The sequence below is a fragment of the Apteryx mantelli genome, chromosome 8, assembly GCF_036417845.1.
Source record: "Apteryx mantelli isolate bAptMan1 chromosome 8, bAptMan1.hap1, whole genome shotgun sequence".
NCBI classification, from domain to species: Eukaryota; Metazoa; Chordata; class Aves; order Apterygiformes; family Apterygidae; genus Apteryx; species Apteryx mantelli.
This window is the reverse complement of record NC_089985.1, coordinates 40,083,830-40,146,082: the sequence shown is the minus strand read 5'-3', so window position 1 is coordinate 40,146,082 and position 62,253 is coordinate 40,083,830. Positions and strand designations below refer to the sequence as shown.

The window sequence follows — 62,253 nt, the reverse complement described above, 5'->3', positions numbered from 1 at the left end:
TTCTAACAGGAGCCTGTGCAGCGTGGGAATACCTGATTTTCTGCATACTAATGCCTCTCGGTGGAAACGCAGACGTTTCCCCATTGAAGGCAGTACTGGGGAAGCTGGAGATAATGCTTGTCGTCTTTCCAGAATCCTTTACTCCTAAGTTCTCCCGTTCAGAGGTGAGTTCACGGAGCAGTTTGGAGGGTTTTTTGCAAACATCCAGTTTTCCCTTCATTTATCAACTGTACCTCATTCATCTTCTGGCCTAAAGCATTTCCATCAGAGTGATCCAGTCAGGAAAAAAAATGCAGTGGGACAGTGGTTGGACCTTTAAGCTCTCCAAAGATGACGGAATATAATTCTCAGCACTTGGGATTTCTGCATTTCCCAGGATTATTGCCTTCAACCACAGCACAATTGAAGACCATACTGAGTTGTCATATTATATGTTATCACAAATAAAAAATCAGACGACTGAATTTGTGTTTTAAAATAAAATGTGATATGAACTAGTCACCATGGGATGTTCTTAAAAAATCTGCTCTCTTTTTGTTGTTTTGTTTTGTAGGAGTCTTCATTTCCCCATTTGGCGTCTTACACTGGCAAGAAAAGTTGAAACCCCCTTGAAATTCAAACGTCTAGAAATGAATGTGAAGCAGACTATTATGTTTTCATTTCCCAAGGTGAGAGAAAAGCAGAAAGTAAGTAACTTAAAGAAATGTTGCAACATATTTTGGACTGGTGGAACTCTTACAGTTTAAGGGCTGTTGATGGTGGCGGGCAAGAAAATCTGCTTTTTGAAGATAATACGTAACATTTTTCAACCTGATAGTGACCACTCAGTAAACGTATAAATCTTAAATAACCTATAGCATTTTAAAAGCAATGAATATACTGCCATTTACTATAAACACAGACAAAAATATCTTCTGTCAAATTTTGGAAGTCCATTTCCCAAACAGGTTGTTTCAGATGATAAATATATATTTGCGATAAGTAGCTAACAACCATGTATATTGGAATGCTATAGCATTAGCACTTACTGGACCCACTGGATGAGGAACTAGGGTAATCCTTGTCTGTCCTACTGTTTCAACAGAAAAGGAAATATTGTCAGCTCCATTTTACAGATTGAAAAGTGAGATTTAAGTTAAGTGTCTTGCTCAAATTCACAAAGGCAATCTTTGATACCACTTTGCATCCTGCATCCTCTACTTCCCTTCAGTTATTACAAGTCCTTCATCCATTTATTTGACTTTTCTGAATATTGTAAGAGTAAAATTACTCACTTCACAACTGAAGGGACTTTATGTTTGGGAATTCCTGGGGCTTAAATGGCTCCAGCACCTTCTGCTATTCCAAAATGTAGACTATCAAATACATCTCATCATATATTTTCTTATGATATTACATATTTGATCCAAAAAAAGTCAGCATACAGTGAATATACTGGTAAACTCAATGGACATGCTCATCTGAGATGCATAATTACAAAATCTTTTTGAGTAGGATGGTAAGGTAATGTTTTTGCAGTGAAACTCTTTTAGCAATGCAGCAATCTATAAAATGGCATAAAATCAAAAGTGTTCCAGGGTGGAAAAAAAGGCTAAATGCCTATGTGTGAACCAGGTGTGCTTTGCTGGAAAATGCATAGCTTTGCCACTATGAAGAAATAGGCTTCAAGTTTTCCATATTTTTCTAGATTTTAAGCTATAATCAGGTCTGTTGAATCTCAAATATCTCTTTTATTGAAGAATCGTCTTCAAAGGACACTCATGTGCATTTAGGTTAAACATATTTTTCTTTTTTTAAAAAAAGGTGTTATAAAATCTTTTATTTTGTATTTAGTGTCATTTAGATAATCAACAAAGTATGATAATTCTTTACAGACTACTGTGAACCTAAGACCTCTCTCTGAGGTTTACGTTTTACATGTGAAGTCTAGGATGAATGATACTGTTCTCATGACGTTTAAAAAAGATCAAAATACCAGTGAAATCTCTGTTGTGAGTATATAAGAAAGATACAGAGACTAAAGACAGTGCTCTGTATTGTTTAAAACCAAACAGAAAAGTGTTAGTCTAGTTCTTCAGAGCCCAAAATAAAAATAAGCAGAGTGCCAGAGCTGATCAGTCTGATTTTACTTGTCTAAAATCAGTGAAATGCAAACAAGAAATTGCAGAAAGTGTTTAAAGGAAACTGTACTTTCAAATTTCTATGCAGTGCTGAAAAACTATAGGTTATTATTAATAAGACAAGTAAGATAATAAATTATTATTTCATCAGTATGTAAAACTGCACCGTTAACTTTACACCCAGGGAGGAAACTGCAAATAATCTATACAACTACATATGTTGATATGTTGAGTCCACCAACTGGACTGTTTATTTTTGTTCAGGGATTCACGTGATACATATAGTCTTTGTGTTCCCTTCAAACTGCAGTGCTGCTCTCTGGACTAGGAGAAATGCAGTTGCAAGTCACAGTGCTGATATTCTTTCTTTTTCTTTTTTTTTTAACACCTAAATGTTTTAGCAGTTGTTACAACTGAGTATTCTGTGACCAAAACTGCTGTGCACAGGAAAAAAAAAGGCACAGTCAAGTCCGTATTGCTTCCATGTTAATTTGCGTTTATGTGGTTGGTTTACATATTATTAAAGCCACCCATCTGATCTATAATGGCAGCCCTGCTGACACTGTCTGACCCAGTTTGACAATCTGGATAGAAATTGTAGGGCTGGCTGTTCAATGTCTGTGACTTTAACAGCATTGCTTTGGGCCTGGAATCAATTCTCTCTGTTTACAGACCATTTCACAGCCCTTTACCTGCAACATCACTTGTGTCAGTCCCATAAATACTTTGGTGTATATAATGCTTGAATTAGCATAATGGTTTAGACACAGAGCTTTAAGCACAAAGAAGGACATGTCAACATGTTCTCTTCACTTAAGCAATTAAGAGCCATTATGCTGCTTCAGTGGAAATATCATCAAGGTTAAAGACAATCCCAAACACCCCTCTAACCTTTTTATTCTAAGTCTAATAAATGAGGCATAGAAATTGAAATGTTAGTAAACAGTGCTACTTCCAAGCTCTTTTTGTATCATGTTTAACCAGACTTCTCATTCACCACTTGCGAAGTGTAAGGAAATGTGCATGTTAGCCATGGTCACCAAGGAAAAGGATTATCTTTTTGCAAAAACTCACTCTGCTGCAAAGATTTGTTTTACATCTAATGTGAAGTTCTAGATGCTCTGACCTGAGTGTATAAAAAATAAAGTAAGTGTATGCATAGATAATACATACAGATTGGGCCACACATAATAATTACTGCCAAATCCTGTCTCTGTATGAGTAGGTGGGTAACATCTGATTCTTTGGTGTTCTCTCCAGGCCTTAGATTTTTCTCTCCATGTTACTTAGAAAAGTGACACAGTCAAAAATTGTTATTAGAATGGCTGTATTTTTATTTTAAGCTGGCAAAATTCAGCCAAGCTCAGAAGTAAATTGTAGCTCTTGTGTACTTCTGATGGAGTTGCACCAGGGAGGAATTTGGGCACTGAATTTTCATGGCTTGATTTTTTTTGGTGTTCTTACTTATTTATTTATTATAATACTCAGTCTCTTGATTCTGAAGGCTTTGAAAAGTCTTGGGAAAAAGTGGGAGAGAGAGTGAGCAGCTGTATGAGAGGCAGATGGAGAGGCAGCTTCAATAGGCTGAGGCCATAACAGAGCAGAGAAGGCAGGAGACGAGCAACGCTCCTATAGACAATGTAAATATATATATGCCCACATGCCTCCTCATCAGCCTGAAGGGACTACCTGCGAGGTCAACAGAAACACTCCAAGGCCAGTAGTCCAGAGTAGGTAACGCCCAGGAGCGAGCTACCTCAGCGCTTTCCTAGACTATGTCTACCAAGCACCATCCTAAACGAAATCCTTCTTTTCCTGCTGCAGTACTGTGTTTCACATTTGGGAGGTACTTGGGCTCTGTTGTAGGATAACATAAATACTGGAGGTGAAAAGGCTCATTGTTTCATTATTAATTATAAATATATATAATTATGTTATAAATTATAATTATATATTATTAATGCTTTGAGTCATTCACTCCCCCAAATCTTGAAAGAGAGAGCGAGTGGCTACAGCAGTTGTCCAGAGGCTGTAACCACTATATGGCAAGCCGATGTGGTGGCCCAAAGCAAGGTTTCTAGGGCGTTCATTGCAGTACTTGCTCTCTAACAGTTATATACTTCCTACTGAAGCTGCACCTTTTGCTCAGTTTCCTGTCCTGAATCTAGCTGGGCATCCTGGCTGCTAGAAGCAGTGCTGAACACGGAAGGGCCAACGGCCAGAGGCAGCTTTGTTCCTATTTCCGACAGCAAAGGGGCAGCTCAGCTGACCGGTCTAGCTGGGGCTGTGCTTACCGCTCTTGTGGACACAACAGAGAGGGCAGACTCTAACCTCCACACTTAGAAGTTACTTGTTTTTTAAAGCGTATGATCCTTATATGCTCTGAAGAGGACACTTTGAACCACTCTGATTTCAATTGTGAAGACATTACCGTTCTCCAGGAGGACATGCTGAATTTTTGTACGGCTCATCTCATCCTGCCTGCACCTAGCTCCGTCTCCCCTCCCCACTGCCACTCTGTGCTGAGATATGGCACCTGCTGGAAATGGCTGTTTCACTCCTGAAGAGGTTTAAACAAATCTCACCTTCATTTCAATACCATCAGCTTAAGCTGCAAACCCAGAAACCTGATGGAAGTGAATTGCCTTCTTATTTTATGCTACCCCCTCAGGAACATCCTGAGAAGATTGCCAAATTACAGCAGAGATTTCCTCAGAACGAGGCAGAGCTGAAATTAAGTTAGGCTCACTTTTAAAGAGATCCAACTATGGTAGCTTTATAATTGAGCCATTTTGTTCTGCTCTCAATCAGCTTCAAAGCAAAGGACAAATTGCTCAAAGATAGTATAGGTTGCAGTTTGAAAACTGACAATAATAAGCAAACATTACGGTCTGATTTGATCTGCTCTCACTCCAGTGTAATAACTTTCTTTGAAGGTTGGTTTGAGATACATGTTAATGCCTGGAGGCCAAGAACTTGATTTTGTTCTTGTTACAAGTTCTGTGCGCTGCAATCTCTGTACTATATATCAGAGGATGCGTGGCAGCTTCTCTTGACTAACCAAGAGTGTCATCCACATTCGTCAGGTGAGAGAACCACAGAGCATAGCCAAGTTGCGCTGAGGCATCAGTGCATAGCCATCCCTATTTCATAAATCATGCGGTTTGATGAAAAACTGCAAATTGCACATTCAAGGTGTGCAGGAGCAAAAGGGGAGCACTTTCAACAGGATTTCTGTTCCGTGTTAGGACCTCATGAGGCAAGCCGTGTTCCTTTGCGCAAAGTGATGTTCCTCTTCAGTTATAAGTATGCTCCCCAGTTTCCTGAAGAAAACAGCCTGGAGAAGAGTCACTTTCTAGTGTTTGGAGCTTGGGTGGGAGAACTGCTTTACAGAGAAGAGTGTCATATGGAAGGGTCATGGCAGAAGGGTCTGTGCTTTCAGGAATGGTAGGAGTATATTATACACTCACCCTGCGCACTTCCTACGGCACCTGCTAAACTGACAGCTAGTTAATAGTCCCTTTTCTCCTCAATGTTTAGAGCTACAAAGATTGTTTTTAGTATATAGTAACACTTTTTAGCACATTTTGAGGATCTCAAAGCAGATATTAATTAAGCTTCCTAGCACCTATGGGAAGGGAGTAAATAGCCCAATTGCCACTTTACAGAAAGGAAATGACTAGCCAAGGTCATCCACTGAGGCAGAGCCAGGAATCGAATGTAGGCGATAAAACAAGAGTTATACAGCTGCCTTTTCTCCTAAGAAAGGTGGCCCAAAATAAGAGCTCACCTGAACTTTTGCTCAAATTTAGGGGAAAAAAATACGTGCAAAACAATTCATAAGAATTTTCCCATCTCCACCATGAAAGCTCTGTTATATTTCTCACCCCTAAATCTGAACACCCTCATTCCATCTGAGACTAAGTCTATGTTTGATGAATGATTATGGCAGAAATTATGTTCATGGTAGGAGTCTTCGATGAATAATTCTTTTTTGCTGTTTGCCTGATTCCCTAAATTTGTGGATGTATGAAGTCAGTCCTGATATGTTTTCTATAACTAAGTTTTAGTCTCATTTACCTATTATAACAGCCTGCAAAGGAACCCAAATTAGGGGTTTACAATATGCCTAGGAATTTTCTGAGTAAAGAAAATAAAGTCAGTAACAAAGGATTATGACTACAAGAGAGGATGAATAGAACAAAGGACTTTTGAAATCTGTTATGTGGCAAACCTTTTGGAGGGGAATATTGTTAAAAACCCACACAGTGTTGACCCATCCCCTAAATGTTGTAAGAATACGGCTACGTATTGCTTCCAGCCAGTGACTGGGATCAAAACTCTGTGGCAGAAATGAGAATCAGAGCAGTCACTTCAACTCTGTGGGAGCTGTTTCTTGAAGACGCATTTCTGCTACCTTGAACTGGAACTGTTTCCAGTAGTTCCCTTTCAGGGATGGTCTCAGCAATGTAAACTGAGAACTGGAAGCAGAATTCAGAAAATGCTTCATTTTAAGCAGCAGAGCAGATCTTTGGCCATTTGGAACTTATGCATTAGGGTTGTTTAGAGCTCCATAACAGCAAATGTGACTGAGATCCCATCTTCACCTTCTGAAGCCTAGATACCTGCCCCTTGCATTCGAGTACATTTACCATCATCTGTTGTCAGTGTGGGGCCTACCACAAGGAGTCGTTCCACCCAGAAAGAAAGAGCAGACATAGCCACTAACATACTCGTTATTTTATATCTCTCATTTGTCATTCAAACATCCATGTCCACTTTCACCCTGTAAAAGAAATTGTAATTGAAGATAAGCAGCAGTTCATATATTTTGAGGCTAGAGGGACTCTGCGATCATTTAGCTTTATCCATGCTGCCACAGATGCTTATTCCACTTTTTTCTGTATGAAAATATAAAGTGCACTTGTACAAATGACATGTATGTCAATCTTTAGGTTACAATACTTCCTGCAGTTGTATCCCAAGTAGGAGACATCAAACTGAAGGCATTTAAGAATTAACAGTCTGTACCCAAGACTGGAAATGGAGTTTATAAAACAGGCAGGTGAAGACCAGTATGCACTTGCATCACATTAAAGCAAATCCATTTATGTTTTATTTCCTGTATGCTAACTTGAACATACTTTTTTCAAGTAATCAGGGTCTGCAGTTTCTGCAGGATGTGTGATATTTGCAGGTGGAATGGTAGGGCCTGGTAGGCCTCCCATGTCTGTAGTGGTCTATGAAAGAAGAGGGGGGAGACACCGTTTCTGCAGGCGATTCTGTTGCAAATCAGTAGCGTTCCACCTGCCTGCACCAGCCAAGGGTTCGGCTTTCCACCCTGGGTCCACACATACATTGCAGGGTTCTTTTATAATGCTGTAAGTTGTACTTAAATGCAGAGAAAAGTTAGCACCCTGTGCTCTGAGCAGCGACAGTTCTCCGGATTTTTGTACAACTGCTCACTTACATTGGTATTGCTATCCTGGGTGCGTATTAACCATGATTGAAACAACGCCCATTGGAAGTCTTAAAACCTTAACCACCAGTTTTACTTCTAAAATAAAGTAAACTGCCAAAAGTTCTGATAAAAGTGACAATTTATATTTTTAAGTAGTACATCCGGAATTTTCCTATAGCTGTAGACAAAGGAATTCTTACCCAGATAAGTATAAGAGCACCAATAAATTTAAGGTAGCTTATGCAAGTTAGGCACTAATGAATGTCATCTTCTGTTTTGTCATGAAAAAAGATCTTTCTGCTGCTAAAGGAGACTGATTTAGATTATGAATAGCTGTAGCGATTTGCAAAAATGGCTCCAGAGAGATAGACTGAGATTCCATATACTCATGGCACTTGAGGTTTCTGCCCTTTTTGTTGAAAATTAATTTGTCCTGTGGGTTATTGGATTCTAGCTCAGCCAATGTATATTGCTCAGTCATCACAAATTTACTTAAAATTTAGTGTAGCTGAAGTTCATTCAACAAGACAAAAGTCTACAGTTGAAAGCTTCTAAAAATCTTTTTAAAAAACTGGCTAACAGTGTAATTGAAAGTGCTGGAATCTAAGTAGATTCACAAAATGTTTTGCACGTATCAATATATGGTTTATTACATGAAAGACACTCTTCAGTTTCCTCTTTTGATAGTGAAAACAACTGGGTAGTTTACAGTCCCCTTGATGCATGGGGCTTTCAGTGCGTCGGCCCAGCGCCTGGCACCGGAAACGCACATTCCTAAATTGAGAAAAGGTGCCTTGTAACATATTCTACAACTTCCTAGACGACTTCTTTAATTTGGCACATATTCCTTTTTATGGAATAGGGAGAGAAACTCTGGTTATAAAATTTCAAATACTTCTCCTCCCCCCACATACTATTTTTTCTTTTTCTCCTTTCTTTCTTTTTCTTTGCGCTTTTTGTCTTTATTTACCGATGACACGAGTAGAAATTCTGTTTGCATTGCTGGAATCCTCAGCTAGTTAGGTCACTTATTGCTTTGCATTAAACGTTGCTGATGCTTGTAAATTTGATGTCCCAAAGACAAATAGGCTAAGGTTAAAAAAAAAAATCTAATTCTGTTCAAAGCAGCAAGCTTCTTGTTTAAATTAAAAGGCTGTAACTAATTTGATTGATGGGTCGAAGTCATCTGTTAGCCTCCAGGTTGGTGAGTCTGACTACTGAATCACCACCAATAGTGAACGGGCGGAAAAGGTTATCGGGGATACAACCACGCAAAGGTGGCTGTGGTGCAAAAACTACCGTGGGCAGTAATGCAAGGAGGGATGATTAAAGAATAAGCAGATCTTAAACATTCACAGGAGAGTGGTTTTTCATTAACTATAAAGGATAAAAATCTTCTGGAAGACAAATAATGCTCCTTATTTTAAGCTTTATCGGAAACAGTTTTATGTCTCATTGAAATGATGGGGATCTTTTTTAAGAAAAATATACAAGACAGATAAAACTTTCATTACATGGGAAAAGCTCATTTTGTGCAGAACTACTACAGATGGTTCCCAAGTAATAAGTTTATAAACAGTTTGTTTGTGTCCATTCTATCAAGAATTATGCTTTAAAAAGCCAGAAAAACAAGAATTTAAATTCAGTTTAAATTAAATAATAAAATCAATTCATACCAATCTCAGTAAAACAAGGGAAAGCATTCTGAATAAAAATTCATGCACAGTCCAAATCTGTGTTCAGGTGGCTATTTTTTATGTTTCAATTTATTTTTTTTTTATTCCTAGCACTAGTGATATATCTGAATACAACTGATCAAGTTTAAGCTATGAGGCTCTCATCTCTTTGCTTGAGATACAGGGCTTATACAATTGCAAGAAATGAGATACAGTGTGATAACCAAATCATGACACAATGGACTGGAAATTTTAGATTAATAAACCTCTTTTGGAAGAGAACTAAATAACTTTTACAGTTTTATCTATGGCTATTTGTTTCTTTCAAGATTTATGATCGTTGCAACAGATATGCATCTTATCTTTCACTCTTCAGATTAAAGGAAGATGATTTTAAACAGGCTTCTGACTGGCATAATCTGGAATTGCAGATGATCTTCCTCTAGAAAAATGCTAAAAGTGAACTTGCAAGTCAAATGAGAATATCATTACGTATGTCATGGGGTCTGAGAAAAAAAATCTGCATACAGCTAAACAAGACCTAATCCTTATTATCACAACCTGGTATCCTCAGGCAGCACTTCATCAGCCAGGTGCAATCCGTAATGCTTAACAAGGAATTAAAACTTTCCGTGCTGCTGCTGCTTTAATTGATTGATGTTAAAAGTTTAGAAACTAAAATCCAGCCAGCTATTACAAAGCTCCTTTAACCAAGCCTTCTCCTTTGAAAGCAGGATCCTCAATTGAAACTGGCAGCCCACATTTTTAGGTTTCAAGCAGCTCTGTCATTCTACAAGGAATGTGTCTGCCACTTCACACGATAGCTTGAGCTGAAAGACATGTACTTTGAATCAGGGAATCAATAGAACACTTAATGGACAATTAGGAGAACAGCTGTAGGACTGTCAAAGGCCCATCTGTACACGGCTCCAACAGCCTCGGCCGGACAGGGCACGGCAAGCGCAGCCTCCTGCCCCGGGGCATTCGCTCCCATTACAAAATCCCCCTTTCATTTCACATTTAATGTTAATATAGTATTCTTTTTTCATTACAAATTTTAACACGTGTAGAAAATTATGGAAATTGCTCGGGCCATTTGTCAACTTATATCATGTGAATTGATCAATAAATTTCACCACTTTGTTGTTAATGTAGATAAATTTTGGCATTTAATTAAGCTACAGTGAAAATGTGGCCACTTTTAATTTCAGCAGATGCTACCTTTTCATCTGTAATACAGGACTACATTGGCAAATACAATCCAGTCGCTAAATATTTATAGACAGCATGACAATTCCTAAAAGAGTTATCATCAATGATTTTGGTTCTGGAACAATTAACATTGTTTAAAAGAGCTCATGTGGAAAGCTGAAATACATTTTGAAAGCAGATTAAGTTATGGCTATACAGATACGCTGCATATATATATAAAGCACATAAATTTACACACATTCTAAACACATGCACATGCTGATTACGAGAGAGATGCCTTCTGTGGCATATATGCACACAAACATATGTAAATTCTGATATACAGAGGTACAAATTCCCGTATGCATAAATATACTCATATATTAGACATACATCTTTACAGATATCTCTGCGAATTAGACCTGTATAGCAATATTTATCTTTAATGGAGCTGCTTGGCAAAAATGTAATGAGAGAGATTAATCTCAGGAATTAACATCACAGAGAGAAACATTTCATCTATAAACAGTTTATGTAAAACAACTCAGAGTTGAAAAAGGCCTTGCTGTTTAGAAAATGTATTTAACTTTTTAAAATATTGAGTAAATTTCTAAGTCATAATAATGCAGGGAGCTGCCTTTAAACTTTTGGATATTTTTTAAGCACACACAGATTTGGCCAGACAATAAGAAACATAAATGAACATTTTAGACTTTCTATATGGCCCTAGGGACCCCGAGATGAAATCCTGCCTCTGACAGCCAGAGGCCCTAGACACAGCACTCAGCAGCAAGGCTTGACATGATAAACTGCTGTAGCTCATTTGAGTGGGTAGGGGGGAGGCTGCCTGGTGGTGATATTGCCAGTGCCTCTGGGGCAGGAAGAGCCTTGAAATCCCGTTGCTGTTTTTGCTATAATCCCCCTGACCAAGCAGGCTGCCACCCTGACCTGCAGTCTTTGCAAAGAACTTACCAGGTAGAGGACAACTGTACTAGCAGCATAAACTCGTGCTATGGGAGAGGAAGTGCCAGACAAGAAGGAGATCAGCGGTGGTCACTCTCGTACTTGCGCCTTATGAAGGACTCCCCGTAACTGGTGCGGACAGGTTCAGCATCTTCTCACACTCCAACCCTATATTCAGGCAATAGGCAGAAGGTCAGCCGTCCAGCATCCCATAGGTAAAAAAAATCCCTTTCTTTGGCTCCTGCCTGAATTTCTGTTTTCACTGCTAGGTAAAATCATTTAACTTCATAAAAAAAGACAGCCACTCAGACACACCAGTCATTTTTAAAGTGGAGTTTCTGTTTTTGTGGATTTGTCACAACTGCAGCATGTTTCATTTTTAGATTGTTAAGAGGAACTGGTCAGCAGATTTCTTGAAGTTCTTGGGGACCGTAGCGAGGAGAGCTAGAATACTGCTCAGACCGAGACTAAATGGCTTTTAGCTGAGTATCTGCAATTCACACAAAGAGCACAAGCAGTCCAAATGCTGCAACTGTGCTTTATTTACTATATTTGAACCACAGGAAAGTATCTGGACAGTACAGAATATACTCAATAAATATGGAACATTCTGGCCAAATCTGAGGTAATTAAAATTGTCTCATTGGCCTTCCCTTTTAAACAGAAAGTATTGTCCCAGCCTACCAAGGAGCTTTTTGCATCTCACAGCACAGACGTTTACTGCTCCCCGGCTAGATCAGCACGTTAGTGTCCTCAGTGCAGGCCTGTGACTCCTGTTCCTGCAGGCACCCGGCGACGCAGCACCTCCACGTGCCGAGAAAGACTACTCTTACGGCGGATCTCAATGGCCAACTCTCCCTGCGGCTCCTGAGATGCATCGCCAACATCTGCAGGCACATGGACAGGCTCTCCTCAGCTGTCTTAGCACTTTCCAAAGAGCCTGTCTGTATTTAAGTGTGCACACACATCTACACAGATGAGAAGGAGGCCAGTTCTAAAGGAGGGTGATCCGAAGAGAGATGACGATGGGTCTCTGCAGCTTTGGGCTGGGCAGTGGTAACTGCTACATGGAGCCATGGCACAAGAGTGCGCTCTGGTGAGTGGGAAGAGGCCTGTTGAGGTGGGATGTGTGAGAGCCCTTTTTTGTTTCTTTAATCTTTTCCATGGGCTGGCATTGTGGCTTATGCATTTCATGAGCTTTTTTCTGTGGAATTAGAAGAATTTGGGAAGAAAAGTTGGTTTTTTTAAATAGCTTAAAGCTATAAAAATCTCAGTGCCATTTGCTGCAGATACATTTAGTGTGCACCCATAGCAGGGGCTCCCTGGAGATACCCACTGCTGAGTTGTTTTAACACTCACCCCTGCCCCCCCCCCCATTTCTATGGCAGAAGCAGAGACCGTGAGCAGAAATGCGAGAGAAGGTGCTGGAGCCCGTGCACAGCCCCGAACCCCAAGCGCCCATCTGGCAAGTACGCCTGCCGCTCCGTGCACGCCTGCAGTGCCGTAGCTGCCGCGCCGTGAAAAGTACTCCAAAGTTTGGGGCAGTAGTGGTTGTTTCTCAGCCCCCTGGCCTTATGAGAAATATTTACTAAGTTTTTAATGGTGAAGAGCTAAATTTTAGATCGCTGGGGATTACACTAGAATGAGCAACACAAAAAGCTTGTTAAACAATCTTTGTTTTTAAAAGATCTCAATAATAACAAATCCAGTGGCTGATTTCGCCAGTGGAGCATTTTTTTGGGAGATCCGTATTTATCTGATTTATTAGAAATGCTCCATTGAGACACAAAGCATTTTTCTAATAAACCTAGAGGTTAGCACTATTGTTTTCAGTACAGCTGACCCTTGGATTTGCTGTAAAACCAGAATCATTAGAAATGCTCCATTGGTTATATTGGAGCATCTCTAATGAATCAGAGGGTCAGCTCTACTGAAATAATGTAAAATATCTGGATTCATGAGAAAAACTCCATTGAAATGCATAGAGCGTTTCTAATAAATCCAGATTTTAGTGGAGTTCAACCCTGAATCCATTAAAACGTTATGAAAAAATAGTTACTAAGCATGCACCTTAAGTACTTTTTCCTGTGTTAATCTCTCATTTATTTTAAAATGCGTTGTAAAAATAGCAAACGGCATCAGCAAAAATTTGTTATTTAAAGTCTGCCGTTTCCTCTCCTTACACATGAGCAGAAAACCACCGGTGCCACCAGAAAGACGGCCCCAGCACCTCCTAACATACGCTTAGCCCGCACCGCGCCCAAGCACCTTCCAGGGAGGGGGCTGCACAAGCGCGCGGCCGCGACCCCAGCCCAGCCCAGCCCAGCGGGCGCACGCACAGCCCCGGGGTTTGCTGCAGAGCAGGGGCCCGCCGTGGTTTCAGAGGGGCGCATCCTAATCAGGCAAAGGCCGCGGGAGCGGATGCCCAGGTTGGGCATTTCAGGCACATGGCTCTGAACCGAGTTGCCAGGTACCTTGAGGCTGCCACAGTTTACAGGTGTGGTTATTGATGGGGAGATTATGTCGTCCATACTTAAAGAGAAATCACAGGCTGCTTCTCCCAACAAGTTACACAGTTGTTCTTAATTTCCAATCACAAGGCTAGCAATAGAATGAGATTTTTTTTTTATAACTGACAAGCTAAAGTGACTCTTTCCACCTTTTTTTACTGTACAACACTATTGAAACCCTTTTGGACTTTCAAGTTTACTTTAAGGTTATAGATTTAACAGCTTTGATCTTCTAATAGTGTTTCCTAGAGATGGATTTGTTTTGGCCTCATGCAATCACTGACTTTGTTCTTTGCCATACAGCTAAATTACATATTCATGGAAGCTGATATGTTTAACCAAAAAAAATTTTTTTAAGTATTAATTTTGTGTTCAGTATTTGCCCATTCAGTATTGTCAGCCTGTTTAACTCCCTGAAAACTGAGGCCTGTAGTAATAGAGATTAGCTGTAAATAGCAACATGTTAGGGGCCAGAATGCAAAAAAATAATCAAAAAGTCTTTCTTAATTTATCGTTTCACAACATAACAAGCAGAAGTAAACATTGGCAAATTTATTTTAAGGGCCTGCATGAGTCAGTCCCTCAGTGCCTCTGACAGTCAAACCCCTACTCAGAGCAGAGCTGAAGCCAACCTTGTGAGTTTTGCAAATGAAGCTCCTGTGGAAGTTGCTGTGGCAAGTTTTCATGACACTGGTGCCCACTGCTCTCTGGTTTGAAGCTAGCTTTATTTCCCATCTTCCAGAACAGGACTGCTGAAATGCCCATGCTGTAGCCATGGAGCTGCATTACCAGCCCAGTGCAACGTCGCGGAAGACTTCTAAGGAGAATTTGGGTCAGTGACTCGCTGACAACCCCCTACGCTCAGGTGACACATCTCAAAGCTCTAAAAACATGGGCAAGAGTGAGAGACAGGAGATTCGGTGTATAGCTGATGCAGTAGCTGAAAGAGCTGGATCGATCACGCCAGAACTGGTGAGACCAATGTTATGTTAGGTGACTGTCTCACTGGTATTTCTGAGGACCACCTGGAGGCATGGTGAGAGAGCTCCTGGAGGTTTGGACATCACTGCCCTGTAATCCGTAGAGGTCTCCAGCCCTGGTCTCAGTTTCAAAGGAATTGAAATACATTTCTCTATAAGAAGCTTCTTTTTAGTGCAAGGGCAGGTCATGTGCCACTGAAAAACAGCAAACCAAGTTTGGGCAGAGGACAAGCTCATCTAGGTGTGTAACACTTGTACCGCCAGTACTATGTTTTTCATTGCAAAGGGTTCACCGTTGCTAACGGATTGTAGCCACGCTGGCGGGTCAGGGGGGCTGCAACAGGGCTATGAAGTCCTCAAGCGTCTTTTTCTCACTTTTGTAGCTTTACATCACATCCTAAATGTATTTCAGAACAGTTTGCTTAAAATTAAGCACAGAAAGACAGTACATCCATCACATCCTCTTTACCAGGCTGTTGAAGGAACTAGGCTTGTGTGTGTCGTAGCGTTTTATAGCAACAGTCTTTCAATAGCTCCCCGTGCTTTTAGCGAAAAACGGAGAAGCTGGCTTGCCTCAGAGATGCAGACGAGGTTCTGTTTATTTTATGAATGCGTACAGCCAGTGTATCTGCAGTTTGTCAGATTATGGCTATTCCTTTAGCTCCTTTGTACATACACACACACACACACACACACACACATATAAATGCATGTAAAATGTATATTTATATTAATAGAATTCTGTCTCAACAGATTTAATTCTTAAATGCTACATATACTTGTTTAATCTCTCGTTTTAAAAGTAGAAAAGGTTAGATTATAACATCAGGTTAGCTCTCTTTGAAGCAGGTAATAATTAAGTTGATTCACTGTTGCAATTACTGTCAAATCCCCCTTAATTACCACAGATTTTATAGCAGCTTCATTATATGTCTGCTGTAATGCATTGTGGCCCTAAGGAGAAGTGTTGCAGGAAATTCTGCATAGCATGTATAATTCTAACCTGCAGTTAAAGCTTCCAGTGAAAGCCTCTGCACTAAATTTATCTTTTTTTGACATTTTTTCCCCCTATTATTTAAAGCAGTTGAACTGCGGTAACACCACTAAAATATACACCTAACTTTGTAAGTGAAAATTGATCTCTTCACAGGTATTAGGAATGAATATGGAGAAATGATAAAATTAGCGGTGAATTATTCTTGTGAAAGTGCTCAGCAAAAAATGAATAAGAATTCTGCTCTGACATGACGGGGGGAGCAAAGTGCTGCCACATCCTGCAAATCATACACCCCTGACCAACCTTTGCTCGCTTGAGTAATCCCATTGAATTCAGTTTTCAAGGAAGTAAGGATTTGCAGGATCAATCTGCTATACATCAATATTTCCATTCATTGCTCATTTTACATTTTATGAACTGGATTACACAAATACAAGGCACACACAAACAATAGCTTTGACGGTTTTTATTTCATCTACATATTAGATATGCTGTTACATTACCTTATACAAATATTGGATGAAAATAGGAATTCAGAAAATATTAACACCTATTTTATTATTAATTTTGTAAGAATTTTTAAAGCGATTCTTCTTTAAAATTGACTTTCCAGCTAACTTTTGTAACAACATAGCCTTATGAAACTGCTACTTTATGGTTCATGTGTCACTGCTTGTTTCCATTGGAAAAATCTTTACAAATCACGGTCTGTAAATGGAGCCTGCAACAGTTCAAAACAGATAACTGAGTAATGTGTCCCATGGATTCTCTTGTAACGAAGGAATTTACTCCACAGAATATATTAGATGCAGAAAGGGCTTCAGTGTCAGTGACACTATTGGCAGCTGTGTTAACAGTTAAGGAGCTGGCTTTGTACAGCAGTACAGTTATTAAATTTCTCCAGAGACCATGACTCATTAATCAAATATTCATACATCTCTGTAAATACACACTGAACAGAGAATACCCTCAGAGCTGAGCATCCCAGCACAAGTGCTCTTTCATGTAACGCTGACAAAATCCTGAGAACATGCGGTCATGTTTTGCATTTCTAATGCTGTATGTACTCTTTAGTACCCCAATTCCTAAAAACAGAACACAAATGATCTTACTGATTGCAAGTGTTACATAGTCACAATTAAAATTGCTTCACTATTGCTTCATACCATCTTTTTTAAAGTGAAGACAGTGAATCAATTCTTCTGTTCTTTGTTTACCATCAGACAAGCAACTTTTTCCCATACGGATGGAGAAACCCAAGGCCATGCTCCTATTAATACAAGAATTTGTATTAGCATGAAAACAACAAACCACTGGTTGAACTGCAAAGGCCAAAGAACTTCATATATTTGCAAAGACATGAGCTTGCTGTATTTAACCAATAGTGTCTTCTGTGTTTCCTCGCTGCCATGAAATGGCACGTCCTCTCACCTGCTCCGGGGGGGCTCCGACAGGTCTGAGCTGGAGGCTTGACCTTGAGCGGGTTGAGATCACAGTTCATAGGTCAAATCGCTCTCTCTGACCAGCTAAATCGCCTCACCGTGAGCCTTTGAAAAAAATTCAGGTCTCTCTTTGAACCCCCCATCCTAGGGCATTCATGTCTAGGAATTTGTTTTTGACGATTGCAGAGTTATAAAGTTCTGGTATATTCAGATTCTGGCTCTGTGTGGTTTGAAATAATAGATACCTTTATATAGTGTTAGCTGTAAATTGGGATTATCGCATTACTGAATGTATATTTTTAAATTCCGTACTATTGTGCTCTGCTGTTGTGAACTCAAAGGAACGATGGCATGGAAGGGACCGGCCTGAGTCAGCACGTCCATGGGCAAGCCCAAAGTCCAAGCCCAAAGTCCCGAGTGACGTTGCTAAGAGAGGAGGAATTCACAGAGACATCACGGTGATGATGGTGAGTCTCAGAACATATTCCTTCATAGCTTTTAGAGTCCACAGCACCACTGGAACCAGTACCCAGCTGCAAATTTTGCAGGGAAATTTATAAACTGGCATAACTTCCTTACATTCTGTAAATAATTTGCAAATGTCCCAGCTTAAGGGTTGAACTTTAATCAGTTTGTTGCATAGCAGGTCAGGAGAATGGATTGCCTGCATTTTTTTCACCAATGGTGTGAAATGCTTCATTAGATTTGCACTTGTTAGTGGAGATGCAATAACCCAAAAGAGTAAATACTTCCTTTTCTAATTAAAAAATACAGAGACTCTAACTTAAACATCTCTACAGTTCTTACCGCAATTATTTCAGTGCATTTTAATTTTCTTTAACGGGTTGACGTTTACATTTTAAAAAATAAAATCCACTCCGTTGTGTAATTAGGGCACTGACTGAGACAGGATGGCAATAACCTCTCCCACCTCTTTTGTAGAAGACCAAATCTAAGCCACCTTACTGCACGAGCCAGCGCACGTCAGTACAGCCGTCGTGGGCGCCCACTGTGTGCCATACAGGAGACAGCATAAGGCTGCAATTACCGTCCCAGTTGCGTCTTGTCCACCTAAGCGTAAGGCCCAATCCTGGGCTCACTACAAATGATCGTACTGCCCTAGATGACCTTATCCACTGACCCCCCCAAGCTGCTGGGCGTGGATAAATCCCTAACCCTTTGACTTTAATAATGTTCCCTTGAGGCACAGGGATTCACTGGCAGGATCGGAGTGTAAGAAAAGAGTAGATGGAAAATAAGAATAATGTGAATGCTGAGCAGAGAACCCATAAAGTCTTGGTTTTAACACATGCCTACACACCCACTAGAGCTAGGCGAAAACAGCAAACATTTATTTGCGCATCTTCTTGCATAAATAAAGCCCTGCTGATTTGCTTTGATGGCATTTACGACCACATTTATTCATAAACATTAGAGTGAGCAAGTTTTTATTTGCAAGAGCGTTTGCAGAAAACAAAAGCGTCGTGAATTCTGGTGTGAATAAATATCAGAAAGCTCTCACACGAGAAGGGCTCCTGCAGTCATTAAGTAAAGCTCTTTTTACTATTCACACCGTGGATTCAAACAATTACAGCTGTCCGTGAACTGCTTACAAACAGGGAAGGGAATTGTTTATAAAGCTCAGTTCATCCAATTAGGCAACAGAAACCATCTCATGAAGATACCCAATCATATGGTCAAATGATGATCACTCAAGGCTCTATCCTGACTCACTCAAATGCCCTTTTGCACCTTTTTGGCAGTGCATTTAAGACACCTGCATTTTAAGACCCTTTTACGTAACAGCATCATGACCTAAGATGGTACGAGGTTGTAACTCATTTGTACTGCTAGAAAGCAGCTGTAGACTAACCCCAGGCCGTGAGGCTCACGTAAGATGTTAGGCTGAAATACTGCCATGGGAATTATACCTGCTCGTGATCCACAGCCTTCAGCGCAGGATTAGGGGTTTGCTCTCCAAGCACTGGGAAGAAAGAATGCATCCGTACTCCCAAATGATTCGCAGTAATCAACTACAGGGTGGCAACGGATCATAAAATATTCTGCCCCCTTGGAGGCTCCTGGTACTACGAGACGAGCTAATGCTCCAGCCCCCCTGCAAAGTTGTCTGTGGGTATCAGCTTCAATGAAAATATTGCATAAACTGAGCACAGGGGGGGCTGGACCTCCAGCGTGCTGTTTGTGTTCATTTGTGGTGGTATTGACCTTTCATAACTCACTTACGGTTGCTTTTCATTCCATCATTCCAGTTAAGAGCTCGTCAATAACTCTGGAAATAAATCAGGCCTCCCGAGTAAGTCCAGGTTCTTACTGTAATTAATGGCAAACACACGATCCCTTCCCTGCCTCCCCAGGCACGCTGCTGCGTGCTTCTGACGGTGCTGCGCGCGACTGCAGGACTAGCCTGCTTTCCACTGCCAGCACTTCTTCTTGCTGAGGGATAAGTAAAATAAATTTAAAAAAAGACTTTCCTTAGGATAAAAACCAAAGCCAAGGGCAAGGGCACAAACCAAGATCAGGGCCTGTTACTGCCTCGCTAGCTTACGCGACGGTGTCAGACCCGTGCAGCCCTCCCCACGCACTGCGTGTGGCCACCGCGCAGCCAGGGAACCCAGGAGCACAGGCCTAGTCTTTCTTTCACGTTCACACTTGCTGTTTTCCACCTAAATTTTCATATGGATTGTAGAAGAAAGAAAGTGATGTTTAAGTGGCAGTTAGCAGACACAGAGCAACTGCTTGTTTATAATGCTTTAACTGAGGAGCACATCACCACGCTAAACGTCGGTCAGGTGTACTTACCCACTCCTGAAGCGCAGTATGGTGCGGACTCCTTTCAGAGGCCAGTGAACCCACCATGAGCAGATCCAGACTTCACACGGCCTTGCCTGTTGCGGGAGTCAAAGAAGAAGGGGTTTTGCTGAGAACATGTTAGCTTGAAACCTCGCTGGCAGGCGTGGGGAGACGTGGGGTCACTCTGGCAGAAGCTGCCGCTGCCCCTGTAAGGAAAGGCAACAGCCGCCCTTCACGCGGGCCTTACTGCTGCCTGCTCACGCCGCTGTCGTTTGGGCGCATCTCGTTAATACCGTGGCGAAAAGGTAACTGTCGAGCAGGAAATGTGTTTGGGAGATTCCCACCAGGCTGTTCTCACCGGAGCCGACCTGCTTGGAGACCGGCGGTAACGAATGAGCAGGGCCACAGTTTTATGGCTCAGCTGAAGCACTGGGGCCTGAAAAGAGAAAAGTAAAAGTCTTTAACGAAAGGAAACATGGAGCAAGCAATTCTACCTGAAGCCACAAACAGGCGCTAACTTTGTAACCGTCCCGAACCTCTTTCCCCTTCTAGACAGTGTAGAAATTGTTGTACAGATCTCCAGACACTGTTTTTCTTTGACATCAGTTGTCACTAGCAACACGAGTCAATAACCCCTTTCCTAAACAGTCACTTTGGAAACCGCCAACTCAACAGTCACTGTGGGGCAGCAGCATCCTTCCAGCATAGCCGCTGCTGAGCGCCGGCCCCATGCGGCTGCTGGCTGCCCCTGCGAAGTTAAACCAGTGCGCGGGATTTTTCTGCCCTTCTCCACCCCATCCGAGGTAGCGCTTTGAGTTGGAAAGTCGTCAGAAACGAGCCACTGTCTTCACTGACTGTCTGCAGGGCAGGTAGGTCCTGGCCCACAGACATTTTTAAAGGTTGGGATTTTGGCTTGAAATGGCAGCGGCCACAAGCTGAGGGCCAACAGAAAGGGGATGACACGGCAGGGTGGGTTTCCCACGGCGTAGCTGCACAGGCAGCTCCCCGCCGAGGTCCTTCACGCTGCGCCCCGCAGGCTGCGCCCGCACGGCGTCCAGCTGCGGCGCAGGACAGCACGGCACCTCGGGGAGCGACGAACGCGGACCCCGCGGCCATCGCTGCTCCAGGGGCCATGGGGTTGGGTCCCTGGTCGGCTAGAGGCAAGCAAAAGAGGAGCCTGAGGCCTCCCATCGCTTTGAAAAACAAGGCCAGTGTCTTGGCCAGAAGGGGAAGACGGAGGCCCAGCTCCTTATGTGGAGTCCCAGGGTTGCGTCCTGCTGGTGTTATAAAGACACAAGCAAGCGTTCCTTCCGAGGGAAAGGGAAATGGCAGAAAAGAGAAAGTAAAGGTTATTAAGAATTAAAAGATGGGACTTCTTTGAGAAGAACTGCCGTTTCCCACCATCTGTGGTACGCGCAGGCTGCTTCTGGCAGGAAAGCAAGTCCTCAGGCAGTGATTTGTGAAAGTCCTTTCGGAAAATAGGCCACTGCTGGGTGTGTGAGTAACTAATGCTCATTTGGTTTGTGTTTGAAGGCAGCAGCAGCAACAGTGATGACACAAATTAATTGCACAGTTTTCAGGAGATAATGCAGACGAGGTAAAGAGAATTACTATGCGATTAACATAGTTTCCAATTAAAGTCCCCTGTAGTTACTGAAAAACATTAATTTCTAGTAACTTGGTAATTTAACTTGTGTCACCACTGTACATGGGTCTTCGGCACTAGGGCAGCTCATGGGCTCATCTGTGCTGAAGTGTGTTGTGTGAGAAACAGTACAAAAAAATCTAGAAATAACTATTAGTTTTTAACAACTATTTATAGCAGGCTTCAAATAAAACACCACTGTGGTAAACTAAAGGATTCGATAACAGATTTAAGGACTAAACAGTGTGAGCTGTTCTAGCACCAAAGTCTTGCCCTTATCCAAAAAAAGCAAAATAAATAAATAAATAAACCAACCTAGCAAGGGTGTTTCAACCCTTATGTTTCTTTATGAACAAGTTGCAGAAAGACTGAGACAAATGAAACTATTTCTCCCTTGCAGGTAAGTTTGCTGTTGGGAAGGCAGAACTACATTTTTCTTTTTAACACTTATGTACTATAACTCTTTTATTTCCATTTAACCCTTTCTGGTAAAGGAATGCCAAACCCAAAGACTTTCAAAGAGCAGCATATTTCTAGAGGAATAGCTAGCATATGCGGGTACATGCACATAGGATTTTCTAAGCTACTTTAATTTCAAACAGTGAAGTTCAGGAACCGAGAAAATTAATTCTTTAGTTATTACCGTAGGTTAAAGTTCCAAGTACTGCAATGAAACAGTTACCCAGCCTGTGCTTGTACGTATTTAGCAGGTGAACAGGTCCAAAGGCACAGACAGGAAAAACTTGTAGAATTACCAGCCCAGAGCAATTTTGTTTTAGTCTGAAGACAAAATCTGTCACCACCAAGTAGAGTCGTTAGCGTTTTTATTGTGTATTTTCAGAAACATACTTCTGTTTTGAACTGCTTGTTTCAAAACGTAAGGCTGCGTAGTGACCAATACTGGAATAGCCATTCCTCTGACCCCTGCCCGATCGACCGGCTTGCTACCCGTAACGTTGTGAAGGGTGAAGTCTACAACAGGACAGGACGGACCAAGTCTTTCAAAAGAGACGTGGTCTTTTGTGCAGGGCTGGAATGGCTTGAGACATGTAGCAGTGTTTGTACAGTTACTTTCCATTTTCAAAAATAAAAATATCACAAAGGAAATGGCAATAGGAAAAGTCCATTGGGCAGCTAGATGTTTTTCTTCGTTTCACATAACTAAATACTACTTCTGACTTCCTCATTACAAATATTGCAGACTCCGGTGCATTAAAGTCTGTAAAGCTTATTACATTTTATTATTATTACTACAACAACAGAAGTTGTAAATGGAAAAGACATTATTGATTCAACTAATCAGCTGAATGCAGGATTGTTCTTCATTGTGCATTCGCTAGCCTTTGGGCCAGCCTGGTTTTTAACAGCCTTGCATGATAACACTTCCAACACTTCTCTGTGAGATTATTGCACAAGCTCGTATTCCCCTGTAGGAAGCTTTTCCTTTAGTCTCTTCCCATTTCTGAAGCTGTACGTCCTTCTAGCATTTCCTCCGCTCCCTCCCCTCCGCACTGGTGCGTATATGCTAAATATCTGTAAACTGCCGTGCTCCCCTCTCACCCTGCGCTCACTCTTCAGCCCCAGAGTGACGGAGCCACACAGTTACAAGTTTATCTTTCTTCAATCCATCCCTGCAGGCTCCTGATCATTTTTACTGTTCTTCTGTGAACTTTAATTCGTTAATGCCTTCCTCCTGGAAAGGTAAGCAGAAAGCGGAGCATCAGTGCGACCAGACTCTACCAATTAGATCCTTCTGCTCGGTGACAAAAGCTCTTAATGGGGCAGCACAGAACTGCATTTTTTTTTTAAATGTGAAAGCAAAGTACAGCTTCATGTCCAATTTCCTGCCCGCTGTTACCCAAAGGAACTGCTCAACAGTTTGGCATTGTTTTTGCTGTAGCTACGTTAACTACTGCTTCACTAAACAGGAATCTGCTATTATTTTGTTCTCACTGACATTCACAATTCTCCTCATTTTGACATCTAAATTCCATAAATACGTTGTTTACTCCCTCTTCTGGGCTATTAATGAAAAATATTAAGGAAGATCAAGCCAAACATCCTCACATACATGCAGCATCTATAAGTAATATTATGCCAATTATTAATATGATTTAACAGTGCAGAGGTTACTAATTTAGACAAATGATATGTTTTTTTCTGAAAAAAAGTGAAACCACAAATAATCTCATTGGGCTTTTTGGAATTCTAACTCAATGGACACACGTGAAAATGCACATTTCAACCCTGACAGGTACGTACACTCGATCCAGTTCTGCCTGAAACCTAGCTATTAGTCACTTCTTTCTCATAAAGGGAGAAAAGGCACTTTAATGAACACATGTGATGCTTATTATTTGGATAGACAGCATTTGTGCCTTCTGTGCCTGAATGGCACTTAGAATAGGTTAACATTTGGTTTACAACACAACAGTAAAATTTGCCTTTATTACAAATAAACAGAGTACTCACACCTTACAATATTTTTTTAGATGCAGGATTATATCCACTCTTAGAGGAACTAATATTAATATGAAAACCACATGCATTTAATGTTTTCACACTTTTTATTTTCCAAGCAGTGTTAATATGAATTTTAAATATTACATTTGCTTTGTTAAAACATGAAACTATTTATGTACATTTGTTTGCAATTTTAGAACACAGACCATCGAGTAACCATTTGTACAATAACAACATGTATCAAAAAAAATCATACCCCAGAATTTTTACCATCTACTCCCCTGCTTGCTTTAAAAGCTGCACTAATAGCAGAGAAGCCTCAACATTATAATAGCTGAAACAGAAAACAAACACTGCTCCCTTCTAATAACTGTCTTTATCTGCTTTGATTGGTTGCAGTTAATAGTATAACCTTTAAAAATTGTGGGGAAAGCTAATACTTTATCTTCACTCCTCATATTAAGGCTCCAAAGCAAGCTTAATGAGAAACCATTATAAAATCATACTGCTAAATAGTATCTTAACTCACAATTCAGCCTATATAATTATATCAGTATTGCAACTAACAATTACTGCTGATATATCAAACTCACATCCTGAGCAGCACACTGGAAGAAAGGTATGCCACGACTACAATATTAACCATTACTAGGGCTTACGCAGCACAACGGATTCGCGTGTTACTCTTGCCACTGGAATGCAGAGCTCAAATTTTGCTTACAAACAGAAAAAAACTGGTCTCAAAACCTGTGGATGGATGTTCGTGACATAAAACCAACAGACATTTGGCAGCCTCTGCTCAGGATCTGTCCTGGGCTGAAGCACCGGCAGCGTCACAAGGTAGGATGCAGGCACTGGCCAAGCTCTTTGCGAGGACCAGCCCAGGACACAGGCACGTTGCCGCGTACCGGCTCTAAGCGGCGCCGTCCCTCTGCACGAGCGCAACGTCGCATTAAACTCACCCAACTACTGATGAACAAAAATAATTAGTACGTACATTTATAAATGACATTTTAAAGACTATTAACATATAAAACATCGTAATCTTTACGAAAATAGACCATTTCCAGCACAGCTTGCCTTTTGGGGGGAGGGAAGAGGACACATATATATTTCTTAAAAGACAAGTGTTCTCCTGGACAGCTGCCAATAATCTTGTGTAAAATGTCCTTAAAGCAAGACAAACTCCTCTGTACTAAATCTTTTTAATCTTTTCTTTTCATCCTCAGAGAAAAGGTCATTTTCTTCATGGAGTGGACTGGAAGCAAAGTCATAGTCTCTAGAATGACCCTTTACAAATGTAAACAAGGGATATTTCTCCTTAGATGAAGATTTCAGCATCTATAATGTAAAACACATACCAGATAAAATGTTAATGGGGAATGAACAAATACAGGAACTAGTGATATTGATCTAATTAATGGCTGTAAAAGGAAGAATGCAAAATGCATTTTTAAATTATTTTCATTATTGTCACATTAACAAACAAAAGCATCGCAATATCTAAACATTCCCCCCTCCTAAACAAACATTTCCATTTCATCTTCTGCAGATAGTAGCTTCATTCACAATTTTGTGACTAACCATGCAACTTGTTCCACACCCCTCATCTCTCTGTGCAATAGGTGTTTGTTTTAATGGAGCTAGAGGGGAAAAAACCCTGCAAAATAATTAATCATCTCCTGGATCACAGGTATGAATTCTGGAGCAACTAGGCAACTTGGGGAGATATTTTTATTGTAGAAACAGCAAGTACGATAATCGATATTTGTATTAAACACGTACATTTAAGAAAGTAAGCCCATCAGGAGCACTTGACTTAAAATAGATTGCATATGATAACAGACTGTGGTAATTAGGGTACCAGAATCTACAGTTTGGAAAAAGAATACTGAGCATGCTGCAGAAGGGTGGTAGTGTGGAACGATAAACAGCAAAATACTTTTAATAGCAGATAATATTCATCCAAACACTGAATGGCATTTCAGCCTTTCAGGCTGTTTAAAGCTCTTGAATGTCCACTGATTTTCTTTTTATTACTTCTTACCTTCTTTGATAAAAAAAAAAAAAGCTCAATATACAGTGATGCACTGAGATGCAGAACTATGTTAGCATACAGGCATATACTGTGTGGGACTAAGAACTCTAAAAATAGTAGACTATTTATATAATAGTCTATATATACAACTATTAAAAATAGTTTTAATGACAAACAATCTAGAACAGTAAAAACAAATAGATCTTTAAACAGTAAGAGCTACTAAAAAAAACAATCAGGGCTGGAAAAGTCACCCTTACAGTAAAATCAGATTCTCTGACTTTTACTGTGCTTGAAATTTTCCGCTTTGTTCTAGTCTATTTTAATTGCATTCTGCTATTGTGCTGTGAAACCTGGGGAAAAGGGCAAGGAGATACAGAAGAGACATGCAGACATTAACACGCAAGAGCACAGGAAAAGAAAGAACGAGTGTTCGCAGAGGAAAGAAAGTTTGACAAGAAACAAAGCATTTGTGAATCCTCCAAGACTAGGTAACTGGGCGCCAACGTTGCCCGCTCTAGGAGCCGAGTACAAGCCGGGTCAGCGGGAGCGGAAATTCACAGCCGTACAACGCTGTCTGCCGGCCTCTGCTGTGGACTTTGGCCAGCTCCTGACCGACAAGCGTCCGCAAGTCAAAACTCACCGCTGCTCCTCGGGGCGGCCACGCAGGCAGGAGGACCAAACAGACACCTCGCCTTTAAAGAGGCCCCTCCGGGTCAGGATAGAAACGCTTTATCCCTGGGAAACCTGCAACTCCACTGCTATTGTCTGTGCTGAACTTTCCCTGAAACTTCATTCCCTACAGGCACCAGTAGCACCTCTCTGCCTACTGAGGGAAGTGAGGAAAGATTAAGGACAGAACGTGACCTGGACAAACAGGCAAAAGCCTGAGCCTGAACAAAAGCAAGTGGAACTTGATTAAGGTTATAAAGTTACATCTCAGTCAGTGATTACAGAAAATTTCCAAGCATTAAGCAAAATCTAAAATAAATAAATAAATAAATCAGGTATTTAGGTTTTATTTATTTAAAAAGTAAATTGTACAGGAATGTGCGCTTTCATACTACTTGTTATATAAATGGCTGTTTCCACTAAAAAGTTCTTGTGAAAATCAGTCAGACCCTGGAGACCACAAGTTTATTTTGGGAATAACACTTATTGGGATGTGACACATATTCAGATGTCCCACGAGTACTTCATACACAGCAACTCTAAAGCAGTCTGTGCGAGACTGGTTTATTATATCAATGGAAAATTAAGAGCACAGATCTATTACATTTCCATTATAGCTGAAGCCACCTGAGGTCCAGATGGACAAGGGACAGACCTGAGAAGCCCTGGAGGTGTTCTGTTCCCAGCTTTGCTGTGGACACCCTAGGCAACGTGGGGGAGGTAAGCGAGCCTGGGACCCCGTGCTACGAAATGGGTGCAATGAGCCTCTACTGAACAATGCCACTGGACAGATCCATGTTTACCTGCAGGTTCGTTAGATACCGCTCTGATGATTTCTACAGAAAAGTTTATTGATAAATATCAGTATTTTTTAGTACTTCAGTGTTAGACTCACAGACTGCCACTGGTGCCACTGCACTAATGAGTTCTCTGTACTGAAGTGCACCCAAGTTCAGTACTCAAACAGTCCAGTTTTCCTGAGAACTTTTCATTTCTGCTAAAAATCTGGGCCATAAACAGGCGAATACAGTCACGGCCCAAGCTGATTATTTATTTTCGGCCATGGGTTTTGATAGGGAAACAATACACAGCAGGAGCAGAGAGACGAGCGTGGCACCAGTCAGGCGACAGGGTGAGGCAGCGGCAGAGGCTCCCCAGGTGCGCTGGCGGGAGGCCGAGCGAGCGGCTTGCTGCGCTGCGCTGCCCCAGGGCGCGGAGGAGCCAGGCAAGCTGCGGAGCCTGCCCCGCTGGTCACCGCTGCTGCTGCTGCGAGCGCAACACTGGGGTGAGGCTCCAGCCACCCCTGGAAGTCCGTGCTTCAAGTCTGCACGTGCTTCCAGGCCTCCTAAATCTATCAGCTGTTTAATTCTAGCTAATATTAAACTACTTAATAAAAGCTAACTGAGTAGCAAGTAGAGCAATAGAGGGTAACTTGAGTGTGATTTGGATGGATTTTCACTAATCACTTCCGTTTGGGTCCTTGATTTCTATGCCCTGATTTCTCTCTCACTGAATATATGGCTCATATAGGGTTTATCCTCAAATAATAAAAGCTAAATAAATCTTTTCTCCAACCTCTTATTACCCATAAAAGAAGCAAGAATCTGAATTTGTTAGTCTAGCCTACATAGGACCCACTGAGAGTATACTGTGCTACTAGTTCAAGGATTACAGTATTCAAATCGCGAACAAAGGGAAAAAATAATGGAAGAGCAGGAAAAACAAAGGATGTGAAGGAGAGATTGAAAGATCACAGAATCTCTCTCTCACTGGTTTTCTCTCACGTATTTGTATGCAAACTTTATTTTGAAACTTTCTGTGTCTGAAATATATTAATATTAAAATAATGTCACTAAATATTGGAGAACTTTTATCCAAAATGCTAGGAAAATAGCTCCAAGACTTGAATCACTTACTGTTTTTATAGCATATGTTCAGGGAAAGAAAAATACTTTTTTCCAAACCCAAAAGAAAAGAAACAAAAGAGTAGGAGAACTTCCAATGTAACTGATTTTGTAATCCAACTTTTTTACCATGTTCTTACATTCTCTCTCATATATGCTAGAATAGGAAAACAAGAAAAAATAGAAACTTCAATATTTAAGCCTTCCATATATTTAATGCTTAGGAACTTCTTTAAATCTACTTTCTAGTTCTCTGTGTATGAATCAAAGAAAAAAAAAACTTCAGCATCAATCAAACCTACTAAAGATTATATGTATAAACTGCATTAAGATGATTATTAAGACTGTTTTAAGTTTAAAATGCCAGTTTTGCTATAAAACTAGTACCACTTAAAAAGATATTCAAAATGTTGTACAAACATTAATTCTTTATTCTGCTGCATAACTACTGTGGTTAGAATATAAATATTGCGACCATCTGCTACCGCTGAATCCCTTCATAGACAATATTTTAAATTACATAACATGTTATTCAGTATCACAGTTAACACAACATTAATAATGTTGTATTGCATTTAACAGTCAAGGAAAAAAATGGCAATTACATTTGGACCTAAATAAACCTATCCTTATGTTTTTCAAGTGGAAGGGACATGATCAGACAGATTTACTGAATGATACCTGCTCTGTTGACTTTAAAACATTGTTATCAAATCGTAAACACGCTGCTTTACATTTAAACACAATCAGAAATAGCTCTTATGCTAACACGAAATAATATACAATTTTAGCTTGATCAAATACTTCCTTAAAAAGAAAAAAAAATCCCTCCCAAGGGATTTATTGCCTCTTAAAAATTCCTCCCTAGGTACGGGGTAATTCCGGTGCCTCTGAAGGGCTGGCTGCGGAAATATTTTCATTTCAATAGTGCCACCTCGTGGAGCGGCCACGGGCCGCCCGGCTTCCCAGTCCCGGCATTGTTTTTATCCACTCCGTTTCTCCATTGGAGACGATCTCGCAAAATACAATTCAGGTTCTCTCCAGCTTTCACATATTGGCATTAAATAGAGGTAATGAAAAACAAGCTACATTTCTCATCATTAAAAAAGAAGCAATAAATATCAAGAAAAGAATGATTTCTAATTAGTAAAGCCATGCTGATTCTCCCCCCTTACATGCACAATATATACACATCGCTTCCGACCGAGGAATCGATTCCGTAACTTCAGCACCTACCTTTGTTATTTCCTCTGAAGCCTTCTCAAAGTCCTGCACGTTTCTACAATAAAACCCGATTGTGCAGCTCGGATCCATTTTTTTGAACGACATCTTTTTGGGAGACGGACAGTGGAATGACTGCAGTTTTCAAAATTAAAAAACATGAAATACACTGTTAAGGCTGAGAAAGGTACAGATCAAAACACTTACTTTTCTATCAAGCAGCTTTAACATACAATTTCCTGCATTACTTGTACTAAAACCCAGCACACACTTTTGAAGTTATTTCTTCCTGCCCCCAAAAACATTCAAGCAATCCCGCTCTTCTCCACACTGACGACCTCCCGCTGCTCACGCCGTATTCACCAAACTTGCGCCCGACACCATGTTAGTTTGAAATCTGTCAAAGGTCTGCGGCGCCAAACAGGACTTTATGAATATTCCCAAGGCAGAGGAGGTGAACGCTCCTCTGCAAATTGAATTTGTAACAGCTTTTGCACTATCTTACAATTACTGCTTTACTACCACCGCCCATTGCCCCCTTCCCTCCCCCAGCCTCCATAAAAGACACATAATGGAATAAACCAACCTCATGGATTTTTCTTTAGTAAATGAAATGGGGGGGAGGGAAACACACACAAGCCACAAAAGCAAAAAAGTATTACACAAAGCAAAAGTGTTACAATAACCCGCAAGAAGGAGGGGGAGAAAAAACCCCAAACCCTACTAACATGCCCCGCTTTATAAATGTTTTTTTCCTTATGTGAAATTTCTTATCATGACAGATGATGCTTTGACAGTGCTGTGAACTGGGATTACCAGCAGTCATGGTATAAAAAACAAAAAACAAACAAGAACCTTCCCCACACCCCTTCACTCACAGGTTATGAGAGAAAGCATAATATATGATATTTATCCTGATTATGTGCTCATTTATTACCGGAACTGAATGCAGAAAAGGGCTGTAGTTTTGATGAACCTCATCATCTAATAACTGAAACTATTTGGTCACTGCTGCCTGTCCAGATTGAAGCCGGTAACTCAAAGCTGGTCGTCTTTATCCTGCTACTAACATGCAACTACCCAGGCATTTAACCGCTACTAAATCGTGAGCAATCCTGATACAGCTACTCAGCATTTAACCACTAAAAGCTAACGCAACACGTCTGCAATGCACTGCGAGGGGGACAGCGCTGTACTGAAATGCGTATTTTGTTTTTCCTGACCTTCCCCAGGGCACGTGCCGTGCCGTTTCCGCTCCCGGCCCTCCCGGCCCCGCGGGGCGCAGCACGGAGCAGCCAGGCCGCTCGGCTTTCCAGCGCGACAGCCCCCCAGCGCAGGGCACCAGTGCGTTGCCTCTGTAAAAGGTAACTAAAAACTGGTAAAATCTCATCTGACTACAGGAGCAGCAACCCCTGACAGTTAATAACAAGCTGCCTTTAGAACAGAAATCCAGTCTACCTCTTTAATTTCTCTTTTGCCACTCAGAAAAGTCAATCTGCAGAAGAAGACAGCCCTACTTACCTCACCGGAGAGCGTTTGTCAGTGTAACGGTTTTACATCTGGAAGTGTATTGCTCCTTACTTGTGATTACTAATCTAATGGAGGTATTTCTACTAAACTTTCAATAAAAAAATGTAAGCAAAGATGAGAAATAATATTTATGCAAGACAGTTTTTATTTATTGTTTTTCTTCTAATCGTGTTCACATTCTCTATGCAGAATTTATAAGTCGAATTCGTTCCTGGGTCATCAAAAATGTAAATCGGAGCTCTGCCTTACATATTACATTTCCGCAACAACATCCTAGCTCTAGTTTTGCTATACTGTTCAGGGCAGTATTCCTAAAGCTACATGAATCACTGTACAAGAAAGAGAAGCGGGTAGGCATTTTTTTTTCTACTCCTCCAAACAAATGGATTCTGGAAGCCAATAGAGAGTGGATTGATTTCCAACTTATTCTGGACAATTTGTCAATTTTGAAAATACTCCCTACAGATAAATCTAACAAGCGACTATCCACACGAAGAAAGCAATTTCTGTTTACTTTTGACATTTCTGGACAAAGATATAATGCTATTAAATGAACTAAGCATTAAATAGCAATATATTTTCCATCTGCAGAAAAGCATTAGGATGCGATCAAGCCAAGCTGGCAGCTCGCATGCCTTCAAAACACATTTTAAAACCTTATTATTATTTGGAAATTCATATTAATGCCAGCCTGCAGCACAATCTGGAGGATTAGTCATAGGAACAGAAACTAAAAATATATGTATTTTTTCTGGCTTGGCCACTGCGCTACGGCGTGACCTTAAGAAAGTCACTTCAGCTCCGCAACTCTGATCTTCCCACCTTTTGTCAGGCTTGCCCAATTAAACTTGCCCAATTAAACTGCAAAGAGAAGGCACTGTATTTTACTACAGTTATTAGCACAAAGGGGCAAGGATCTTGGTTATAATCTCTGGGTGCTACCACAAGGTAAATAAGTAGAGCTGGGACTCTCACCAACTCTCCTTCCAAAGATCTCAACAGGGTAAACCTAAAGAGATCTCAAAAAATAGAGAAAATTTCTGCCTGGGATATTTTCTGATATGTTTTACCCAAAGTAAAATAGCAGCTATGCTCCTTTTCTGAATTCAGAACCGTCTCATTTTCTACAGAACCTTCGACTTCTACATTATATGCCATTTTAATTAAAGCATCCTGTTAAATGTAAATACTGAAAAATACGTGGTGTTTGCTTTAAGTCAGCCCTAGGTTTTATCATTAGCCCTTTATAAGCCCTTTGACATATATAAGCTGTTTTCATAAATCCTGCTTGATGGTATTTTGATTAAGGTATTGTGATCAACTTTAACATATCGCCTCCCTGAAACGGATACATTAACGGATCTTTTTTCATGATAGTAATAGACAAGAAATTGAAGTTAACTCTACTGTTCTCCCAGTTTAAGGTAAATGTAAACTGTCATACAAAACAGCAGCCGCAAAACATTTACTTTACTACAGACTGTTTGACTTACATTCTAAGCGCAACCAATCAATTTAAGATCATCTACTCAATTCCTAACATGGGAGATTAAGAGCTGCGTTCATAATCTTAGGACGCACTGATCTTAAGTCTCACTTCCACTTTTTGCAGGTCTTTACTGAAAACCTTTATGAATCCTACTTTAAGTATTAATATTTCAGGCGTGTGGGAGATAAATACATATTCCTCCTCCTCCTCCAAGTGCAATATGGTTTTTCTGAAGCCATGTTTCAACATTTAGGAGTATGTAACTTTTTGCAGAACTCAGTGGCACAAGGAAATACTACTAAAAACCAGCAGCTCCGGGGCAGCTGACGCTGTCCTAAGCAGCTGATGCACCCCGTGAGCGTTTCTACACTTCATGAAGTCGCTTCGAGGATCCTGGAAGTTCATGCAGAAGTCGAGCATACCAAGATCAAGCAGAGGGGTATGGATTACACCATGCTACTGCGAATATTCAACACACACTTTTACAACCGATGATTCTTTAATAACCTCCCTTAGTTTTCTCCCTATTTGCAATGCAAGTTATTTGCGAAGAGGCTAAAAGAAAAGGGAATGCTATTGTAAAAAAAAACGAGCATGATTTTTAACACCAAGGCGTAGCCTGAAGAGGCATCTAGCAAGCCATGGCCTAGAAAGGGGGAGAAGAAAGAAAAAAGAACAAACCCAACACCTATATTTTCAGACCTGTCAGTTTCTTGGAAACTACTAATGCAAAGAAATAGCTAGATTAAAAATAATATGGCTTATTAAAAGAAATAATTCAGAAAACTTGAATAAAATTCATGTAGTCAGCCACAAACCTGACTGCTAAGCCTCAGAAATTCCACCTGTATGAAGCCAAAGTGACCTGCAAAGTTAAACTATGTTTAAAATGATAGCCAACTACTCCAGTACAGAAATATTGAAAATACCTGAATAAAGAATCAGCAGCTACACCTGTAAGAACTGTGGTTCAAAATTAACAACAGGCTCCAAATACTGAATACTACAGTAATTCTCTGACTGATGTTCATTGCAACTTGAAATAAATAAACAAACAAACAAACTACCCCCAAACAAACCCAAGTATCTCATGTTTAAGATCTCCAAGTATTGTCCAGTCTCTTTAATGAAGTGATCATTTATTTTTGATTTTTTTCTGATTTTTAAGTCGAAACAGACAAAGATAAATGAAGTAATAATTATAACCACATATCAAATATTTAACCTCTGGTCATTTTTGTTGATTATAAGCCTATAAAGAAGGGCAGAACTTTGATAAATAACATGTAACTCTAAAACCATACAGATGCAGCTAGCTAGAACATCTCTAAATAATTAGTGTTTGATTCATATGGGAAGAAAACAGTGCCAGGTCTATATCCATACTACCTCAAGAGGGAAATCCTTTATGCTGACATCTACAAAAGATTGGCAGTAATGAGGATCCATGTAAATCAAACTGTCATCTACAAGGACAAAACAGAAGACAAGTAATTCAAAAAACACCTTATTATTACACTGCTTACAATCCAATTTCTATGCAGAACAGCTGAAAAAAAAGCCAGCAAGTAACTGCTTGCCAGGCTGATATTCATTGACTGAAGCATAGGTTTTTGCAGGACAGATTAACTTTTGCATAATCAAATATGCTTGTATAAGCAGAATTTTTATAAAGTGATGAGACTGTCATTTAATTTTTGGTGATAAAATTACTTTTACAAACACACAATTATATTCTGGAGTTTGCATATGAAAAATGTATTGTTCTACTTCATCCTGACAGGAAGAATATATTGCTTGTCATTTAAGCATCAGCTAACACCACTTAAAGTAGTAAAAAGTAAATATGTAAATAAGAACTGCCAGACAGTAACAGCAAAGGCTCCTGAAGTTTGGCGAAACAGATAAATTATGCCTTGTTTATGCAACAAGGGAAATTAAATGTACGTTTTACAAAATCCAATTACTACAGGGGATAAATGACAAATGACTGGACTTTGGTAGATATGATGAATTAATAAGGTACTCATTTTGCTATTTTAATCATGCTATTTCCCACTGGTCTTATATTAACTTCCTAACTCTTAAAGAATAATACTGAAGAGACATAACATATTAAAACACTAACCTTGAAATCCAGCAAAGTAATATGACTGCTTGGGTTTGCCACCGATAATACCAACACAATACTCAAGGCTTAAAATTCCCTACAAGCAGAACAAAAAATAATTAGCACAGTGTCAAACAGAATAGTGTATTAAACCTAATTAAAATTTTTGCTCTGCCTTTACTGTTTTAGGCAAATCTTTTCTTTTCTTTTTTTTTTTTAAAGTCTGACTTAAAAATTGATTTAACTCTAACTCAATTTTTAAATACCTGAAGTACCCCCTTTTCCTGAGAGGAGGAGACAAAACATAACACCATACAAACTGAGAATGTGTGGGCTGCACAGCCAAAAGATATCACAGTATCCAGATTTACAGAGTTCATATACATTCTGTGGCCCTGAAGACTCTCTTCTTTTTGCATTCAAATGTAGAAGTCTGACTGAAGTAGAATATGGACTTCTGCATCACAGGGAGAAATGCCAGTTACAGCAATAGTCATTGTAGGAATCAGCCCCCAAAAGAGCAGCCCAAAATACAGGAGGAAAGACAGGACAGACAGGGCCCTTCCATCTTGCTGTGTTTGACTGCGAGAGAAGGGGAATCAGAGCTCGCGGTATGTAACAACTTTGAGAAAGAGACATTACAAATGTACTTAAAGGGATTTATGGAGGGAGGTGGGGTGAAATAGAGGAACCATTTCAGTCCGGAGGTGTAAAGGAACAAATATACTCCCCCAGCTCACTACCAAGTTAGCAGCCAGCGAGGAAAGCAGCAGTGGGGATAGCAGCTGGGGAACGCTGTCACGCAGAGTCCCGCTAGCACAGTTCTGGTCATTCAGGTCGTAAAGGCTTGGGATCTGTAATCGGTGTAAGTGTGCTAGCACACAAACCTGGCAGACGCATAATTACGTAATAAAACTGTGATCTTACAGTTATACCTTCTATTGCTGGGACAAGGATTTGCATGTATACACATAATTTTGCTGCAGGAAAAACATTTTACTAGTATAATTGACTGGAATTCCTGTATCACCCACATGCTCCAGATGCAGTCACAGACAACAGACACCAAAGAAAAGCTCTCGAGGTTCTTGTGGAGGCTGCTCAGGATGTTACTGCCCCCAGCTCTTCCAGAAACGACCGCTCCCCAAAGAGCAGAAAGCGTGACTGTGTGTCCACCACACTCAGTGTAGTATTACAGCTTAAACAGCCAACCAAACTGCATTTGCCCTAGGAGGCCAGGCTGCGTGGCTGGGCCCAGGCACATTTTTGCTTCTGCTGCTCCTTCTTCAGGGGCACCTAGCACCTGACACCTACAGAATGGCAGGATTACGGTAAGGGACAGTAACATCTCGAACCACCGCAGCTCTTTGCCCCAAAGCAAGCAAGTCAGACCCACAATGCCGCTTACTCTTTGGAGCTGTTGCCTTGACCTCTCCTCACCTTCTTTGAGAGAAATAATACAACCACCCAAAGGAGCAAAAGGCTCCTGATTAAGCTTGCCTCAGTGCCAAAGTACTCACCAAAAACCACCACTGCCACAAACTGAATCCACTGTGCTCATACCCAGAGCCTCGTTTTAAACAAAGCGTCTGCGAGCTCACCCGTACGTGCAGAGAAGCCAGCCAGACTGTCAGGTTATGCTTTACACATTACAGACAGCCTGTTTAACAGCTACCTATGCGACATTCTTGGAGCATAAGCAACAAACTAGATTAAGAAAGTTTTCTTGATCTTTAAAAAAGGATGGAGGGAAAAAATGGAGATCTAGAGGAAGCTTGCAATAGCAGAATTATTCCGAAAACTGTTTCAAGAGAATATATCAGCTGTTAAAGCAGCATTATTGACTTGCAACTATCACTGGCATCTTCACTGTAACAGATAAATAATGGAGGGATGGGATACTTATGGGTTTATCTTTTTTAAATTCCCTTTGATTAAATAAAGATAATCACCTCATGCTCCATTAGAGGTAGAACTGAAACATCCCAGGTACTTGCCATTAAGAATTATTTTCTTGCCTGGTTATGTGGCCCTGGCTCATCACCTGGGAGTTCCTCATCAGCTTTGTTCCTTTCTGTATTAAAATAAGTACTTAAAAAGGAACAGAAGCACAGGCAGGGAGGACTTTTCTTTTCCCTGTTCAACATATTTCCACTGTTTTCACTTTCACAAGCTTCTGTTACTTAACAGGACTCATCAGGATTTTTGTGAGTATTCAGTCTTGGCGTAACACAGACTTCCCCATTAGTTATCCCACCAACTCCAGCAGGAGCTGAATTTTGCCAAGACTGAGCATTTCTGAAAACTGAGCCCAAGGGTTCTAACGCAACTGAAGCCCAAGATCATTAAATACTCTGAAAACTGAACAGCCTTTAAACAGCCATAAATCACAGCGGTTTTCCTGTGGCACTAGACAACTCTCGAGTCCAAAAGCTTGGATGCTGGCCCAACCTGGGACAGCAATCCAGAAGGCGATCATCTGGGCTAACAATTGATCTCTCCTATAAGAGATCGACCACTAAAAGTATAACCATTACACTGTCGTTGTCTAAATAGAAAAAACTTCTCTCGACAACGTGATTGATATTTCATGTTTCAATAAGGCCAAGGTTCTTGTTGGGATAAAATTTTCCCTATTTATATGACGATAAAAAAATGTAACATAAGAAAAAATTCTGTCATACTCCTAATCTGAGATGCTAACAAAGTCAGCCTCAGTGTGGTTTATACAGGTTACGAGGAAACGCTGCATATTTAAAATAGGAATGAGAAGGCTTTTTAAAAAAAAACACTTGATGGCTGAACATTACAGAACATATGTAGGCAGGTCAGAGGCAGAGGGTGATACAGCTAAGAATGTATGTTCATCCTCTGCCAGTGAAAGAGAAAGAGAGAAAAGCTACTTGGAGTAATGAATAACTGTTTAATCTATGGGAATCTTCTTGTAAAAAGGAATTATAAAAAATTTAACAATTTTCATCCATAAATATAAAACCCTTTGTAAAAATTACCTCTTGTACTACATTTTAAAATCTGCATTTTTAACTTAAATCCAGACCCTAAGAAATTTAGTTGCTTCTTGTGAATAGTCAAGATAGAGACTGGAGTGACTAATATATGCAATTGAAAGCCCTCTTATCACAGTCTCAGTTATAAGAGACTGAAAAAGACAGTACCAGGCTTGGTAAGGGAGCGGCAGAAGTCACCTCAGTAAAGCCAGTCGTAGCAGGCAAACTTAGATTACATGACCACGCTATGAAACCCAGTGCCATGCAACCATCTCTTACTCTGGTAAAAGACTGCTTTTCCGAGCTAAACTGAAAAAGCCTCTGCAGTGTAGAATTAGCCCCAGATATCTGTCAACAACAGCAGCCAGTATTGAAGACCTGGAGTCACTTTAGCTGAGAAATTCTTATTAAAGTTGGAAAAACGAAGGTTTGTTAGCTTACAAAATGAAGGGTTTTCCTGGGCCTAAACTTAAGACTGATTCAAAAGCTCGTTTGCAGTAACAGTGAAGGTAAAGTGGTGTTGTAGATCATGTCTTCAACCTCAGGCATGTTTTAAATGCATCAGGATTGCTCAGAAAAGAACTAACACTTTTCCAAAACCAAACGTCTAAAAATATAAGGAAAAAAAACAGGAAAGAAAAACAGTTCATCACTTAAATAAAAGGCTTTGTAGTTCTGTCTTCCTGTGTCATTAAAATAAACAAATGTTTTCCAGAAATTTTGTAGAGAAGAGAAAATAAAAAAGATGATGTAACAGAACAGACTGACTGCCAAGTGTTGTTAATGCTATTAAATTATGCTATTTTAAGAATATAAATTAAATTATGCTATTTTAAGAGTATTTTCTATGATAAATAGCAGCATGGAAAATGACAAAGCACCAGGGCTAAGAGAACAATCTCTTCACTGTGAGAACCGCTCTTGTGTTTAAGAGGCAGGAGATGGTCTGTTCCGTTAGAGGCCATCTTTAAGTGTTCAGCACCAAAGCAGAACCTCCGCTGAAAAAATAAGACGGTACAGACTTTTATACCCTCTGCTGTCTCCTTAAATTTTTCATTTTTTCAGTTCATTTTCATTTGCGGTCACTGTGTGCTACCTCTGCATCACTGTCCTTAGAAAGATTCATCCTAATGTCCAAATAGTGAAATAATAGTTGAAGTTACAGTAATGACTAGTGATATCAAAAAATTCCAAGCCCCTTTCTTAAGGGGAAGTAAAAGACAAAAGAAATAAAGATAAGAACAGCCAAGCAACAATCTTAAACCATTTGACATTTAAGAAAGTAAGAAACAGAATAAGGAATTTGGTATATTTGTGTTTTAAAATGCTGACTAATACTTAATATAGCACAACTCTAATAGCATATGTAACTAAATTACCATTTGTAATTTGAGCTACTGCATTAATGTCTTTTCAGGTAGCTACTTTAGGAGTAGAACAGTTATCACCGCTTTACCAAGGGACATCATGTGCTCTGCAATTATGTCTGATCTTGTAATAGGGAAATTTAAAATCTGTAAAGTCAAACTTTACAACCTTCAACTGTAAAATCACCACCACACATTTAATAGGTAGATTACCATCATGAAGTCACTTTTCATATCACCTAGTGCTACTATTTGAAAAACGATTGAACTCTCATTTCATACCTTTACAAACTCTAAATAGTCCATGTTTGTTCTCTCTCCACCAAGTCTCACAGGAACTAATATAATTACAGCTTTTGTATCTGCTTTTTCAGAATCCATAAAAGAACACTGTCTGTCAATAACATCTGAACTGTAGACTGAAAGAAGACAAATGAAAATATTCATATTTAAAATATATCTTTTTACAAAGACACACCTACAAAATGACATCACTTTGATAAACTAAAACTACAGTCCTGTGAAAATAATACTGTCCTCCTGAAATGTAACTCCTAAACTATGCTAATAAAAGATAATATTATGTTTCCTTATTTTCAGCAATATTTTCAAGAATGAATATATGCTGCTACTGAGTTTTAACAGATAGGACACATTGCCAGGAAAATACAAAAAGGGCAGGTTAAGAGCAAGCCAAGAAATATTTATTCAAGTAGTAAAAACTTCTTCTAGAGGAGCAATTTAAAACTTGAAAGAATATGACTAACAGAAACATCTACACATTAAAAGAAAAAAGACAATACTTGGTTTTAATAAATATTCAAGTTCAATATCAGAAGTTAATACTACGCAGTCATCGAATGTGAGTGAGAAAGCTTAATGCAGTGTTATTGCTTATTCGCTCCAAACTAAGAGATGCAAAAAGAGTCACGAGAACAAGCATGAAGTGAAAAATGAACAGAATTTTAGTGGTTTCTACACTTAATACCTTAAATTGGTCATTGCAACTCAGGTGAAGAAGGTGGTTTGTAACATATGATTAACAGCGTCTCTTTAAAACTAGCTTGATTGATTACACATGGATGTCGTTCTTACCTGTCCTATCCCAAGATTGGTTATGATATAACTAAGATTTCTGGCAGCTAAACATTGCTACAGAAGTAATACATTGTGCTTAGATTTGAAAGCCTATAGTCATGAGTGTAAAGTTTTACCACACATTTAGTTGGTCTTGTCATCATTTTCTGCGCCTGAACATCCAAAGCTCTACACTGCTCTGCCTGTTATTACTCAAAATGCCACGCTGGAGCAGAAGAAAGGTTGCCACCGATGCGGGTTCACTATCCTGCTTGCACCTTTGAGCTTAAAGGAGAAATCACTTCTCATTAGCCTACGAGACTGCTGAAATACTTTCTTTCCACTGGAAGAATGGGTTAAAAAGAATGTTGTGATGCAAAAGAGTACTGTTGAAACGTTTAAAATACAAATAACAAATCTACTTTAAATAACTGAAATAAAGTATTTTTCATTTTTTTCATTGGGGTTTGGGGTTTTTGGTTTTGTTTTTTTTGTTGTTGTTTTTTTAGAAAGATAGGAAGGTTCTTACTAGCTTTCCACTAAAACAACACCGAAGCAGAGTACAAAATAGATTATGGACTAATTTAAATCCACAGACTCCCAAAATACCAAAGTTACAACAGGCAGACTGTAATAGAAAATTATCTTGATGGATTTTGAACGCCATTATCTTAATAAGATATGAAACAAGCAATGTATCAAGCTTTCAAGTTACGATGTCTGATTCTTAATGAAAAGACCAAAGATATGGCTATATCAAGAACCCCTTTGCGCACATAATCCCAGTTTTGTGGATTCATTTTTGAATTCGATTTTTTTCCTGTAGAGGTCTGTTGATTAGTGCTTACTGAAAGACATAAAAAGATCTAAAATGTTTGTCAAAATCTACATAGCCACAACGTTTACCTGTACAATCCTGAGCAACATAGACTGTCACTCCTTGTAGCTCAGAGTCTCTTGCTTCTTCAACAGCTTTTCTAAGTACAAACAAAAAACTATTTAACTCATCTCTGATTTTAAAGAAATTAACAGCAAGCAAATATAAATTACTTAATTTTTAGAAAAAGGTTATTTTTAATTGTTTACTTTTTTAATTCAAACACCTTTCATTTCTGATAAATACAGATAGGGTGGTGGGTTTTTCTGTTTTTTGTTTTTGTTTTTTTTTTTTTTTAAGTCTTTTCCCAGGCTCAATATTACGATATTTTTTTCCCCTCAAGCAAAGATGACAGCAACTGGCTATTTAGGAGAAACAATGAAAACCACATACACAAAAAAAAGAAAACACATTAATTTATAATGAAATACATATTCACTACCTAACTTCTTTCAGTTTACAATGATTTTCTGTCTTGCATAAGGTGATAGTAAAAGCTAAATTTGCTCACAAAAACATTAATTTCAACTTGATTGATCTCTTTAGCTAGCCTTAACTCATGCACTAACCACAAATTAGCACTTCATGTCTACTGAAATAAGAGTTAACACAAAAAAAGCTGTAAGGTTTCGCCAAAACTTTCAAAATGTAATGTAAATGTAATATTAGACTATCCTCAAAAGAATAAGAGTAATGGACCTAAAAACTAAAAAAGAAAATAGATGTCAATAGTGTGAAGCATGATCATCAATCAAGGACAACATTTGTAAAGAAATTAAACTGTTCAAAATAGAAGATTACCCTTTGACTTCCGATACACGGTTGCATTAAATGGTCACTATCCCTTTATTTCACAGTATATTTTGAGGAATCATTTAGTATAGTCATTCTCAAGTTATGAGAGCGCTATACACACTTAGTACTGCTGTAAGAGAGAAGGGAGATCAAGGAAAGGAAACCTTTGCAGTGTTTAAAATCACTGCTGGGTTTATGTTGAAGGGAATACTGGACCAATTTTTTTTTTTATTAGGAAAATGGGCTAGTGCATTTTAAAATATGCAAAAAGAATTCTGACAGTTTCTATTATCAGGAAAAAAAATGCAAGCAAACACATAAATAATGCTAACCTGTCATGTCACTGTATGCGCTTGCATGTATGCGCCCAAAAACACCTTATTTCAGTATAGGTTCATTTAAGATGAGTATACTTGTATACTAAATATCGAATTCTTCCACCTACATGTATGTAGATATATATATGAACTTTGACTTCTGCTGCTTAGGTGACTTATTAGAGATTCAGTTTATAGATAAACTGGAATACACTAGAACATAAGACTGTAAAAAACAGAAAGTCTGTAATATTCAAAGGAATGGCATATAAAGGTACATGGTATGGAGAAATTTGACTTTCGACTTTTTTTAAACCACACTGAATGTCACAGACCCTTTACTTTTACTATGATATAATTATAATATTAATAGTCCCATACATTTACAGTTTCACAAGAATTTGATGTGTGCAAAGAAATGCTGAAAACATCAATTTTAGCTCTGACATTTCATTACACTATCAGTACATTACAGCCCCCAGGTTACAGTATAAAAAAAAAAAATCTATAATATTATGCATGTTCCAAGGTTGAAAGAGTGGTTAGTTTTTAGAACATTTCATTAAATGCAGCTCTACTTAAAAGCCCAGGTTTGGGAAAGACCTTGGGACTTCTACTGCCCAAAGTACAGGAAAACAGGAATGCCTTTTCTTTCCTGAAGATTGGGCAAAGGCTCAGAGTTCAGTTCCTGCACCTACTGCTATTTCCCTTCTGTCTCTGACAAAGCTCTAAAATTACTACTAATATGGAAATTTTACAAAGCCAATAACGAACGGTTAGATGTTCAATTAAGCCGAAGCAATTTCATGAAACTTTTGAACGCTTCTCCTGTAACATGTAAGGCACTGTAACAACAAAAAATAAAGATATTTTTACCTTAGAATATGTGCAACAACTGCAGGCCCATACCAATCTCCAGCAGTTTTCCCAGATTTCTTTCCATATTCTATTAGCTGATGTAAGCCAAAAGCTGCCAGTGGAGAGTCACCAAACCAAGAAATTATTTTTCTATGGTAAACTTCATTTCTCATTTCCTTGTCACCACAGTTTCTCTTTAATGTTCCCCTATGATGGTTTGACAAGATCTTGGGTTCTCTTTCCACTGTAAGTGATGCTTCAAATGATGCAGTCAGCTTTTTCACTGTATGGGTCGTCCATGATTCAGAGTCTGAATTTTCAATGTCCAAAGCATCTGGCCAGATCCAGGCTGCAGCAAGAAATTTTAAGATGCATGTTAGGCTTAATATTAACTTTTTGATATAATTAGCAAAGCACATCTTTTTCCTTGCTCCCTTCCCCCCTGACCAATAATATGTGCTTTACATACTGAGATGCAAATGTCAATATTAAAATCTAAACAAAGAACATTTATTCAGCTGCAGTATGTTCTGCTTTTATTTTGTGCAGAGTGACAGTAGAAAAGAAATATTAATAACAGTACCCTTCGTTAGCCATTTATCCTATCTGAGATTGTCTGGAATCTTGAAGTCTGATCTACTGTGAAGATATTCAAGATATACCTGATTACAAGACACAGACTAGACTAGAAGCATCATACATATTAAAAATACAAAAAAACAGCTATTAAATACCAGCTAAAAAGCTTTATCTAAGTCAAACAAGAAGTTTCAACGGCTGTTTTTTATTCTTCTGGTTTGTCAGTTATCAAACAAATAAACAAACAAAACCTTGGGAGAAACATTCATATAAAAACAAGCACTTCTTCCTAGGAAAATGTAAAACAATATATATCAGTCAAAGCAGGTCAGCAGAAAAATACACACGATTTCTTTATTTACTACATTTGTGAATTCTTAAGGTTTACCTGGACTACCAGACAGATTTGTTTAAAAATTAAGTTTTTCAGCATAGTATCTGCAGTCTGCGTTTCTAGCAGCAGGTTTCTCTAACGATACACTCTACGTGCAGTGTTCCTATTAACAGCATAACGGTGGTTCAGCGTATCTAGAGAACAGCAATGCTTCCCTTGCCAGATGACTGAAAGCCTCTCCCACAACTTTGAACAACTCCTTGCAACACAGAGCATGTGAGGAAATCTCCAAAACACTGCGAACGTCCTGCTAGATCAGAAAATATTCTGAAGGTCTGTAACGAGCATCCCAGAACGGAGGGGGAAGGCTGACACACACGGCGGTAAAGAACACACGCGAAGGACGAGGTGCTTTCGCTCGGCGAGCCTGGTTTCTGTATGCTGCGGGTGGCTCAGCTAGTCGCCGTTACGGTGGCGAGAGGAAAACGGTCAGAACAAATACTGACAGAGCAAGAGCTGCAATCCTCCCTGCAATTCGTGCTGAAGCGTCCAAGTAAAAGTCTCTGACTGAGAAATAAAGGGGAGGCACAGCACTTTAATTCTAAAATCTAACTTACGGCTCCAGTAATGTCACAGGTACTGCTGGTGACGGCCCTGATCCATTTTCCCCGGCACTGTTACTTGCTGCGGAAGCGTAAGAGCTCCAGGCAGGCGCGCGCGTAAGCTCAGCAGAGCACCATGGGCCTCACTGTTCCTGTACTGTGAGCATCAAATTTAAGTCCACATTTTCAGCACAGTAAAACTTACTAGTGCCTTAATATTTAAAATAAAAACTCACATCAGCATTCTGCAATATCTGGAACATTCCACACAGTAGTGGAACTCTAAGTATTCTAGCTAGTAAACGCAGTCAAGTTTTGCTTTGTAACAGAAACAATACCATTAAATTATAATGAAAACATCTCTGGGAAAAGAATAAGCAGCAATGAAAAAATTCTTGTAAACACTTAAATATGTTTAAGGAGTTACCCAAATCTCATAAAAAGCTTTTCAAAAGATAATTCACCAGCCGTCAGAAGACCAGGTGATGAGAAAAGTAATCCAGAAAGACCATATATATTCCATTTTTCTACACATTTGGTTTCCCACAGAAATACTAGCACTCTGGAAACACCAAATCACTTTCCAAATTAGGGTGCATGTGGGACAGTGCAAGAAATTCTTTTTAACCATAGAGCTTAAAGATACAAACTTGGGACTTTTTTTATTTTGGGTTACTTTAAAATGGGTCATTATGCATTCCTACTTCCATGTACTCTTCTAAACAGATTTTTTTATTTTTTTAAATGTATGTATAACAAAAGTTATCTTTAAGGGACTTGTTCTCTCAGCAGAAGTGTTTTTGTACATTTTGGTATTTGCAGTCAGGTGAAAAGGAATAATCTTATTTTTTATGACTTAAATAACAAAAAGAATATTCAATAAGCCAATCTGACAGTTCAGCCATGACACTGCCAAGAAAGAAGATGTTGTGATGCAGCTGGTTTGGGACTATGTTCACAGCTTACATCATATTCACACAGACAGTGCAAATTATTATCAAAACAGGCTTTCAGAACTATCTGCTACTAACGTATTCCGGGGGGCCACCAAACGGCTGAGTACACAATACACCGTATTCTCTCCGACTGACACGTCAGGGTGGCTTCAGGCCTGCAGCGTGGAACATCTTTGACAAAAAGCCGTGGTGACAGAGGGAACGAACGATTGTTTGAAAGGGGCAACATGGTGGATTTTGAAAGTGATGAAGGAAAAGAGGATGAATGGAAAAGGTGGTTAACTTAGAGAACCAAAATACCTCTCTGCAGGACATGACTCAGGCTTGAAAGAACAGGGAGGACACACATGCTCAGCCTCTGAAAGCAGTGTTCCAAGCCTCTTAAAAGCAACTCCTTCCAAGGGACTGAAAGGGTTTTTGCAGATAGATGAAGGTAAGAGAAAAAGGGAAGTTCCTCTGTAAGTACATGGGGTGGGGGTGGAGGGAGAGGGGAGGAAATGAACTAGTGAAAATTTCAACACAAAGAATGATGTATTGAAGTCAGATTAGAATCCTTCTATTAACTCAATATATTAATACTAGAAGAAATTGAATAACGTACAACCTTAAAACTGATAAAAGAACATCACTTCTGCCATAGCCCTTAGCTATGGACTATGGAACTCATTTCTACATCTTGAGCTCAACAAACTAGCAAGATTCAAGAGAATTGGACGTTTACATGGATAAGAGGAATACTTAAGTAAGGGATCACAAATTTTTATGTTTTTTTACTTCACAATTAACCTCTGTGGCACTTCCAGTATCTTCCCTTGCCACACCTTGGTATTTCCTTTTTCAGAAATGGAATAGTAGATTAGCTAGATCACTGCTCTGCTGCCATATAACAATTTCAATATTAATGAAAAAATCCAGAACCAAAACCAGCCTGCACTTTAGATTCTGGCTACATGAACGAAGACTGCCACACTCTACAAAACACCCGTGCTTATCATGCCAAATACAGACATCTTCATCTTGTAACTTACCTCTACCAAGAAAATGCAGCATAAGACCTTGAGCCAACAGCATTTGACCAGTTCTCAGTGTGCAACCCCAACCACAGTCTGTTGTCAATGCAGATCCCTTTATCGGGGGAAATTCTTCTCTGTAAGTCAGCCATATTCTAGAAATAAAATCTTTACGAAACTCCTCAACATTTCCTGAAATCTCTGTGTTGATTTGATCAAAACTGGATCCATCTGTAGAAAGCTCTCCAGATTCTATAACGCAAAACACAATGTAAGTTATACCTTGGGGTGTGACTTCTGTTATTCGGAGGAAAATGAAAGTATACTACTATTCTGTTAGAAAGATAGGGCAATCCTGCAAAAAGTAATAATGATCACTAAACACAAGAAGGGAAAATGGGAGGGCAAACATAATAGAGGTGTGCCAGCTGGAGCAAAAAATGAGGCAGCCAGTAGGTTTCAATGGAATTGCTGGCTTGCTTCTGAGCAACTTAATTCAGCTAAATATAAATGGTCAAATAGAGAAAGGCATTCAGAAAAATAGTTCGTAGAAAACAGCATATTGGAAAATAACAATGAAGGTGTCTGGTGTAGTGACTCTTTGTACAGGTACTGTCACGATTTCATTGCTGACTTTTTAGACAAAAAAAATCTCAATTTGTCAGGTGAATTAAGTAAAGTGCAAATTATAGGACTAATATTTACAAAAAGAACAAGACTGGATGCTGGTTTTGCACTGAATAATACAGGGTAGGATGGGTTACATTAATGTTGTTGGAAAGTCAAATGAGAATTTTGTAGGCTTTTCACATTTAAATCTTGAATTCAGTAATTGCTAATGAAGGTCCTTCTAGAGAATTAGAAAGATATTCATAGAGCTCTTGCAGAGTAAGATTGGAATGAGATAAGTGCTATGTACGTACCATCAGATTTGAAGTGGTAACATTTTCCTAGCAGAAAGACTGGAGAGTTTCTACTAAAGTAAGTTTTTGTTTTCAACACCCAACCTAGAACAAATACAAAACAAATGCACATTTGACTGAGGTATTCCAGAAAGGCATTTCTAATAGCATCTGATTAAGCCAAAGACCTCCCATAGAAGAGGAATACAGAGAAAATGTACTGAAATTCTTTTTTTTGCTTTCAGAAATAATGAAAAGTTTAATAGCTCCACAAAACACAAATTAGAGATCTCTTTTAATAGTAATGTTACCCATGTATGAAAGTCTGAATGTTAATACAATTCTAATGCTGCATAATTTAGAAGTAAATTGTAAGGATACAGAAGCACTAAAGCCGAATTTAAGTTGCTGTGTCTCTGTATGTGAAATCACTACTGCATAGTTTGATTCTGTGAGGTTTTCAACTCCTATAATATAGAATAAGCTTCCCATATGACCAGTGAAAATGCATGAAGAATGCGGCATGTCCTGTAGGATTAATTAAACATACTTCTTCACAAAAATCAAATTGTTTATTTCAGACAAAAGGGATACAGAAAATTACTACACGCATATGAAGTCAAAAAGTTAGCTTTACTTTTGGAAATGCAACTTCTGCATATTGCTTCAAAAAATGTCATAATATGCTGCATAAATTTGGACAGATTAATGTTATGTATTTAGATTTACAATTTAGTTTTTAGATTTTGACAACGTGCCCAGACTTGAAAAAGTAGTGTTACTTAAATACTAAACTAGTAGCTTTTTCACTTAAGTCTAAATCCTATGATGTTTTTTATCCTGAGTCCTAGCATTTCTTGAATTTTTCCTTTCACATGTAGTGTGTAACAACTACTGTTCCCCTTCAGCCACTTGGAAGCCTTAAAGAAAACAGAAGAAAAGAATCTTTTCATCTTACTGGACATCTCCAAGGCTCAGTTATGGTAATTAACAAAATTTATCAGAAAAATAGTGATAAAACTGAACAACGTCCATCCTGGAAGGAAAGTAGAAAAAAATTAACTTTAAGGACAGATTAGGATTTCGGAGGACACACTTGAAAACTTATTTTATTTTAAACAAATTATTGATGTTCAATTGTGGAAAAATATGTTACTCAATGTGTGGAGCTAGGTTCTTCAGTGGAGTTTGTATTGCACGCACCATCTTACTTTTTCAGAAAAAGAAATACTTACAGTGACTCCTTGCACAGGTGATCCCACATTATCCCCATTTAAAAATCCATTTAAAAATCTAGTGTCCTCTGTACTTATTCGCACAATGTATTTATTTTTAAGACAACAGTAATTTAAAAAAGAAATTATGTAAATTTATTTGAAAAACAAAGAGTTAAACAAGTGTGCTTACTCAAGCTGCTTATTATAATATCAGAGTATAAATGGTTTCAAGGACCACATTGCTTTTTTTTTAATTACTAACAAATTATTTTATTTTCTGACTCATGATTCCATTCACGTCAACAAGAAAAGTTCCATTCATTTCAATGGAGACAGGATTTTACCACAGACTGTTTCACTTACTGTATTTCATGTTGTGCCATGCAGACATAAACTTTGATTTTATCTTTTCTACTTCATCTGTCCCTGTGGCCTCCATATTCAAATTCTAGAGAAAAAGCCATCGCTGTCTTGTAAGACACTAAATTCTGCTACTGTAAAAACAAAAATATAAACATATCTGTGGGCACAGAAAACACAGAGCATAGTAACACCAGAACGATTAGGTACTTAAGCCTAACATGACCAGAAACAGTAATAAACTTGCAGAATCCCTCACTTTGAGGGAGTGAAAAGCAATCACATGTTCTATGAATAAGTAATAAAAACATTTAATTCCAAATACACACCAATAAAATTACCATACAAAGCTAAATAAAGTATAATGTTCTCCAATGGCTCTCTATTGCACAACAAACTGATCTAGAGCACATAACCTGTGCTGGCATACGAGTACACTCATTCTGATTTACAGTGAAATGAATAGCTGTATTTCATTAAGTAGAAGAGATACTATTCTTTTGTGTTGAATGGAATAGAATAAGTACTATTTTCTCACATCTGGGTTTCTGAGCACCAAAAACCAGATCTTCCTTTTAAACACTGCTTTTTCAGATTTCTAATCAAGAATTTTCTAACCCAAAGTGTACATATGTTGGAGGGATTGAAAGACAAAGAGCTAGATGTTTTGCTGTATATGTACAAGGCAGAAGATAGTTACTGAAAATGTGTGCAGTAACACAGACATTTTGTACAGAATTAACTTGTTAGAGGGATAACATGAAAAAATGGGTAGAATACTGTCATAAAATCTGTGTTTACTTTACAATCCTTCTAATCAGCACTTGCGGTGTAAAAAAGGTTTCTTCTGATTTGATCGCATCTTCCACAGTAGTTTGTATGTATTACAAAAATGAGATTGGTAAAATGGTGGTAAAAGCCACTGCAGTGCAGATTATTTTGTAAAAACTGCTTACAATTTGTTAAAATACGAGGGTGTGGAAAAGCACATTTACTCACTCTTTCTGAATTGCAGCACAAGGTAGACTTCACCTTAAAAGCACACTAAACTCTTTATAATACAGAAAAATTACATATTACCTTTACATATTTATCCCTATTTTTCAGAAATATGAGAAGACCAGACAGAACTCCCTTTATAGTCCACCTGTATCATTCAGCAAAAGGAAGCTTGCTATCGATTAATATACCTGCCTTCACTTCATGTACTGTCAATGGTTCACTCCAAAATAGTTGAACAGGAGATTGCCTTGATGATATTAAGTACATCAAACCCTTGAATAGATAACTGAAAAATTGAGAGCTCCTGCTTCAACAGTAAATTCTTCTGGGACATCAAAAATTGATAAATAGAGGTACATCACTGCAACCTTCACATATTTTTAGTGAAGTACTTACAACAACAGATGATGAAGGGCATAAAAGTGAACCATCTCATGTAATTACCAACTTGGATCAGGAGCAAACACCATCACTGATGTGGACCACCTACCCTCCTTACTGTAAAAAGGGACTGGGAAAAGCTAGAACTGTATCTACCTTTTCATGTGTTATTCTCCATTGAATCAGGATCAAAAACAGGGTGGAGACTAAACCATGTTACTTCTCGTTTCCACTGGGAACCTATTTTAAGTAATTAGGGAAACTAACCCTAACCACTGGTAGTGCAATTCATAATGCTGAGAGGCGAAGAGAGCGTGAAGATGTCAGGGCCCTGGTGACTTCAGAGCCTGAAAATCACATAGATGCACTATTTCTGGGTCTGTACGTAGTGCATGAAAAAAAGTCTATTGCCCAATTCTTCCCTAGCATGTTTTTCTGCTGCTCCACGGTATTACTTGATAAATGTTTGTCAATCACTTTTTCCACAGCAGAGGCAATATAAGCTCACAAACACAGGGGAAGACTGACATTTTTTGCTAATGAAAATAATTAACACAAACTGCTACAACCCCATTTTGATTAGCCTCACATTAAGTTGGGTTAGGGGAAGTAAGAGAAAGACTATTTAAGGTAGGGTTTTAATTTACTGCCTTTTTCTTTCTTTCTTTTGTTTTTTTAGGTGAGAGAATTAAAGTCTACATGGACAGGTGTCACTGACAAAGCTGGTAAGATTAACGTCTTTAGGAGCTGGGTTTGGTCCAGTTACTGTTCCTACATGATCAGTCAGGGACAGTCATTTACATAGAGGCCAGTGATTGCCTTAAAAGCCAATAACTGTAAAAGCTCCCTCTGGCTAAAATTAGGAATGAAACAAACTCTACTGTTCAGAGAAGCAGCTCATTTTCCTTGAAAGGACAATGGACATCTCAGCACATTTTTCTCTTATCCCTTTACATTTCTTCCCTAGGATTATGCTAAAGATGTGAAAAGCACTTCTAAGAAGAATGCCTACACAAAATAGACAAATTTATTCCACTGGGAAAATACAGGTTCTTCTTCCCATCAGCGTAAGAACTTCTCCGTAATAGTTTCACTGAAATTAATGGAATGATACCAGCGGAAGGTCACTGTGAATACAGATTAAAGCCCAACGGGCACAATACAACCCCCTGTTATTAAATCTGAACCTAATGGTTTTATACTGAAGTTCTCTTATTTAAGAGGTTATCTAGAACATGCGTTATTACCACGATGCTTCTCTTCAGAGCGGCAGGACAGACAAAATGAAGCCGTGTCACCAAGGGCCCCTACTGACCGCGCTGACTGCAGCGAGGGGGTTGTTTTTAGTTTTGGGTTTTTTTTTTTCCATAAACAGTTAATAACAGAAGAACAAGCTAACCGCACTGAGGCAACTCCAGTGAGTAAAATGGAGATGTGAAGACTCCTACGCTTTTTTCTACCTGGAGAGAAACTGAACTAGAAGCGATGACAGCCAGCAAAATCCGTACGAGCCGCTCGCGGTTCAGAGCCGAGCGGGAGCTCCCGGCCTGGAGCCGCCGCCCCGCGCTCGCCGCCGGCGCCCTCGGCCCTCCGCGGCGGGAGGAGGCGCCTCGGGGGCCGCGGCCGCCCCGTCCCGTCCCGCCGCCGGCTGACACCTCCCCTCCCCTCCCCTCCCCCCCCGCCGCGGCCGCCGTTCAACCGCCCCGCGACATCCGTTTATCTGCTAACGCGTAACCAGGCAACGGGCCGCGACTCTGAGGCACCGGTTTGAAATTATCGCACCCGCAGCGCGAGCCGGCGCCGAGGCGGCAGCCGGGAACGCTCCCAGCGCGTTAACTGACGCGGCGGCGGCGCCGCGGCCGCGCGTTTTCGCTGTTCAACATTCCCTGAAGTTGCCCAGAAGCTCTGCCCGCTCGGGTGCGGGAGCGGCCGCGGCCCCCACGGCGCCTCCGCGGGAGCTACGCGGTGCGCGGAGCGGCCGCCGCGGGCCGCACTTACCGCACACGGCTCCTCCGCGGAAGGGCCCGCTTCGCCTCACGGCACACGCGCCCTCTCCCGCCGGCCGCACCACAGATCCCTCCGCCGGCCGGCGCCGGGGGCCACTGGCCGCGCACGGAACCGCTGCGGGCGGTTTACGCTTCCCGCTCACGCCATCGCCGCGCCTTGGCCCTCGGCGGCTGCCGTAAAGAGGCGGAGGAGCCGAGCGCCGGGGGCCCGGCCGCAGCCGTTAGCGCGGGGGAAGCGCCCCGGGGCTGCCGCTCACCCGCTCGGCGGGTTTCGAAGCGGAGCCGGCCCGCGGAGCGGCCTCCCGAGGGCTTCGGCCACGGGGGACCAGGGCAGACTACAGCTCCCAGGGGGCGCTGCTGCGGCAGCACGCGGGGCGCGGGGGTGAGCCCGCGCGCGGCCTGCTGGGAGCTGTAGTCCTGGCGGCGCGGGCGCTGCCTGAGGCGAGGTGCGAGGCGGCGGCGCGGCCCCCTCTCAGAAAAGCCTTCGATTTCCAGGTTTGGGTTTCTCTCTCTCTCTCTTTTTTTTTTTTTTTCCCCTTCACTACTGCAGAGCGCTTCCAACCCCCCCCTCTTTTGAAACTAGCAGTATTTTCAGCCTTAATACATATCCATTTGTTCTAACGCCGACGCTTGTTTTTCAGTTTAAATGGTTTTTATGTCTCTTCCCTAGAAATACGCCAGAGTAATCGCCTCTCCTTTCACTTTCCTAGGCTGGACAGGCCGAGGTGTTTTTTAAGCCTTTTGTAAAATGGGTTCTTTGTTAACCTGTTTGTGCAGCTGCTGGAAAATCATTGGGTGTATCAGTCAGTATGGCCTTAAAAAAAAGAAGGAAAGGAAAAAGTATAGCATTTGGGAAGGATGTGACTTGAATTGTTCGAATGTCTGGAATTGGCATTACTCCTCGCCATCCTGTATAAAGAATATACTCCCATGTTCTCTGCGTACCAGGGCTCTTATTCTAACTGTGAGCTTGGGTTCATGGAAACAGTTAAAAGTTGTTCTTTTTTTTTTTTTTTTTCTATTTTGTGATTTTACTGCCTTCTGCTGGTTGAAGATGGTCAGCCTGCTTTTAATTTTTTGTAATCAGCACATGGTTATAGTATCTGATCTGAAATTAAGCTCCAGGAGGACAGATGTCAACAGTAGATATCGTCTGTATTTCGTGTGTGATCTCCTTATGTAATCTCATGTGGACGTAATAAATTTCATGTAGTAGGATCCATCATAAAGAAGATCTTAGGTATTAAATCTTAATGTGTAAATAGAAGACAAGTCTTGTTTCAAAGACCTAGCTGTTGGCATGAAGCTGGGAGGTGGGAGACCAGACTTATGGTCTCTGCCTTTAGGCCCATTGCTTGACCTTTGCCAACAGCATTTCATGCCTGTGTTTCAGTTTCTTTAAATTAGAGATTACAATACTGATCTCTTCTGGAGACTACTTATAGTTTGAGCAGTGAACATCTCTATATAGCAGCATAATAATAACACTACAGTGATAAAATTTAAAAAAATCCTAAAGAATAGTCACATATGGTTTCTTTTTAACACTGAAAAGGAGAGGTAATCCACACATGCACTGTACATCTTTGTCTTCCAGGCAAAGATAAAGATTTAAAGATAAAACAAAAAACGCTTATAATTTGTATTAAATTCCTGAAATGTTGTGGCCCTCAGAGTACTGGATGCTCTGTCAATACAGAAGGCAACAGGCATCCTGCCTTCAGAATTTTATGACCTATTTTAGAAATAATATATCTCTAAAGTATTGTCTTTGTTTTTTATTTTCAAAGACAAAGATCAGTGTGCCTGTCCATTTGTATATGGTCTCTAATATTGAGAGCTGAAAAGGTGGCTTGGATTTAGCTAAATTATGAACAAAGAGTTATTCAGTTGATCAGATGAAATGACTGTTCCCTTGCCTGAAATTAGTCGCCTGCACCTTCCTGCCTTGAAATTTAATAACCGTGTCCTGATTTGATAGGCTACACAATATGCCATATGGATATACATTGTAAATCCCTCAGGCAATCAGGTTATGAGAGTGAAGATACTTATTTTCTGCTTTTTGCATTAGTCAGATCATACGAAACAAAGCTTTGATTACAAAATAATTACACAGGCAACCATAAATAACTACATATCAAAAGACAGTTTTCTTCACATTTGCTAATTCCTGTTTCTGTAGGAAAGACTATAGGGGGGAGAACATATTGTATTCAGCAAACTTCTAACAAAAGTCACAGAGTTTACACTTTGAACATTGTAATAGCCAAAAAGGGCCATGCAAACCATCTTTGAGCTTTGCTGGTGCTAAATTATATGGTACTAGCAAGCAAAAACTTAAAATCTATGTTCTTAGAAAACATAATTTGTCTTGAATTTTTTTAGTAATACTAAGCAGGTAACACAAACAGGCAAAGCCAAGAATATTAAAAGTCAGGGAAGATACTATTGGCTAAATGGATCTTGCAGAGATACCACAGTTACACAACATTTACTTAACAATACAAATACTGCAGAATGGTAAGATAATATTGACAGATAATAATGATAGATAATATTGAATATTGGGGAAGATGATAAGATAATAATGACAAGGTAATCCTGAATTGTGGTGGAGTCTGGGGAATGAAGCTTCTACTCCATATCTGCCACTGGCTTAGTGGATGGCCTCTGGCAAGTCATCTCAGCATTTGCATCTAGCATTCATCAGTAACCTGCAGTACATTTAGAAAAGCTCATTAAACATGTGGCCAACAATATGCGCTTTTTAAAACATCCATTTATTGTGTAAACAGAGAAGACCTTGGGTCAAGGAGTTATGGAGAAGGGAATTCTTCCTTGTGTATTTTTAGTTTCATTTCTAAGAGAAGTTAGCCATCTGTGATCTGTTTCCCTCTGGAAAGTTTTGAAACCACTCTGCAATTTAATCAAGTTTGCAGACCCTCAAAGATACTAAATACCTGCAGTTTTTGTAGAAATGGCTGCTCACATAAAGAGAGACCCTGGAATAGTATAAAGGAATGGAGAACAGTGGAAGCCAGGCTTTACTAATTCTGCTGCTCGCAGAGCTACTTGTTAAAATAGATACACCAAGGTTGCCACCACCCATTTAAGAACAGAAAACCTCAGATTTGTTTGTAGAAGGATTGTTTGCACTTACTAACACAGCTGTTGGGAATAGAATGGTTAGATAAATGGTAGTGATACAGAGTTTTATAAAGATGAGTAGCATTATTGATTAAAAGCTAACAGCTGTGATGAGTGTTTTGTCTCTGAGGCAAACCCATTACTCCAGAATGTCATGGGTTTCCCAAAGAAGTTGGGACCTGAAGCTTAGTAGTCAATGCACGCACATAGCAAAGACACAAAGAAGCATGTGCATTTGAGGGATCGTTTCAGGGAGCAAAGGATTTTCCTAAGTTGCTTCTTGAAATGTTGCCAGCTGCATGCACAGGCTATGACAATGACTATGCTCTCTGCTACGTGTGGCCCTGAGATCCTTTTCCAGGCTAGATTCACATATCTCCCAAACAGTGAATCTGCTCAAATGTGCCTGGTATGTCAATCTGTCTGTGGAAGCAATTGTGGCAGTAATCCGTGCAGCATCCTTGAAGCAGTAATGCAGGTTGAAAGGGCAAGACAGTGAGCGTACCCCCTCCAGAGGCTGCTGTTGAGGTGTTTGCCTCCACTGATCTGGCCAGCGTGCTTCTGCTTGTCCTGCTCACTCTGTCCAAAAAGATACGAAGGTTTTCTGGCCTCCCCCCACACCTTTTTTTTTTTTTTTTTAACATTTTTCTTATCCCAAGTTTAGGCTAGGAAAATGAAGGCTCTAATTGGATACTGTAAGAATCTGTGCTAAGACTACCTTTAATTAAAAATCTTGGTTAAAGATCTGGAAGAGGAAATAAGGAGCACGTTAGTGGCATTTACAGATAATATTAAATTGGGAGAGATTGAAAACAGTATTCAGGTTAGAAACATAAACAGTAGCTGAAAATGATAAACATGAGCAGAAATCCGTGAAAGTTCAGCTGGGAAGACTGGGAGTCCATGTCTGAGGAGATTTAATTTAAGAACTGATGTATCAAAATGAAGAAATCTGGAAGTAATGCTGGGAGGCAAAAATAAAGGCAAAAGCAAAGCAGACATCATATACTGCCATGTGAAGACGTCTGCAGAAATTCAAGTTCCCATTTCTCCCTCCAAAGGAGCTTTTCCTGCAGTAGAAGCACAAGTCTCGCCACTCTTCCTGCCCAGTGCCTGCTGGTGTCCCCAGCTGTTCTTCCTAAAACAGTGGAGGTAAGTCAAAAGAAAGGGAGGAACTCCATACCGCTGCTGTTTCCTCATCCTCATGAGGTCCTCAAGGAAGTACGGTGCCTCTCCCCAAGGGAGGAAGCCTGATCCTCTTGTGGGCCGGCTCATAGGCTGGGAAATTTTGTGCTAGACAGAAGACTGTTTTACACACAGCTGTTTTGCTTCATGCAGTAGCTGATATGGTTGATTCAATATCCAGAAATACAAAGCATCTCCCTTCCCTGTTGTGTGCATCCTTTGTGATCTGATGGCTGGGATGAAGAACACAATTCCCTCTAAAACTGATCTTTGAAGCACTCGAAGCACCTTGGTTCTGCTTCCAGCTCTGCTGTCATTACCTTTGCTATGCCTGACTTCAGCCATCTCTAAAAGAAATGACACAGCTGTGAGGGATGTGGTGAAGCTTGCAGGCATTCAGAGAGCTCTTACCCCTTCTTTACTCTGTTATCCTTAGTTTCTCTTTCACACCGGAGAAAGACACTCTGGGCACTAGCCAAACAAGGTTTTTCCTTCTTGCTCTAAGAGCATTAGCATCTGCGCTCTTACCATATGTATCTTGAAAAGATAATTATGCTTGTGTAGTTCATATGACCCAGGGGTAGGCCCTTAACTTAAAAGAAATTGCATGAGAGAGGCAGAGATTTGGCCCCTACTGAATTAAAAACGTTTCACTTAGCTGCCAGTAGATGGCTCTCTTAATTTACAGTCCCATATTTACTTCATTGTTTGTTGAATTATGCTGGACACACTTTCAGTGGAAACACATTTCCAATACGCTTGATTGCTTTGAGGAAGTTTACGTAAGAACAAGGAAGCAATGGACTGAGTAGATAGATTAGTAACAAACAAGACCCAAGATCAGTTTGCTTTTTGCAGATTGTTTTGTGGGTACAATCCAAAAGATTTTTCTTGTGCAGGACCTAACCTTATAATTATCAGGCTCAATGAGTTATATCTGTATTCCCAGGATGTATTTGTCAAATTCTATTATAACCAAGTAAAAATTTATTCTTAAAAAAACATTTTAGTTACTTATTTTAGAGGGTGCATGTGGTTTATGGACAGGTGCCTTGCTGAACAGATTGAAGTGCTTCTTTATTCACACCCCTTCAGTGTGGGAGAGAGGAGCGCAGATGCTGTTTCAGAGATACATGCATGCTAATAGCGCACTGTGTCTAGGCTGTGAACTTTTGGATAGGTAGTTGCTCAGCATAAGTACTGCTCACAGATGTAGACTCAGCTGTTCCTTCCTTGCCTTTTTGTTACAAGGTTTATCTGAAAAGAGTAAATGGTCACTTCTAGCACGACAGTCCACATTTTGATGAATTGCTGGGCTTTTCCCCAGCCTCCGTGTCAGCAAAGTAACTAGAAAGGACATGTAAGAGCTATGATGGAGACCCACCAGCTCTGACAGTGTTCCTCAACTTCCAGCTTAATGTATGCTTAAGTCTTTGTCCTGACAGAGTACTAATGCATCCAGGACAAGTGAGGATCACGCCCCAGCTTCTCACAAACCTCCTACCTGGAACATCAGATGCCTTATTGATGAGAACTGCACAAATGGACTAACTCCTTTTTGGCAATATTTACCTATACTTCTTCATTGCTGGAATCCTGTCCAGAATGCAGAAGCGTTTGCTTGGTTCCAGTCCCATTACAGCCATCATTCACTCTTCAGCTTGGCTGTTCAACAGCTGATTCATTGCACGATTGGAATCGTATGTAGACCAACATAGGTTTCTTCCTTTCTTCCTAAAACATGATTAAGGATTGCAGTATGTTAAGGCAGAGTAACTATTCATTATCCTCATAATGCTGATAAAGCTCCATGCTTTAAATTGGTTACTGGGAATATGTAACCTCCATGCAAACATTAATTTAAATTAAGTTGGGCCATATGGAAGTGTCAATTGTAGTGTACACAGTCCCTCCACTGAAGTTAGTCTTGATTTGTCTTCATCCTCACTCTGAGATATCAGTCGCCCTTGAGGACAATATATATACACAAACAACTTTGTGAAAAATAAACAGCATAACACTCCAAATATATTATCAATTGCATACAATTTCATTTTTAAATTAAAAGAAAATAGTTCGGTTTTCTACTCCAGGTAAAATTTGCCACGCAACAGTTGCGAATCAGAGAAAGATGCTGGTTCCTGCAGAGACGTTTGGGGAAAAGCATTTTGCAGACTGAAATTCTAAGTAACAGCTCTCTGTGTCCGGTTGGTCACATTCTCCTCTTTGCAAAGCATGAGTTTGTTTCTTCAGACAAAATGTTTCCTTCAACTAGTTATCTCCACTTTTAAGATGAGAAAACAGAGGCAAAAAGATTATGGGACTCACGGTGCCTGTCAGTGGCAGCATGTACCTTACAACTCAAAACAGCCCGGCTCCGCCACAAGATCAGTCATGCTGACTTGTCAGCAACATGGAGACAAGATTTGTTGATACCATAAATTTTAGTGTTTGGCATTATTGGAATATACTAGTAAAAGGCTGCATTTTTTTTCTCACAGTTCTTCATTTTTCCCTTCACTTCTTTTGGTTAATGTTCCACACACTGCAAAATTTTGAGTCAGTCTACAGGAGCTCATGGTTCTCTTTACAAGGTCATGTATAAATTTCTACCAGCCTCACTGATCTCTAAGTATTTAAACTCGTTGGCACCAACTTGGTAGATTGTTGCTGGGCTGCTGCTATCGGAAAAGTAACCAGAAATGTTTCTATTATTTTTCTGAAATTCACTTGGTGAGGTTCACTGAGTTGAGAGATTTTCTTCATATTTAGACCAACTATATGGAGAAAGCCTATTTATCTGCAATGCAATACCCTCCCACTGAGGGCATGTAAGAGCTTTAATGAGTGAAGGAAGAGCCAGGTTTTCAATGAGAGGTGAAATTGTGGGGAAGCAATGAATCTGCAGTATATTTGTAGTGGCATTTCACACTGCTCAGTAGCATGGGATAAAGGTTTTATGGGTACTGGCTTGAGAAGAGTGCATTTACTCTAATTAGCAAAGCAGCAAGATCAACAAGCCAAGCCATTGTAACAAGTACCACAAAACACCTGTATAACAAGGAGAATTGTCAAAAGTGCATCTAAGCCCTGTTTTCAAGAAGGATTTAGGATGCTGGGACATCAAGGGACAGACAGGAAAACACCGTTGCAGTAATTTAAAACTTGATTGCTCCCAGTTATTACCCTGCCCTTCCAAAGAGGCAACTGCATCTCTGGCAAGGGTGGCAGAGCAGGATGTGTCTCCACCTCAGTTAGCAGTTTCAAACTCTGGTATCCAAGCACAGACTTTCCTTCCTTGCATTTCCAGATGTCAGAGCACATCTGTCTGGCATGGCTGAGGTGCAGGCACATGTCTCATCCGACTGCCCTTCCGCTGGTAGCCTCCAGCACAGCGTTGGGGTGGACAGGGTGGTAACCTCTGAAACTGCTGGGATTAAATTTGCCAGAGCTCATCTCGCCGAGCTCTAAGCTGCAGAAAAAGTCAACGAAGAACAAGGCTCCGACAGATGAGTAAGGGCGGCATCAAAGGCTCAAGGCCCTGTGCGGTACGCTGCGGTGGTATGGGAACCGGCTGGCACGCAGCTCAGACGCCTGCATGGGGTGAGGCGGGCAGGATGGATGGTAGGTAACCTGCCAGCAGTTTCAAGCTATGCTGTCCCTGCTCATCAGGCAGAGCCCTGAAGTCTCCTGTGCCATTACTGCCTTTTGAAATGTACCCTCCAACTTTAAACAGCGCACTAGCACGCAGACCAGAGGTGCGGAAAGGTATTAAATAAGCTATACTTAGATTTTAGGGATAATAGTGAGCCAACTTTGCATGTCCTGCCAATGAATCAAGCCAAGTTCTTCTGTCAGTAGTAGTGACTGACAGGAGAGAAGAATGAAACCTAAAATCCAAGAGGTCTCTTGATCAATCTTAGATATTCTGCACTCTGTATTTCAGGGCCTTAGGGGCTGCACTGTTCTTTGCACCTTCTTGCAGTGATAAGAATTTCCCTTTTCAGAAATGATGGATTTCTAGTTTCAGTGTAGAAGAGTTAGGGAGTGATGTTTGCCATTAAGGCAGGACTACATCAGCCATCCTGCATCTCAGACCGATGGCATTTTGGAAAGAAAATTCCATACTGGATGGGGAATGGGAAAGAGGAAGCATTTCTGGGGATCACTCATGCTAAGGTCTGATCTTGTGAGCCCCCACTCACGTACGAGAAGTTATTCATGTGTAAGAATGTAAATAGCTGATTGGCTTATCTTGTCCACTTTATGTGTTGGACTTGTCCTGTGTGCACTTCTAACATACGGGCAGTAACTCAAGAAGAAAAATCTTCGCCTTGGCAACCATTTGGGAGGTCAGGTTCTAAATATTTTCTCCCCTCCCCCTTTGGGAAAAGAAGCCCTTTCTCAGTGGCATACAATAGGTCTTTGCTTTGCGGGGTCTCCATCTGCATGCACGTGCGTGTGTGCATCTGTGTTATGCATGACAGCATATTTCGGTAGTAGGCCACAAGCTTATCTACATCGGATTCACTTTATATATGCAAAGAGTCTGATTAACCCCAGTGGGATTACTCACGTATGTATAAATTTGCAGATTTCAGGGCCTGACACCCCCTGTGTAAACACATACAAACACAAAAGCGGAATAATTACATGCAGCTGGAAATCAGTGGCTTCTCCTAGTGGAAAAATTGGTATACTCGGATTGCAGTCGCAATGTGCTAGAAACATTCACACAATGCAAACAGATGGAATCGGATGAATTAGCACTCGCTACTTTTGGACACTTCCTCGATCACTATTAATAGTTCTCTGGTCTAGATGAATGCACAGCATATGTCGTGTAGCAGTGACTTAGAGGTATCTGCTGGAGAGTGTCCTAGGTAACAGTTAAACCTCCTTTTTTGGAGCACTAAAATGGTCTTTTACTCCCCCCCCCCCCCCGCCTCCTCCTCCTGTTAAAACTACCACCTTAAATACAGCACTTAGGGAATGGTAGTAGTGACCAGGTGGCATGGAGAGGCGGTCGTGACCCTGTCCCAGCCAC

General features: G+C 40.1%; 1 protein-coding gene across 2 annotated transcripts; it reads right to left on the bottom strand.

Annotated features, from left to right (window-relative positions):
* Positions 1 to 24,344: 24,344 nt before the first annotated feature.
* ATG4C (autophagy related 4C cysteine peptidase) lies at positions 24,345 to 53,191 on the bottom strand. Of its 2 annotated transcripts, none has more exons than XM_067301345.1 (11): positions 52,864 to 53,191; positions 49,486 to 49,616; positions 47,927 to 48,010; positions 47,022 to 47,255; positions 43,541 to 43,871; positions 41,582 to 41,652; positions 39,881 to 40,017; positions 35,242 to 35,320; positions 34,503 to 34,579; positions 30,110 to 30,229; positions 24,345 to 25,600 (listed from the first exon to the last, which is right to left on the bottom strand). In XM_067301345.1, exons 2-11 carry the CDS (start codon positions 49,559 to 49,561, stop codon positions 25,430 to 25,432), a joined length of 1,380 nt encoding a protein of 459 aa, XP_067157446.1. In that variant the 5' UTR covers positions 49,562 to 49,616; positions 52,864 to 53,191; the 3' UTR covers positions 24,345 to 25,429. The 2 variants fall into 2 exon arrangements, with proteins under 2 accessions (XP_067157446.1, XP_013805419.2); XM_013949965.2 differs by lacking the exon at positions 52,864 to 53,191 and adding an exon at positions 52,326 to 52,376.
* Between the last annotated feature and the right edge of the window lie 9,062 nt (positions 53,192 to 62,253).

What these genes read in the sequence shown, in the direction of transcription:
- ATG4C (XM_067301345.1), bottom strand. Translation starts at nt 49,561, where the DNA reads ATGGAGGCCACAGGGACAGATGAAGTAGAAAAGATAAAATCAAAGTTT. An exon ending in TTACCACTTCAAATCTGATG is followed by an intron (nt 47,256 to 47,926) that starts GTACGTACATAG and finishes TTTGCGTTATAG; the next exon opens with AATCTGGAGAGCTTTCTACA. An exon ending in GTTGTTGCACATATTCTAAG is followed by an intron (nt 41,653 to 43,540) that starts GTAAAAATATCT and finishes GTTTGTACTTAG; the next exon opens with AAAAGCTGTTGAAGAAGCAA.